General features: G+C 40.4%; 1 protein-coding gene and 1 long non-coding RNA gene across 2 annotated transcripts; both read left to right on the forward strand.

The window, feature by feature from the left end:
- The first annotated feature begins 12,595 nt into the window (after positions 1 to 12,595).
- Rhobtb3 (Rho related BTB domain containing 3) lies at positions 12,596 to 56,819 on the forward strand. The gene is made up of 8 exons (XM_032899122.1): positions 12,596 to 13,331; positions 17,072 to 17,258; positions 30,353 to 30,507; positions 34,664 to 34,775; positions 37,145 to 37,510; positions 44,924 to 45,036; positions 48,039 to 48,159; positions 56,251 to 56,819. Exons 1-8 carry the CDS (start codon positions 13,014 to 13,016, stop codon positions 56,508 to 56,510), a joined length of 1,632 nt encoding a protein of 543 aa, XP_032755013.1. The 5' UTR covers positions 12,596 to 13,013; the 3' UTR covers positions 56,511 to 56,819.
- A 3,372-nt stretch (positions 56,820 to 60,191) lies between these two features.
- LOC116897363 lies at positions 60,192 to 67,014 on the forward strand. The gene is made up of 2 exons (XR_004387424.1): positions 60,192 to 60,993; positions 66,171 to 67,014. It is a non-coding gene; the product is annotated as an uncharacterized LOC116897363 (long non-coding RNA).
- Positions 67,015 to 72,089: the final 5,075 nt, after the last annotated feature.

A 72,089-nucleotide genomic window follows, 5' to 3' on the forward strand; every position in this document is an offset into this window, starting at 1 on the left:
TAAACAACACTGGCTTCTCATTCCAGGGAACCCAAGTTCACCTGCCAGCACCCACATAGTGGCTCACAAGTGTCTGTAAATTCATTCCAAGAGATTCACGTCCTCTTCTAGTCTCTGAACACCAGGCAGGCAAATGACGTGCAAACATAAAAACAGGCAAAGCACCCAAATATATAAGATAAAGTAAAGCAATTTCCAGTAGTGAAGGGAAGTGTCCCAGATACTCTCTTAGCATTGCATGTAAGGTCTCAGGCTCTGTGCCTATCACCCTAGTTGGAATTCCAACTCCTTCATGCTGGAGGAGTTATTTAACTTCTTTGTGCCCTAATTTTTTTTTCCTGTAAATTAGACAGTAAGAGAGCCTACTCCAGGGGTTGTGAAAATTAAATAAATCATTATTTGTAAAGCTCACAATGTAGTTCCAGGTATACAATATATAATTTCAGTATATACTTAAGTATATTTAAAGTATATACTTAGATATATTTAAGTAAAGAATCGGGAGAATTTTCATGCCTCATGCTCTAGGGAGTGAATAAAATGTTTAAAATCATCTGGGTACTACCGACCAAAGCTGGACTTACACAGCCTGTATGATTTACCAGACTCACAAATATGCATTTAAAGGAAAGAAATGGTCCAGTTGGGAGTAAACTGCCCTACCTGTGCAGCGGCAGAGGTAATTAGTCACAAATGTCTCAGTTGCTGCTCCTCAGCAATGGAAGGGGTAAAGCTCAGGCTTCATGGCCACACTTTACAATAGCAACAAGCAAACGAAGAGTATGTGCAGTGTGAGCACACTTACGTCACCGAAGAACCGGAAGGAAAGCAGCCAAGATACACAAAGTGTAAGGGAAAAATAAACAATCATTACAACTTCAGCTCTTTATTCTTTCAGTCACTGTGAAACAGGCATCGTGAGTGAGTGTGTGTGTGTGTGTATGTGTGTGAGTATGTGTATGAGTATGTGTATGAGTGAGTGTGTGTGTGTGAGTGTGTGAGTGAGTGTGTGAGTGTGTGTGAGTGAGTGAGTGTGTGAGTGAGTGAGTGTGTGAGTGAGTGTGTGTGTGTGAGTGTGTGTGTGTGTGTGTGTGTGTGTGTGTGTGAGTGTGTGTGTGTGTGTGTGTGTGTGTATGTGATGTGAGTGTGTGTGTATGTGTGTGTGTGTGTGTGTGTGTGTGTGTGTGTGTGTGTGTGTATGTGTGTGTGTGTGTGTGTGTGTGTGTGTGTGTGTGTGTGTGTGTGTGTGTGTGTGTGTGTGTGTGTGTGTGTGTGTGTGTGTGTGTGTGTGTGTGTGTGTGTGTGTGTGTGTGTGTGTGTGTATGTGTGTGTGTGTGGGTGGTGTGTGTGTTATGCGCGTGTGTGTATGTGTGTGAGTATGTGAGTGTGTGTGTGTGGTGTGTGTGTGTGAGTGTGTGTGTGGTGGTGTGTGTGTGTGTGGTGAGTGTGTGTGAATGTGTGTGTGTGTGTGTGTGTGTATTCAAATATGCAGCCCAAGGATAAACCCTGATTGTGCTCTCGTTTTAACGTAAAGCTTTTAGATGTTTAATTTTTAAATTGTGTGTTCCATTATACACAGGCATTTTCTACACCTCTCTTGTATGTGTTTAGTGTTTCACAATGAAAAGATTATTTTTTCATTTTTTTCTTCTATTGAAAATAAATTCTTCCATCATATACCATATCCTGATTACAGTTTCCTCTCTTTCTACTCCTCCCAGTTCCTTCCCTATTCCTCCTCCCCCACATCAGAACCACTTCCTTTCTGTCTTTCATTAGAAAAAAATAAACTGGCTTCTAAGAAATAACAAACAAACATGAGAAAACAAAGCTTTATAAGATAAAGCAGGAATCACCACACGGAGGCTGGACAAGGCAGCCCAACAAAGAGAAAAGAACTCAAAAGCAGGCATGAGAGCAAAAGACACTCATACTCACTGTCAGGAGTACCACACAAACACTAAACTGAGAGCTATAATACACGCACAGAGGATCTGGGGCAGACCGATGCAGGCCCTGTGCTTGCTCCTTCTTCCTCTGTCAGTTCATATGAGCCTTGCTAAGCTGATTCAGAGGGCCTTGTGCTTGTGTCCTTGACCCCCTCTGACCTTTGGCCTTTACGCTCTTTTTGTATTCTCCTCCCATAGAGATCCATGTGTTCCCCCACTACTACCCCAATCCCTTCCTTTATATCTAACCTCTCTGGTTCTATGGATTAGGTATTCATTACCATTTATTTAATTTTATTTATCTAATATTCACATATAACTCAAGATAATTTTTCTAGTTCCATCCATTTGGCTGCAAATTTCATAATGCCATTTTTTTTGTTTAACAATTCAGTAATAATCCACTATGTAAAGGTGATACATTTTTCTTATCCAGCCTTCTGTTTAAGGACATCTACATTGTTTCCAGTTTCTGACTATTAGGAATAGAGCAGATATGAACATAGTTGAGGAAGTGTCTTTTCAGAAGGATGGAACATCCTTTGGGTACATATTCACAAATGGTATAGATGGATCTTGAGGTAGATTGATTCCCAAATTGTTTGTTTTTTCAAAAAAGTAATCAAACTGATAACATCCTGTTGCATGTCCTGACTCAAGCTGCTTTGCTAGAATAATTGCCTATGAGGTAATGCTGTCAGGTATGGTGGCTCAGGATGTGGAGGCAGGAGGACCTTTATGAGTCTGAGACTAGACTAGACTATAGAGTAAGACCTGTTTCAAAAAACAAACAAACAAAAAGGCAAAATTCCCATGAGTCCATCAGTGTTTACACTTACAGAAACATGGAATAAAACTTAGCTTTTCTTTTTGAAAAGCCATTTTTGAAGAACATGAAAGAAATTATGCTGTCCTTACTAGAGTTTTCTTTTAAGAGAATGCACATGTGTCTTATTATTGAAACACATGCTAATAAATACTACAGTGCAACAGAACCTACCAAAGAACTCAAAGTGGAAAATATTAAAAACGTAAGCTTTCAGTTTAGCCTGCAACTTCCTGCATTGCTATTCTAATACTTGTGACTCTGTGCTTAGCAAAACTTTCTGTGCATATTCTGACAGTCTTTGCCGACAAAATAAAATGCAGTGTTGTTCCCCTCCCCCATCTGTATTCAATGTATTATTTCAAAGAGTTTGATCTTGGCAAGAAGAAAGCTATTTCCCCAGTGACATGTGCCTTCTGACATTCATTTTTCAGGGAGCTCAACAGACCTTTTTAGCATTTTATAACCAGAGACTAGCATCTAAATTTAGTCTGGTATTTACACATGCTGGAAACAATCTTGGATCTTGCCTTTATGTTTGGAAATTAGGTTTTAAATGATTAGTTTAGTATGAACAGTTCAGAATATTATTAATTGTAATACATACTTAGGTTAAAGTTAATGTAAGCAAAAGTGGATGCCGAGACATCAGGATGAGTCAGTGGGTAAAGTTGCTTGCTGCCAAGCTTCATGGACTCTGTTTGACCTCCCAGGACTCGGAGGATGGAGAGAAAGAATTAACTCCTAGAAGCTGTTCTCTGACTTCAATATTGGGATGTATGTGGGTCCTGCTCCTCCCAAAAATAAATAAATGACTATAATTGTTTAAGTGGTTATAAATTCATACTTAAAACAGTGTTCTTTAAGAACATTTGCTATAAACTACTGAACTGAGAACGGGACCCCCTTTGGGGGAATTAAAGGAAGGATTAAAAGAGCTGAAGGGGCTTGCAACCCCATAAGAACAATGATGCCAACCAGCCAGAGCTTCCAGGGACTAAACCACTACGCAAAGACCATACATGGACTGACCCAGGGCTCCAACTGCATATGTAGCAGAGAATATCCTTTTGGGGGCACCAGAGGAAGGGGAAGCCCTTGGACCTGCCAAGGTTGGACCCCCAGTGCAGCAGAATGTCAGGTGGTGGGGCGGTAAAGGGGAGATGGTTGGGGAGGGAAACACCCTTATGGGGGAGGGGGAGAGGATTCGGGGCTTATAGACAGGAAACCAAGAATAGGAATAACATTTGAAATATAAATAAAGAAATATATCCAATTTAAAAAAAGGAACATTTGCTATGGTAAGTTTTTTTTCCAGATCTTATTAGTTATGAGCCTTTTAAAAAAAAATATCTAACATTTGTTCTGTGTGTGTGTGTGTGTGTGTGTGTGTCTGTCTGTCTGTCTGTCTGTCTGTCTGTGTCTTTGTACATGGGAATCCAATCTGTTAGAATTTGCTTCATTTCATCCTTACAATATCATATTTTTTAAAGTTGTATATGGTAAATAGTAATAATCAAATATATAATAGTTTACAGAGTAAAATTAAAATTGAAAAATGCAGTAAGGTGTATGAACAAAAATGATTTTTTTGTAATTATTTTTATTGGATTTTTTTACTTACATTTCAAATGTTATTCCCTTTCCCAGTTTCCTGAACATAAGACCCCTATCCCAACCTCTTCCCCTTATTCTATATGGGTATTCCCCTCCCCAACCACCCTCCCTTCCTACCCCCTCCCCCCACATTCCCCTACACTGGGGGATCCAGGACCAAGGGCTTCTCCTTCCATTGATGCCCCACAAGGCCATCCTCTGCTACATATGCAGCTGGAGCCATGGGTCTGCCATATGTATTCTTTGGATGCTGGTTTAGTCCCTGGGAGCTCTGGCTGGTTGGCATCATTGTTCTTATGGGGTTGCAAGCCCCTTCAGCTCTTTCAATCCTTTCTCTAATTCCTCCATTAGGGATCTCGTTCTCAGTTCAAAGGTTTGCTGCTAGCATTTGCCTCTATATTTGACATGCTCTGACTGTGCCTCACAGGGGACAGCTATATCAGGCTCCGATAGTCATCCACTTCTTAGCTTCATCAATCTTATCTAACCTTGGTGGCTGTATATACATATATATATATATATATATATATATGTATGTATATATGGGCTGTATACCCATGTGGGGCAGGCTGAATGGCAGTCTCTGCTCCAAACTTTGCCTCCAAATCCCCTCCTATGAATATTTTTGTTCTGCCTTTTAAGAAGGACTGAAGCATCCGCACTTGGATAGTCCTTCTTCTTGAGCTTCAGGTGGTCTGTGGATTGTATCTTGCATAATTTGAGCTTTTGGGCTAATATCCACTTATCAGTGAGTGCATACCATGTGTGTTTTTCTGTGATTAGGTTACCTCATGCAGGATGATATTTTCTAGTTCCATCCATTTGCCTATGAATTTCCTGAAGTCATTGTTTTTGATAGCTGAGTAATATTCCATTGTGTAGATGTACCACATTTTCTGTATCCATTCCTGAAGGATAATCTGGACATCTGGGTTCTTTCTAGCTTTTTGACTATTATAAATAAGGCTGCTATGAATATAATGGAGCACGTGTCTTTGTTATATGTTGGGGCATCTTTTGGGTATATGCCCAGGAGTGTTATAGCTGGGTCCTCAGGTAGTGCAATGTCCAATTTTCTGAGAAGCCCCCAGACTGATTTCCAGAGTTGTTGTACCAGTTTGCAATCCCAGCAACAATGGAGGAGTGTTCCTCTTTCTCCACATCCTCGACAGCATCTGTGATCACCTGAGATTTTGATCTTAGCCATTCTGACTGATGTGAGGTGGAATCTCAGGGTTGTTTTGATTTGCATTTCCCTGATGACTAAGGATGTTTGAACATTTCTTTAGGAACTTCCCAGGCATTCCATATTCCTCAGCTGAGAATTCTTTGTTTAGCTCTGTATCCCATTTTTAATAGGATTATTTGATTTTCTGGAGTCTAACTTCTTGAGTTCTTTGTACATATTTGGATATTAGCCCTCTATCAGATATAAGATTGGTAAAGCTCTTTTCCCAATCTGTTGGTTGCCATTTTGAGCTAATGACAGTGTCCTTTGCCTTACAGTAACTTTGCAGGTTTATGAAGTCCCATTTGTTGATTCTTGATCTTAGAGCATAAGCCATTGGTGTTTTGTTCAGGAAATTTTCCCCAGTGCCCATGTGTGTGAAACTCTTCCTCACTTTTTCTTCTGTTAGTTTGAGTGTATCTGGTTTGATGTGGAGGTCCTTGATCCACTTGGACTTAAGCTCTTTGCAGAGCGATAAGAATTTATATTCTTCTACATGCTGACCTCCAGCTGAACCAGCACCATTTGTTGAAAATGTTATCTTTTTTCCAGTGGATGGTTTCAGCTCCTTTGTCAAAGATCAAGTAACCATAGGTGGGTGGGTCCATTTCTGGGTTTTCAATTTTATCCCATTGATCTACCTGCCTGTCTCTGTACCAATACCATAAAGTTTTTTTTTTTTTATCATTATTGCTCTGTAATAGTGCTTGAGGTCAGGGATGGTGATTACCCCAGAAGTTCTTTTATTGTTGAGAATAGTTTTCCCTATCCTGAGGTTTTTGTTATTCCAAATGAATTTGTAAATTGTTCTTTCTAACTCTGTGAAGAATTGAGTTGGAACTTTGAGGGGATTGCTTTTGGCAGGGTGGCCATTTTTCTACATTAATCCTGCCAATCCATGAGCATGGGAGGACTTTCTATCTTCTGAGATCTTCAATTTCTTTCTTCAGAGACTTGCAGTTCTTGTCATACAGATCTTTCATTTGCTTTGTTAGAGTCACACCAAGGTATTTTATATTATTTGGGACTATTGTGAAAGGTGTCATTTCTCCAATTTCTTTATCAGTCTGCTTATCCTTTGAGTAGAGGAAGGCTACTGATTTGTTTGAGTTAATTTTATACTCCAACACTTTGCTGAAGTTGTTTCTCAGGCTTAGTAGTTCTCTATTAGAACTTTTGGGGTCACTTAAGTATAGTATCATATCATCTGTAAATAGTTCTATTTTGACTTCTTCCTTTCCAATCTGTATCCCTTTGATCTCCTTTTGTTGTCTGATTGCTCTGGCTAGGACTTCCAAGTACTATATTGAATAAGTAGGGAGAGACTGGGCAGCCTTGTCTAGTCCCTGATTTTAGTGGGATTGCTTCAAGTTTTTCTCCATTTAGTTTAATGTTGGCTACTGGTTTGCTGTATATTGCTTTTATTATATTTAGGTATGAGCCTTGAATTACTGACTTTTCAATGATTTTTATCATGAAGGGGTGTTAAATTTTGTCAAATATTTTCTCAGTATCTAATGAAATGATCATGTGGCTTTTTTCTTTGAGTTTGTTTATATAGTGGATTAAGTTGATGGGTTTCCATATATTAAACTGTCCCTGCATCCCTGGGATGAAGCCTACTTGATCATGATGGATGATCATTTTAATGTACTCTTGGATTCGGTTTGTGAGAATTTTATTGAGTATTTTTCTGTCGATATTCATAATGGAAATTGGTCTGAAGTTCTCTTTCTTTATTGGGTCTTTTCGTGCTTTAGGTCTAAGTGTAATTATGACTTCATAGAAGGAATTGAGTAGTGCTCCGTCTGTTTCTATTTTGTGGAATAGTTTAGACAGTATTGGTATGAGGTCTTCTTTGAAGGTCTGGTAGAATTCTGCAGTAAACCCATCTGGTCCTTGGCTCTTTTTGGTTGGGAGACTTTTAATGACTGCTTCTATTTCTTTAGGAGTTATGGGGTTGTTTAAATGGTTTATTTGTTCCGAATTTAACTTCAGTACCTGGTATCTGTCTAGGAAATTGTCCATTTCTTCCAAATTTTCAAGTTTTGTTGAATATAGCCTTTTGTAGTAGGATCTGATGATTTTTTTAAATTTCCTCTGGCTCTGTAGTTATGTCTCCCTTTTCATTTCTGATTTTGTTAATTTGGACACACTCTCTGTGTCCTCTGGTTAGTCTGGCTAAGGATTTATCTATTCTTGTTGATTTTCTCAAAGAACCAACTTTTGGTTCTGTTGATTCTTTGTATAGTCCTTTTTGTTTCTACTTGGTTGACTTCAGCTCTGAGTTTGATTATTTCCTGCCTTCTACTCCACCTGGGTGTATTTGCTTCTTTTTGTTCTAGAGCTTTTAGGTGTGCTGTCAAGCTGCTGATATATGCTCTCTCCTGTTTCTTTCTGCAGGCACTCAGAGTTATGAGTTTTCCTCCTAGCACAGGTTTCACTGTGTCCCATAAATTTGGGAATGTTTTTCCTTCGTTTTCATTAAATTCTAAGAAGACTTTAATTTCTTTATTTATTTCTTCCTTGACTAAGTTATCATTGAATAGAGTGTTGATCAACTTCAATGTATATGTGGACTTTCTGTCATTTTTGTTGTTATTGAAGACCAACCTTAGTCCGTGGTGAACTGATAGGATGCATGGGATTATTTCAGTCTTCTTATATCTGTTGAGGCCTGTTTTGTGACCAATTATATGGTCAATTTTGGAGAAGGTACCATGTGGCTGAGAAGAAGGTATATTCTTTTGTTTTAGGCTGAAATGTTCTATAAATATCTTTTAAATCCATTTGGTTTATTACTTCTGTTAGTTTCTCTATGTCTGTTTAATTTCTGTTTCCATGATTGCTCCTTTCATGAGAGTGGGGTGTTTAATTCTCCTACTATTATTGTGTGAGGTGCAATGTGTGCTTTGAGCTTTAGTAAGGTTTCTTTTATGAAGGTAGGTGCCTTTGCATTTGGAGCATAGATATTTAGGATTAAGAGTTCATCTTGGTGGATCTTTTTCTTTGACGAATATGATGTGTCCTTCCTTAACTTTCTTGATAACTTTTGGTTGAAAGTGTATTTTATTCAATATTAGAATGGCTACTCCAGCTTTTTTCTTCAGACCATTTGCTTGAAAAGTTGTTTTCTAGCCTTTTACTCTGAGACAGATACTAATCTGTCTTTGTCACTGAGGTGTGTTTCCTGTATACAGGAAAGTGCTGGGTCCTCTTTATGTATCCAGTCTGTTTGTCTATGTCTTTTTATTGGGGAATTGAGTCCATTGATGTGAAGAGATATTAAGGAATAGTAATTGTTGTTTCCTCTTTTTTTTTCTTGTTAGAGGTGGAATTATGTTTGTGTGACTCTTTTTTTGGTTTCCTTGCAAGGAGATTACTTTCTTGCTTTTTCTAAGGTCTAGTTTCCCTCCTTATGTTGGAGATTTCCATCTATTATCCTTCTTAGGGCTGGATTTGTAGAAAGATATTGTGTAAATTTGGTTTTGTCATGGAATATCTTGGTTTCTCCATCTATGTTAATTGAGAGTTTTGCTGGATATAGTAGTCTACGCTGGCATTTGTGTTCTCTTAAGCTCTGTATGACATCTGCCCAGGATCTTCTGGCTTTCCTAGTCTGTGGTGAGAAGTCTGGTGATAGGTCTGCCTTTATATGTTACTTGACCTTTTCCCCTTACTGCTTTTAATATTCTTTCTTTGTTTTGTACATTTGGTGTTTTGACTATTATGTGACAGGAGAAATTTTTTTCTGGTCTAATCTTTTTGGAGTTCTGTGGAGTACTTGTATGTTTATGGGCATCTCTTTTTTTAGGTTAGGGAAGGTTTCTTCTATAATTTTGTTGAAAATACTTACTGGGCCTTTAAGTTAGAAGTCTTCACTCTCCTCTCTCAGAAATAGGATTTTATCAAATGTTGGAGAGTAACTAAGAGTAATGACAATAGCCTATACTTCTTGGCTATTGGCACAACTCAAAAAGAGGTAACCCATAGCTGACGTTGGGGCTTCTATTTGATAGCCTGTGGGTCTACGGGAGGTATTACTCCCCACCCTTTACAGAGGCATACTTTTTCTTAACTGCTCAGCAGGATCACATGCCATTGGTAAGAAGGAATCACATGGCCAAACAGTTTAGAAGATTCAATTATTTATCTTGGAATTGAAAATGGGTTTGGTGAGCATGTGGCAGGCCATATCCCATAGAGAATGATGATACTAGCGCTGTTGGGACAGAGCCTGGGGCTTGCAGCCCTAATACTATGAAACCAGTTTCCAGTAAGCCAAGTAAATAGACAGGAAGCACTGAAAAGTAGAGAATGGAGACTGATTCATTGTGATGACCCTAGGAAAATTAATAGAGTCCCAGTGACTCCCTGAGTCCACCTTCAGGCCTAGACATGGCTTTTGGGTTTAAATAGAGGGCAAAAGGTGTGCATCCACAAAACAGTTTTGGTCAAAGTTTGGCCTCCAGCCTGTCACCATTGTGTCACTGCAGCGTTTACAGAAAGCAGAGAATGTCTGAACTTGTGAAATCTTTTCCTGGTGACAAGTTCCTGTCAGTAGACTTTACCCTTTCCCTTGCTGGGAAGCAGCAAGATCCTGGGGAAAATGTTGAACCAAAGAAAGGGTTCAAGTATCTCTTTAGAATGTCTCATTCTTTCCAGGACACATATTTTGAGAGGGGGTGGGGGCTCAATCAGAGTGTAGCCTTACCTGACTTCACCACTCTGTTTTCCACCAGCTACATACAGGAATCTGCCTTCGCTTCTCTTCTTGCTTTGCCTTGGACCAGACTACCACCATACATGTTTCCATAACTTTACAGATGATTACATGAGTAATCCAGTTCTTCCTAACATTCCTTCCTGTTCAACCTTTCCCTCCTCCAAATCTAGCAAACATTTCCTTATCTTTTAGAACCCAAGATACTGTTTACTTCCTGTGATGAACTTCTCCCTAATGATATGCAGCACAGACCTAGACGTTCACTGAACTTTTAATCCTTGTGCTTTGTATGCATCTCTACTAGCTATTGAACACATAGCTTATGTTATGTGGAGAATTATGTACCTTTAAGAGTCTAGTGGACATTCATAGACTTCATCTTCCATGTCTACCTGGCCAGGTTAAAACACTCAAAACTGGAGGAGGAGAAGAATGCTTTCTCCCTTTCTGCTATATGTCAATTCCGTCCAGTGTCTTTTTTGCATGTTCCTATGCTCTTTGTACTGTGCTTTACATAAAAACAGAAAATTTATTATTTTAACCAAGTTTCAGTGATTGGTACAAGCCACATTAGCTGTACAATTGATTTCTAGAGTTTTTTCATCCTCCCAAACTGAAACTCAATACTTAAAAATAACATGCCTTTCCTGTGTCAGCACCTGAAACTCTGCCCTACTTCCTTGCTGTAAGAGCTTGGCTAGTTTAGTTAACTCATCCTTCCATGTTGGCTTCTTCACATAGCACCACATGTGCTTAAGGATCATCTATGGTATAAAATATGATGAGTTTACTTTCATTTACAAAAGCCAGTTCATAACTCATTAACTATCTATGGTCTCAGCTACTCTGGAAATTTAATATAGGAAGACTGCTTAGTAAGCCCTAGGGTTCTAGGCCAGCCTGGGGAATACAAGAGAAAACATCTCAATAAAAAGTTCATCATATTTGTATAAGCTATGTTCTTTATTGATTTATGCACTCTAGTGTTGTTGTGTTTGAGTGGTGGGTCATTGGAGAGCAATGATGAGAACTTTCTTTTGACCCAAGAGGAAATCTACACATTTGAATCTTTCAGGATGGTTATTTCTCCAGAAACTACAAGAAATTGTACTTGGGCAAAGGAAGAGTATTATTTATTTATTTATCTATTTATTTGATACTGGGTCTCATTAACTCTGGCTGTTCTGGAGTTCACTATGTAGACTGGGTTGGTTTTGTTTTTGTTTTTTTTTTTTGTTTTTTTTTTTTTGTTTACTAGTGACCATCTGAATTAGTGGTAAATGATTCTAATTACACCTATTTAGGAGGCTGAAGAGGAAGACAAAGAACAGAAAGGACTAAGTAAACTGCATTAAGAAGTCTCCTGTCCCCTTCCCCCAACCCCACTCCCGTGCTATCTATGGACAAGAAGCTGATACTGTCTCAGTGAGTAATACTGGTTCCTAATAGACAGCAGTGGTCATTCCCTGGCTTCTTGTTTACCTCAATCTTCCCAGGACCTTTTAAACATCTATTTCTCAAAATAGGTCCACTTAACAGAGAAAAAAAAAGCCCAATTTCAAAGCATAGCAAATAACCAAAAGGATAAACAAGAACTCTTTTAACAGTGTGTGACGTGCTTGTAAGAATTTGAATGTTTATGGAGGAGGCCCAGAGTAACCCTTGGCCTGTCCTAGTATTAGCAGTTTCTCATGGTGTTTTATACTTGAGGTAGTCTGAGGCCCTTAGGGGCATCCACAAGCTTTACTTTTGTGTGTCATCAAGAAAGAATCTAAAATATCCTTACATTAACATGATCCTTATTTTTCAGTGAGCTATTATTAAATAATGTAACTGGAATGTGTACTGAAAAAAATCCAAGTAAACTGCTACAACTTTCTTTTTTAAAAAAATCATATTAAAAATCCCAGCACTTCAAATTCTGAATCTTGGTTAAAGTATGCCAAATATAGGTTGCAATAGTAAATGACCTTTCCAAAGCGACACCCGCAAATTAATTGGTGCGTGAACAAAGAACCTTTTCTGCAGCTGCATGAATGTGTCTTTCTTCTTCTTCTTCACAAGTACGATTTTACAAAACAAGCCATAGGGCACGATTGACAAAACAGATAACACACTTTTGGTGAAGGCGGGCGCGGGCATGGGTCCGCAGGAGGCTGCCTCCTAGCTGGGCTCTCTTGTCCCCGGCGGGGGCCAAGCTGCCCCTCCCCCGCTCCCGGCTCGGATTTCAGCCTTCCGAGTTGAGCAAACTTGCTGCAGGCGGATTGGCAGCCAGCAGCTCCCGGGCTCCGTGTCGTCCCCGCGCCCACCGCTCCTTTGTGTCCAGCGGCCGCCGCCCGGGCGCGGGGGGCCTCGGCGGGCAGCCAGCTTCCTCGCGCGCCGGACTCTAAGGGCGACACGTGCGGGCCCCGGGTCCCGGAGGAGCAGAGGCGGAGCCGGGGCGGAGGCGCGGCGGCCAGGAGCAGCGACCAGGGATCCGCAGCGCTGCCCGCGCCCGGCGGCAGTTCATTCCGGGCCCGCTCTGTTCTGCAGCGGCAGCGCCGCGGTACAGGCGCGCGAGGGCCACGGCTGGGGGATGAGCTGACTGCAGTGAAAGCGTCGCTCCGGCCCCCTCCAGGCCTCCGGCCGCAGTCTCCCCGCCGCCTTGCCTGCCGCGATCATGTACGTATGCGTCGCCGTCCTGCCACGGTCCGGGTCCGGGACGTGCCACGCACCCTGGTTGTGCCCACTCGCTCACTCTGCCCCTCTCGGCTCCGCAGGTCTATCCACATCGTGGCGCTGGGGAACGAGGGCGACACTTTCCACCAGGACAACCGGCCGTCGGGGCTCATCCGCACGTACCTGGGGAGAAGCCCGCTGGTGTCGGGGGACGAGAGTAGCTTGTTGCTGAACGCCGCCAGCACAGTTGCGCGCCCGGTCTTCACCGAGTACCAGGCCAGTGCTTTCGGGAACGTCAAGCTGGTAGTGCACGACTGTCCCGTCTGGGTAAGGGCGTGTGTGTGTGTGTGTGTGTGTGTGTGTGTGTGTGTGTGTGTGTGTGTGTGTGTGTGTGTGTGTGTGTGTGTGTGTTTGTGTGTGTTTTGTGTGTGTGTGTGTGTGTGTGTGTGTGTGTGTGTGTGTGTGTGTGTGTGTGTGTGTGTGTACATTTTGGCAATTTTGGCTAATCTGGTCCTTTGTTTCAATTTGGAGGTGGTGGGGCAGCCCAGTCACTTCGGTAGGGTAAAAAGCCCCAAAGCAATGTAGAGCAGTTTCTGTATTTCAAGACTTGTCCTTTAGTGGACAGCTGACAGTTGAATGTGCCAACCCCAAGGGACAGGGTCACAAAGTTCCACTGGTCAAGAATCATGTTTTCATGTCCACCCTGTGGAGGATAGGGGGATGTGTTCTATAAATACTGCCCTTTACAGCGCAGCATTGGCAAAAATACTTTTGACTGGGACAGGTAAGAAATAGTATGGGAAAAAAGGAAGAAAGGATGGGGTTTGAAAACTAATTTTACATGGTTTATTTGTAGATTATTAACCTCTGAAAAATTAGTTTTTAGTAATGCTAATGCTCATATATTAGCCTCTTGTTTTAGTGATTAATAAATTGGAAATACCACTAGAATTATTTAGAACTTAAAAAACAACTTCATATTTGTGATGGTTGAATAAAATAAACCTTAGCTTGACTCTTGAGTAACTTAACTCAAGTGTTTGATAAAAGGACAAAGGTTATCTTCATAACACAGTAGCAGTATATTTCAAATGTTTTCATTTAATTTTGAATCCGTGATTCCTTGCTGATATTATAGTTATATATTTTTCAGCTAAAGATTACTATATTTATATGCATATATAAATGTTTAAACTTTTGAGTCTTAAAAAAAGGTGCACAATATGTGATATTCTTACATTAAAAAGGCAGTTTTTAAAAGACTGTCAAAGCTAAGGAGAACTAGCATACTTTTGAACAGAAATATGTAAAAAGTACAGAGAAAATTTTCTTGAACATATTTTCCTATTATGGAAAGAAAGCACTCATTAACTGGAAACTCATATTAATGTGCTGAAATAAATTTAAAATATGCTTTTCAATTAAAAGGATGCTACTCAGCCTTCAGGTATGACAGTATCAAGAGAAGCCAGCAGGAAGGACTTACAGGCTGGTGTATGCAGGCACAGTCACTGCGAACCCTTTTATTATGGACGGTCTCATAGCCTGAACGTATTACAGTTCAGTTGAATAAATGTGCAGTGCGTCCATGAGGTAAAGACAGAAAACAGAAAACAAGGTGAATCAGGATGTTGGGATTGCTTTAAATTTTAATTTGAGAGTTAACCCTTTCCTGTCTGTGTTAATTTAGCAAAGAGCCACAATTTTATAAAAATAGATAAAACCAAATCTTCAAAATGGATGAAATAAGCTGCATGGTCTTGACTCTTGTCACATTCTGTTACAGTTTATTAAGGGAATTCTGATTGTGTGTGCTCACAGTCTGTGACGACACATTTGTTACCAGGTACAACTTCCCAATTAGGATGAGTCCTCAAGCACAGTGAATTTCATAGGCAGTTATTCACTCTGAGCTGCTGGGTCTTCCTCTTGAATGTAAGTAAATTCTGTTAGAAATATGAAGGTTGGTGATGCCTGTCAGCTGGGATTGGCATATGTACTGAGTCAAAATATCAAACAGCACTTTGGACAACAAAAGGAACAGCTTTCAGACCCCACGCTCCTACTATATGAGGTTTTTGGTAAACCTTTCATCCCCTCTCAGGCTTGTTTTCTGGTATCTATCCTGGAGCTGTGCTGAAGGGTAAAGTCCCAAGTGTGGAGGCTCTAGGTGCCCCAAAAGTGATAGCTTCTGTAATAAAGTACACATTACAGCTTTAGTGCAGCCATATACTACTTACACTAAGCACGGAGAGTTTCTCACGTCAGTCAAGGTTTAGACCAGTGCAGGACCTACACACACTAATCAAACAGGATGAAGTTCTTATTTCCCTGTGGGAACTCAGATTTTTTATTTTAAAGATGAATTTAAGGGCTGGAGAGATGGCTCAGGGGTTAAGAGTCAGTGGACTGCTCTTCCAGAGGCCCCGGGTTCAATTCCCAGCACCTACATGGCAGCTCACAACTGTCTGTAACTCCAGTTCCAGGGGAACTGACATACATGCAGGCAAAACATCAGTGCACATAAAAAATAAATAAATTATTTTTTTTTAAATTTGACTCTCCAGGGTGGCCCCCAAGTTTGTTGTGTAACATCCCAGTGAAATCCTGGAACTGATTTATGAGGCACATGGATTTCCTTCATATTTCTAGAAACCAGTAAAGCGTTTTCTCTCTGACCTTTTTCTGTGGGAAGGGTCTGGGAGAGCTTCCCTTTCTGACCTATTTTCTGTAGCTGGCTAGCCCTACTCTGGCTACTTGCCATCTAGCTTGACACTTTTTAAATAAATCTACTTCAAATTCATTAGACGAAGTTCATAGCTTAGGTTCTCCTACCCTCTCTCTTTTGCAGTCATATTATTATTTAATTTCATATTTCTAGATTTTTATTTCCCTCTCTGTAAAAATATGTTCTAAAGCAATGAGGTTAGCTGGAACATCCTGGCTCATGCCTAGAATCCCAGCACTTGGGAGGCAGAGGAAGGACGGTATGAGTTTGGGCCAGCCTGGGCTACTGGACTGTCTCAAAGAACAGAGAAATAAATGAATGAATGAATGAATGAATGAATGAATGAATGAATGAATGAATGAATGAATAAAAAAAGAGTAAACCATGAGGTTTATTTATATTTTATTGTACCCCTTTTCCCATGTTTTCTCTTAAATGTCTCTTTTTCCCATATAATTCTCCAGTAACTCTGAGATTCCAAATTATTGGAATGTGAAAACCGTTTTCTAACTTGTTCTTTAGGTGTTACATGGCTGCTGGGTACTGGCCCAGTTTTATAGTTGGTTTTGAATCCCAGGTCTCTGATCTTTTCTTCTGCTTCCCTTCAGCTTCCTTACGGTGCTGCACCTGCATATTCTGAATTTGAATATTTACAGATGGGATTTTGTGTTCTGTTGACTTGGGAGTTAGGTGTTCTCATCTTCTTGGGCTATATCCATGTGCTCACTTCTCCCCCTACCCTTTGCCCCTTCTACCCTGATCCTGAACCATCCTCAGTCCTTTGCTTTTGACACCAACACCTGTTTGTCTTCCTATTTCTTTGTTCTGTGCTTCTTTAAAATATGCTTTATCTGTTCTGTTGTTGATATTGCATACCTATTTAAAAATTCTGCAATGCCACTCTCATTCTCAATAGGCTTCCTAAGGAGGTGGGCAGGTTAGGTATGGAGATGGAACAAGAACTTCTCTCTATAAACAGACATTTCTGTCATAGGCTAAAAGCTCTGTCATGCAGGTCTTACCTGATTGACTGATTTGAAAACTCTTAACCTGTTTTGGACGTACATATCGAAGTGTAAACATTCATAGATCAACAGCTTACTCACCTCCAACAAGGCCACACTTTCTAACACTTCCACCAACTGGGAGCCAAGCATTCAAAGTCTATGGGGCCATCCTTAATCAAACCATCATGTCATTTAAAAATACATTTTCATAACTTCTAAAAACCATACATGGAACATTTACACTAGTAGGTTATAATTATAACTGATCTGACAGTGATTTTGGGGATTGATTTGAAGATAAACTAAATATTGACGTTTGCATTTTTGTTTAGGACATTTTTGACAGTGATTGGTACACCTCCCGAAATCTAATTGGGGGTGCCGACATCATTGTGATCAAATACAATGTCAATGACAAGTTTTCATTCCATGAAGTAAAGGATAATTATATTCCAGTGATTAAAAGAGCATCGAACTCAGTTCCAGTCATCATTGCGGCTGTTGGTACGAGACAAAATGGTAAGTACAGTTTCTTTGCAGTGAGCATGTCAACACCATGTTTAACAAAGCAGAGTTGATTATTGATTAATATGGTTCTGTTTTAAATGACTGTGTTCAGGTGCCAGCTGCCATCTCATTGTTCTGTAGATCAGATGAGAGACATGAACTTCTACTGTGGTTGCTATACCAATCTTCCCTTAAGTTGCTCTCCTACTGTGCATTAGTAATTGTGTGCTTTTGGCATGCAAAATGTATTACTAGACTGACTTTGAGCCTTAATAATATCTCGTTAACTATCTTAAGGTCCGTTCAATGGGCAAGGCTAGATTCTCCATGAAAAGATGTGTGCATGTGAGCATGCTGGCTAGACAGATAACTGGGAGTGAGTGAACACACGCACAGCTCAGCCTGAGGAAAGGGCTGTTCATTACCACATGCTCGGAAGGTTTCAATGACTCAGGCTGTCCCAAACTTCGCTCTTATGCACAAGACTTCAGATATCTCAAGGAAAACTCAGGACTCATTTTGATTTGGTAGTATTTTCTAAGTTTACTCAGTGGTATTTCCTTAGTAAAACAGTCTTTAAATTTTGATTTTAGTTCTTTGTTTAAAAAACTTTTAAAACCATGGTGTAGCAGTGTCTTAGTGAGTTTTCTATTGCTGTGGTAAAACACCATGACAAAAGGAAGTTGGGGCCTGTTGCAGCTAAGTCCATCACTTAGGGATATCAAGACAAGAACTGGGGAAGCAGAAGCCATGGAGGAGTGCTTCGTATTGGTTCATCCTTTATCACATGCTAAGCCTGCTTTCTTATAGAACCAGACCACCAACCCAGGGGAGGTATTGACCACAAGGAGCTGGCTGGGTCCTCCTACATCAGTTATGAGCCAAGATGTACCACAGGTTTGCCTACAGGCCAATCTGGTGGGGCATTTTCTCAATTGATGTTTCCGCTTCCAGAATGGCTCTACTAGTATCAAATTGACATAAAACTAATCAGCACAGTAAGGAACCTATGGTCTGCTAACCTAAGGGCACAGCTTAATGTGTTCTACTTAATCATGACACCCTCTGTAGAGGAAGCTGTTGCTCTCTGGCTTCTGATAGCTTGCCTGTTCCTGAACATCACACAGAGTTGCACAGTAGGAGTGTGTACATATTGCTTCCTCATTTAATTGCTGTATATTACACCATTGTATAAACTATGTCTGCACTGTCCTGTTGATACTTGGGTTGTTCTTTCCAGTGGATTGCTGGACCAAAGGGCAGGTATGTTTCACCCTAGTACTTACAGAGAAAATCAGCTTGACCTGCCCATGACCTCACATTCTTAGGACTTCTCCACTTTTTTTTCCTTCCTGTTCATGATTTTTGGCCTGTCCCATCACCTGTATCCCCATGGATATAACCCTCTGCCTCCTGAATTCCTTCTGCCTCTCTGTACATCTAAATAGAGCCTGCTAAACTCATTTTTCTCTTACACCACCCATATCTAATAAGTTGAGAAACTTGTTTGATTTTTTACTAAGTACAAAATGAATTAACATCTAGCAGCATCTAGAAAACACTGATGGCTCCTTCAGAGTGGCCTCATTCAATAGGAACTTATCTGTGATTCCTGAGGCAGCTTTTCCTTTAGTACTCATCCAGCCTTTTGGAGCTTCACCTTCAGCTGCTGTGTTTGCATTAAGCTCTCCAGAGTGAGCATTAAATGCTTGTTTGTCACATTTGTTGCACTTTAGTAACAATTATTTCTTTGAAACACTTCCTACTCCACTATAGATACTGTTTCCTGGTTCTTCTAACCTCTCACTGTCTTCTCTGTTGTCTTACCTGTCCTCCTATGTGCACCAGCAACACAGAGAAGTTATTTTGAACTTAAGCTTCCTTTCTTGCTCTCTACCAGATCAGAAATTTGCACTTTGTATCCCAGCCTCCTTTGTACACACTTGCATACATACACATGATATCTTCATTCTGCTAATTTGGCCTGGCCTGTCACCTGTATTCCCATTAATCTTCATTTCTTGTTCTCTACCTAGATCAGGAACTTGCACTTTGTATCCCTGGCTTTCTTTGTACACACTTACATACATACACATGATATCTTCATTCTGCTAATTTGGCCTGTCCCGTCACCTGTATCCCGGTGGATATAACCCTCTGCCTCCTGAATTCCTTCTGCCTCTCTGTACATCTAAATAGAGCCTGCTAAACTCATTTTTCTCTTACACCACCCATATCTAATAAGTTGAGAAACTTGTTTGATTTTTTACTAAGTACAAAATGAATTAACATCTAGCAGCATCTAGAAAACACTGATGGCTCCTTCAGAGTGGCCTCATTCAATAGGAACTTAAAGAATGCAAGGAGACAGTGATCATAATCAAACACATATATCATTTTGCCCATTTTACAGCAGTGTATAACCCTGTGGGAGACATTGTCGAGTTTTCTCCCAGGCATTTCCAAAGGAAGTCCAGACAGCCTGGAGTGTAAGCGCCACGATGAAATGTGTCTGGCCTCCTGCTTTTGCTTTCCTTCTTACTGAAGTAAACTCAGAAAAACCCTGCCAGATACAAGTCAGATAAGCATAGTTAGTGCCTTGAATTTTTTTCAGAAACTTCATATTTCACTTTTATTTCTCAAATTTCAAACATAAGAAAATTGTCAAGAATAAAACACTGAATTGAAGAATTTATTATACACACATGCACATTGCACACACACATGCATGCATATACATGCACACATGCATTTTCTCTTCTAGATAATTTGAGACTACATTATAAACATGAGATTTTCTTTCACTCCTGATGACTTCAATGGGTATCATATAAGAAGAAAGCTAGTATTCACATCTTGTGCATAATATGGCCAACACTCAAGAATTGTGAGACATTTTTATTTGCTAGACTAGTATTTAAAATATTTACATTTATGTTTTCTTGCTTTTTCCAGTAATAAGTTATAGCTGCTTTTTTTTTCCAGTTCGAGATATAAACACTATACTACATTTAGTTATCCTGTCTCTAGCCTTTAATCCACAATTGATCCCAGTGTCTTTTTCTTCTTGGTGGGGGCTTTATGACATGTACATTTTTTAGTTTTTTTAGATTTATTTATTTTATTTATATGAGTACACTGTAGCTGTCCTCAGACATACCAGAGAAGGACATTACAGAGCCACCATGTGGGTGCTGGGAATTGAACTCAGAGCCTCTGAAAGAACAGTCAGTGCTCTTAACTACTGAGCCATCTCTCCAGCCCATGGCATGTACATTTCACAAGGGTTTTGGCCTGTTCTTTTGTGTAAGCTGCAGAACATATACTTGCAATAGTGTGATCTGTCCTCTTTCTTACTCTGTGGTTGGCTGTCCTCCATAGCAGCTTCTCCTTCTCTCACCCCCCTCCCCCATTTTTTTAAATTCATTATGGTTTGTAAGGACTGGTTTTTACAGTTCAGTATTTTATGATCTATTACTTTGGTGTCTTTCTAGGCTAGCTCCAGTCAGTTTTTAGTGCTTCTTAGACATTGCTCTAAAGTTTAGGTTCCTTTTTGTGGGGTATAGTGATCAGAAATGAGCAGCTGGGTTCTGGGCTGTACACCATTGAAGGTGTCATTGTGTCTACATTCTTGCAGTAAAGCTGGGCGTGAAATCAGTTTTTAAATCAGAGGTTACTGTTAGTACTTTTCTTCTTATCCAGTATTTATATTCATGTTAGTAACTTTGTGTTGTAAACTCCTTATCTAAAATACAAACTCCTTCCTGATCTGGTTTCTGACTACTTCTGAACATTTAGGACACAGTTCCACTCTTGGGAATAGTCACACTGGACTCCTTGAAGAACCTGACACTTTTCTCTTTGAAGGTCTCTGCCCTTCTGCCTGTAGCTGCTGCCTCCTCCCCTTCCTCCCACCATTTTCTCCCTCTTTTCATACCTTCAGTGGGCTGATATTGATGATTCTTGATCTCTCCCCACACTTGTAGCTTTCTTGTTTTCTGTTGCTGAATCCTGTCTTCTCCCTCACCTCTCTTTGTGGTAGCATCTTACCCTGTAAGCCAGGCTGGTCTTAAACTTGTGGTTCTGCCTCCCAAGCACGTCAATTACAGTGTATCTTTATGTTGCTTTGTTCTTGGCCTCTTCTCTCTGACTTTTACATACATTTTTTTCTGCTACTTTTCTTGTTTAAAATTTTGATGTCAATATTTTTTTTGTGACTAAAAATCTCTAAATGGTTCGTTCACAATTTCTTATTCCTGACTTAAAGATACTTTTAGATACTTAAAGATACTTAAAGATACATTTTCTTAAAAATATAGTTAATTATTCTAATTTATAATTTATAGTTAATTATAGTTAAAATTATAGTTAATTATTCTCTTTGGTTGAATGTTAAGTGGGTTTTGTTTAAGCATTGTAAGTGCATTCAGTGAGTTTTATTTCAAGATATAGCAGTTTCTCAGATTGTAGGGAAGTTTTTGTTTATCTACTTTTGCACTTCATTTTCCAGGCTGGATGGGTTCCTTTTTCTTGCTCTGGGCAGCTGCTCTCTGTGGCTGGGGTAGACGTGGGAGTATACACAGGGTCAGTGGGGCTAGCTGTTTCTGTTCGCCAGTATGCTTTGGCCATCTGCCAGCCATCTGCCTGTGGTCCTGCTGTTTCCTGCTTCCCACGTTAGAGCTGAGGACACTCTGGACGTTGCTCCAGTGTGTGAAAACCACGTGTACTCTGGCTTCACCCTCCAATTTAGTCTGCTGCTGTCTGCTATCATTTGCCAGGCATTACTAGAGCCCCAGGCTGATGTCATCTAACTTAATTTTAATGTTGCAGTGTACTCAGTCCTCTGCCAACTCCTGCCCTTCCTTCCTCCTCTTCTTTAACACTCCGCTTTTATTTAGTCACATGTGTGGTTTAGCAGGTAGGAGAGATAGCAACATAGGCTTAACTTGCCACCTTGAGATTTTAAGAGGGGAAATGTGGGACTGGGAGATACTTCTGTGGTGAAGAGCGCTTGCTGTTCTTCCAGGGGACCTGAGTTTGATTCCCAGAACAACTACTTGGAACTCCAGGGAAGTCAGCATCCTTTTCCAGGTTCCTCAGTTACCCGCTCACCATGTGGCAGATACACACAGAGATACATATAGACATAAATAAAAGTAATAAAAATAAGGGATTTTGTTTTTGTTTTTAGTGGAAATAGGTTTCTTGTTCTGACCTCTGCCCACACTGTCTATTCTGATTGCAGCCAGTGCCCCTTGCACAGCCTCCTTCTGTAACAGCCTAGCAGATTCATCCTTACCTGTGAACCATTACCCTTTCTGTATACCCTTCACGGAGCTCCTCTCCTCGGTTCCTCTGGTAATTTTATATACCTTTATTTTGGTATTCTCTATGTTGCAAATGTTTGCAGTCACATCTGCCCTGGTCAGTTGGTCCTGAGTCCTTCAGTGGTGTATCTTTCTACCTTTGTGGGTAGTGGGTACTCATAAACATTTTTGCCAGTGGGTAAATACATTGTTTATAAATAATCTAGATTTTTTTTTTAGATTTATTTATTTTATTTATATGAGTACACTGTAGCTGTTTTCAGACACACCAGAAGAGGGCATCAGATCTCATTACAGATGGTTGTGAGCCACCATGTGGTTGCTGGGATTTGAACTCAGGACCTCTGGGAGAGCAGCCAGTGCACTTAACCTCTGAGCCATCTCTCCAGCGCCTATAAATAATCTAAATGAAAAAAGTCATTTTCATTAATATCATGAGATGAATTGACTAACAATGTGATTACATATTAATAACAGAGCTAAGTCTGACTGTTAACTCACAGGCTTTACTGCTCCCCCTACCTCATCCCCTACAATACATTTCATTGAGCTGGGTAATTTTGGGAATTCTCTTGGAGAACTTGTTAGAGCTTAGTAAGCCAAGCAGCAGTTTTGTTTCGTGTGTGTGTGTGTGTGTGTGTGTGTGTGTGTGTGTGTGTGTGTGTGTGTGTGTGTGTGTGTGTGTGTGATAGTGCTTGCTGGGTAGCTCTGGCAGATCACAAATTTGCTACCCTCATATTTTAGCTTATGAAAGGCAGAGATTACAACCATGGTTGACTCTATCACACTTTTTTTTTTTTTACAAAGTTGGCAATGTGGCAGATTTACATACTTGGCTCTGAATAAATTTTTGGATTCGTGCTTTTTTGAGACAGTGTCTCTCAAAGCCCAGACTAACCTTGAACTCATTATATAAACAAGAATGACATTGAATTGATAATCTCCCTGCCTCCATCTCACCACTCCTGAGATTGCAGGAGTGAGCCACACACCCTGAACCACATCCCCAGCACAAATCTTTGGGTTTTAGTATACAGTGAAAATACCTTTTAAGGACAAATCTGTAGTGTCTCTAGGATGCATCCATCGTTTTAAATTTCAGTAAATGGGCATCTTCCCTTTCGAGTTTTTTTTTCTTTCTTTCTTTCTTTTTCAAGTTATCTTTCAAGCGCTGAAACTTTTATATATTACTGAGCTATAATTTATCAAGAGAATTTCTAAAACTTGCCAACAATGGCACCATTGTAAAGAGTACCCTATTGTCGATGCCACTACTTTGAAAGAGATGCTGTTTATTCAAATGCCAGACTGTACTGTTTTGAAAAAATGAAGGCATCTTATAATATCTTAAAAAATGTATGTGTGTGTGTGTGTGTGTTTGTGTGATCCGGGTGGTGTGAAGACCATGCTAATTCTGATTCCCAGAGCCACTGTGGCCATGAGGTCTGCAGATCTCTTTGAGTTCAAGGCCATTCTAGTCTACAAAGTACAGTGTTTTTCAACCTGTGGGTCATGACTCCTTTGGGAGTCAAGTGATGTTTTCACAGAGGTCACATCTCTCAGATATCCTGCAGATCAGATATTTACATTACAATTTATAGCAGTAGCAAAATTACACTTATGAAGTAGCAATAAAAATAATTTTATGTCCTCAGAACATGAGGAATTGTATTAAACATTAAGTATTATTTTGGATCTTCTGGTTGTTATATGCTTAATATGAATGTATTTAGTCCATCAGTATTTTATGGACTCTCCTATAGCCAACTCAAGACAGACTTTGGCATAGAATGTACAGTAAGTTCAGCTAGTGGGTATATCGAAACAGTGATGGTTCAGAAGAGACCCAGAGTAACCAATTGGGGAAAAAATTGTCTACAGCAGGTTTATAGAAATCCAGAAAACATGTACTTAGCCAACTGATTGTGTGACAGTTTTCCTTCTTGCTGAGTAGAAAGAGATGTCACTCCTCTGGCTTCAAAAAAAATTATTTTTTCCTCAGAGTTGGTTTGTTAACCATTCTTGTCCATGTGGTTCATTCTCCTCTCATAACACTGATGACTTTGCTTAATTTTTATCCAGAAGGAAAGCTAAGTAAGGTGATTTGCAAACCCACCCACTTACCGACACATAAGGAGACCTTTGTAAACATAAGAAGGCCTCTGTCTTCAGAAAAATCAAGGCACTGTTCACAAAGGCCTTGTAAAGAGTGAAGCCAATTGTTCTTTCTCAAGACAGGCCAAATGCTACATGAGCAGCTTGCTACAAACTGAAGAAATCTTAGAAAAAAATATGTTCAGATTAGGATGTGTGGCATAATTAAAGAAGCTTAATAGTGTTTCTAATCGTTGTATTTTGGGACCTGATAATGTCTATTCAAACTTTATTATTTTGTTTTTTGGATATGCCACTTTTTTATTAAGATATATTTCTTTACTTACATTTCAAATGTTATTCCCTTTCCCAGTTTCCTGTCCATAAGCCCCCATCCCCTCCCTGTCCTCCATACAGGTATTCCCCCATCCACCCCTCTTACTGCCCCCTCCATATTCACCTGGCCTGGGGATCCAACCTTGGCAGGACCAGGGACTTCCCCTTACACTGGTGTCCCAACAAGGCTATTCTCTGCTACAATGCAGTTGGAGCTCTGGGTCAGTCTATGTATAGTCTTTTGGGAGTGTTTTAGTCCCTAGCTCTGGTTGGTTGGCATTGTTGTTCACATGGGGTTGCAATTTCAACTCTTTCAATCCTTCCTCTAATTCCCTCCAAGGGGGGGTCCTGTTCTCAGTTCAGTGGTTTGCTGCTAGCATTGACCTCTGTATTGGACATGATCTGGATATGTCTCTCAGGAGAGATCTATATCCAGTCCCTTTCAGCATGCATTTTTTAGCTTCATCAATCTTACCTAGTTTTGGTGGCCGTATATATATGGGCCACATGTGAGGCAGGCCCTGAATGTCTGTGCTTTCAGTCACTGCTCTAAACATTGCTTCCTATCCCCTCCTATGGTTATTTTTTCCCTTTTAAGAAGGAGTGGGAGCATCCACATTTTGGTCATCCTTCTTGAGCTTCCTGTGGTCTGTGGCTTGCATCTTGGGTAATTTGAGGTTTGGGCTAATATCCACTTATCAATGAGTACATACCATGTGTATTTTTCTGTGATTGGGTTACCTAACTCAGATGATATTTTCTAGTTCATTCCATTTGCCTATGAATTTCATGAAGTCATTGTTTTTGATAGCTGATTGGTACTCCATTGTGTAAATGTACCACATTTTTTAAAATCCATTTCTCTGTTGAAGGGCATATGGGTTCGTTCTAGCTTCTGGCTATAGTGTCTTTGTTGTATGTCGGAGCATCTTTTGGGTATATGCCTAGGAGAGGTATAACTACGTCCTCAGGTAGTGGAATGTCCAATTTTCTGAGGAACCTCCAGAGTGGTTGTACCAGTTTACATTCCCACCAACAATGGAGGAGTGTTCCTCTTTTTCCACATCCTCCCCTGAGTTGTCACCTGAGTTTTTGATCTTAGCCATTCTGATTGGTGTGAGGTGAAATCTCAGGGTTGTTTTGATTTGCATTTCCCTGATGACTAAGGATGTTGAACATTTCTTTAGATGCTTTTTGGCCATTCGATAATCCTCACCTGAGAATGTTTTGTTTGGCTCTGTACCCCATTTTTAATAGGGTTATTTGGCTCTTTGGAGTCTAACTTCTTGAGTTCTTTGTATATTTTGGATATTAGCCCTGTATCAGATGTAGGATTGTTAAAGATCTTTTCCCAATCTGTTGGTTGCTGTTTTGTCTTAATAACATTGTCTTTTGCCTTACAGAAGCTTTGCAGTTTTATGAGATCCCATTTGTTGATTCTTGATCTTAGAGCGTAAGCCATTGGTGTTTTGTTCAGAAATTTTCTCCAGTGCTATGTGTTCAAGACTCTTCCCCTCATTGTCTTCTATTAGTTTGAGTGTATCTGGTTTGATGTGGAGGTCCTTGATCCACTTGGACTTAAGCTTTGTACATGGTGATAAGAATGGATCGATTTGCATTCTTCTACATGCTGACCTTCAGTTGAACCAGGACCATTTGTTGAAAATGTTATCTTTCTTCGATTGGATGGTTTTTAGCTCCTTTGTCAAAGATCAAGTGACCAGAGGTGTGTGGGTTCATTTGGTCTTCAATTCTGTTCCACTGATCTATCTGCCTGTATCTGTACCAATACCATACAGTTTTTATGACCATTGCTCTGTAATACTGCTTGAAGTCAGGGATGGTGATTCCCCCAGAAGTTCTTTTATTGTTGAGTATAATTTTCAGTATCCTGGGTTTTTTGTTATTCCAAATGAATTTGCAAATTGCTCTATCTCCATAAAAAATTGAGTAGGAATTTTGATGGGGATTGCACTGAATCTGTAGATTGCTTTTGGCAAAGTGGCCATTTTTACAATATTAATCCTGCCAATCCATGATCATGGATGATCTTTCCATCTTGTGAGATCTTCCTCAATTTCTTTCTTCAGAGACTTAAAGTTCTTGTCATACAGATCTTTCACTTGCTTGGTCAAAGTCACACCAAGATATTTTATATTACTTGGGACTATTGTGAAGGGTGTCATTTCCCTAATTTCTTTCTCAGCCTGTTTATCCTTTGAGTAGAGGAAGGCTACTGTTTTGTTTGAGTTAATTTTATACCCCGACACTTTGCTGAAGTTGTTTATCAGGTTAAGTAGTTCTCTGGTGGAACTTTTGGAATCACTTAAATATACTATCATATCATCTGCAAATAGTGATATTTTGATTTCTTCCCTTCCAATTTGTATCCCTTTGACCTCCTTTCATTGTCTGATTACTCTGGCTAGGACTTCAAGTACTATATTGAATAAGTAGGAGGAGAGTGGGAAGCCTTGTCTAGTCCCTGATTTTAGTGGGATTGCTTCAAGTTTCTCTCCATTTAGTTTAATGTTAGCTACTGGTTTGCTGTATATGGCTTTTACTATGTTTAGATATGGGCCTTGAATTCCTGATCTTTCCAGGACTTTTATCCTGAAGGGGTGTTGAATTTTGTCAAATGCTTTCTCAGCATCTAATGAAATGATCATGTAGTTCCTCTCTTTGAGTTTATTTAATATAGTGGATTACATTGATGGATTTTCATATATTAACCATCTCCACATCCTTGGGATGAAGCCTACTTGATCATGGTGGATGATTGTTTTGATGTGCTCTTGGATTCGGTTTGCAAGAATTTTATTGAGTATTTTTGTGTCCATATTCATAAGGGAAATTGGTCTGAAGTTCTCTTTCTTTGTTGGGTCTTTGTGTTATTTAGGTATAAGAGTAATTGTGGCTTCATAGAAGGAATTCGGTAGTGCTCCATCTGTTTCTATTTTGTGGAATAGTTTGGACAGTGTTGGTATGAGGTCTTCTGTGAAGGTCTGATAGAATTCTGCACTGAACCCTTCTAGTCCTGGGCTCTTTTGCCACTTTCTTTTTTTAAGCAGGTGGAGACAGTGATGCTTTTGTCTTTGTTTTTCAATCTCTACTTTGAGAGATGAAGCACCTGACTGATCTGAGCAGCAGTTTTCTCTTCTGTAAAATGAAGATATAAGTACACAGTTTCTGAACTTTATTTTTATTTATTCATTCTTTTTGGCACAGGGTCTCCCTGGGTAACTATCCTGGAACTCACTATGTAGACCAGGTTGACCTCTAATGCACAGAGATCTGCCTTCCTCAGCCTGCTGAGGGCTGGGATTAAAGGCTGTGTCGCTACACTCTTGTTTATGATGATATAGTTCAGTGGGTAAAGGTGCTTGCTGCCAAGACTGAGCACAGGGATTTGATTCCAGGATTTGATCCGTGGAAGGAAAGAACTGACTCTAGAACATTATCTTTTGACCTTCCCTCAGACACTGCGTCACGTATCTCATATATACATGTACTGCGCCAACTGTACCTGGGTAACAGTGTTTTTGTGCTCCAATGCCTCCCTTGGCTCTTCCACGCACTTCCTCTGTTGTGAGACTTGTCAGCTGATGCTGCACACAGAGTATCTTTCAGATATGCATCTCCACAGGTTGGAGCTGCTTTGCACAAGGTAATGTCCTCTCCAAGAATGTAGTTCTCATCTAAATGATGTAAGACACCAGAGGCTCTGTTGTCTTTCTTTAAGAGGCTAACCGCCAGAGAAACTGCGTACTTGGGTACAGCTGCCTTGTTGCTGAAGACTTTCCTGTGCTCAGACTCATTTCCCTCATTCCTTAGGAGAGTTGTTTCTGGGGTCTCTGTGTTGGCTAATTTTTCTATCAATTTGACCCAGCTGTATCAAAGAAGAGGAAACCTCTACTGAGAAAATGCCGCTTTTAAGATCTGGCTGTAGACAGATTTCTATGGCATTTTCTTAATTGATTGATGGGGAGGGCACAGCCCATTGTGGGTGGTACCATCTGTGGGCTGACAGTCCGGAGTTCTATAAGAAAGCAGGCTGAGCTAGCTTTGAGGAGCAAGCCACAAAGCAGCACCCTTCCATGGCCTCTGCAGCAGCTTCTGCCTCAAGGTTCCTGCCCCATTTGAGTTCCTATCTCACTTCCTTTGATGATAAACTGTTCCATGGAAGTGTGAGTGAAATAAACCCTTTCCTCTCCAGGCTGTTTTTGGTCATGGTGTTTCATCACAGCGATAACAACCCTAACTAGGACAGTCACTAAGCAGTGAGTCACCCACACACCATTCCATATCTTACACTGTGCTTCCCAGGTACACTGACCAGCAACAGCATGCCGTTCTTACAGTGACTACCTCATTCTTTTGACTTAGCTGCTATTTGATCATGACACATTTAATATTTATTCCTGAGACAAAGCAAAGCTGGCTGAGGAATATGGAGCTGATCGTGTATTTTGACCTTAGGAAGAGTGTTTGTAAGCCTATGATAAGCCACACTTTTCCAGTTGTAAATTTGGCTGTTATTCACACAGGAATCCTGAGAAGTTAACTTTTTTATTAAATACTTTTAATCTATAAATTTTAATTTGATTTAGTTTTATCTCTAAAGTAGAATGTTTTAGGGAGCTAGGGAGATGGCTCAGCAGGTAAGAGCACTGGCTGCTCTTCCAGAGGACCTTCCAGAGGGTTCCTTTCTCAATGTTCCTACAACCATCTGTAATTCCAGTTCCAGGCAACCAGCGCTGTCTTCTGGCCTTTGCTAGTACCTGACTCTCATGCTGCACAGAAACATATGTAGGCAAAATACCCAAAGATAAAATAAAAATAAAGCTGAAGAGAATGTTGTAGAACTAAATGACTACATTAAGAATGCATTTTATGTGAAATTTATGAGCAGTGGCATGCAACTTTAAAATTAAGGTCAAATTAAGGGTTCTGTTGGAATAAAAGTGTAAGATTTATTCAAAGTTGATGATATGCTTAGTGGACAATTTATGACAAAAGAAGATCCAGTCCACTGTTCTCATGGTTTGTGTGGGCGATTGGTCAGATGGTTGAATTTGATCTGATGGGCCAGATGTTGGGTTGTATAGCTAGATGGGGAGCACCATTGCTATGCTTCCTCTCATACTGTTCACTCAGCAACTTTTGAATCCTCCTGTTTTCTAAAATACTACTTGTTCTCCTATGGTCAATGCCTATCCATCGAGCACTTTCTCTTTGTTGACATTTTGGGTTTGGTATATAGTAGTTATATTCATTAACATTCACAATGTCTATGTATTTTTTCCTGATTAATTTTAGAACTATTTGTTTTTATATTCCTTTCTTCAGAAGAATTACCTTGTACATGCCCACTGTGTACTTCAGACCGAGGGAGCTGTGTTACCACCACAGAAGGGATCCAACTTGCCAAAGAACTGGGAGCTACCTATCTGGAACTCCACAGCCTTGATGATTTCTACATCGGAAAGTACTTTGGAGGAGTGGTAAGTGGAAAACCCTGTGAGGTCATCTGTTGGACTGTCACTTTAGCTATTTTCTAGGGCATCAATTGGAAGTTTAGTTTTATAAGCGTGTTTTGTTTTAACCTTGCAAAATAATGAGTTAATGGCATAGACTGAATCAGACATTTTTATATCTATTATGACTTTTGGAATCTTTCAAAGTTGATACTGTATTGGTCTTTGTATATGTCAAAATCTCATGTTATACAAACTTACACAAGTCTGTAGTAATCTTGTGTGTATATGTACATATGTTCATGTGTGCGTGCATGCACACATATGCCTGCATGTGGGCATGGGTGCATATGTTCATACTGGCATGTGAAGTCCAGAGGACATCCTCAGGTGTTGTCAGACACAGATCACTTTCTTTAAAGACTCTCCTGGCCTAGAACTTGCCAAATGAGCTGAGCTGGCTGGACGGAATCCCTCAAAGGTCCGCCTGTCTTTCCCTCCCTAGAGCTGGTCTTAGAAGGATGCTTCACATCCCACCTCCCTTGATATTACTGGGGCATGGAGCAGTGGTTAGTAATATATGTTGTGTAGAGGTCAGAGGTCAATCCTGAGTGTTGTTCAATCTTGTTGACCTTGTTTTCTGAGACTCGGTCATTGACCTGGAGCTCTCCAGTGGCAAAGCTGGCTGGCCAATGAATCCCAGGGATCTGCATGTCTCTCTCTCTCCCTTCCTAGTGCTGAGATTACAAGTACCTCCCACCAATGCCAGCATTTTCTGCCCACGTGGACCAGGTCCTTGTACTTGCAAAGCAAGTACTTTACTGATGGAACCGTCTCCCCATCCTGGTTTATATTATCTGATCTACAGCTGAATGAGCCTTGTAACCTGAACAATAGTTCTCTCTATTAGTTAAAAAAAAAAAACCAAACCTGATTTTCTTTTATGCATGGGTTAACAAGACTTCACAACCAATGTTATTATAATTGAAAAGTACACTCGGTTCTAAATGCCTTCCCTTCAGAACTCAGGGAACTATGTGCAAGAGACAAAGGAGTATACAAGCCACAGAGGACGAATGACATAAAGGGGACAGTGCTTTCCAAACACAGCAGAATAGACACACATATGAACTCAGAGACAGTGGCAGACATAGGGCTTGTACAGGTCTAAGCCAGATAGATAGGTTCCCAGAGCTGAAAGGGGGAAGTTGACAAGAGGCCTCATCCCTACACAAGCCATGTCCAATTGGCAACAATTTACAAAGGAAAAGAAAATAGTTTTTCTCCACGGGAGTCTCACTGAGTATACAAACCACACTTAAGGCCCCATGCCCAGTAGTAGATGACCAACAAAGACAGCTAGCTCAGTGGCAGTTTTGTAGATTTTGGTACATATTTCTTTGTTTGAACTTTTTTTCTCCTGGTCTTTTGGTTGTATATTAGGGTTTCCAATTTAGTGTTTTTATGTGGGGTGTGTGTGTGTGTGTGTGTGTGTGTGTGTGTGTGTGGTGTTTCTTATGCCTTTTTGTTTATTAGTTTGTTTGCCTGTTTGTTTTATAAAGAGAGAATGAAGATGTGGAGTTGGAGGGGTGGGAAGGATCTGAGAGGACGTGTAGGGAAGGGAACTGTGGTTAGAACATATTGTATAAAGGAATTGTTTTCAGTGAAAAAAAAGACAAACACATAGGACTGTTTCTGTAGTTTCTTGTTGGATGTGAAGGAGCTAGGTGGGCTTTGGTTCAACTGCAGTGCTAGGAGGTCTTGTGTTTGTTTTAAGTCTCAACATACAATACCTATCCCATAACTAATATTAAGAATTACAAGGTCTTTGGAGAATATTTGCATTGTTTAACAATTTACTGATCTTAAACTATCAAAAAGTAACCCTTTCAGTAGACAAATCTAATAATCAATGAAAGTCAATACCCAAAACAACTCTACCTTAAGTGTAAGATCTTTGGACTTAACACATGCTTATGTTGAAACATTGTAATTTCTACAGGTGATTATAGACTTTTCATTCTCTAGAGTTCACTAACATGGCTATAATTACAAATATAAATGATACTGATTTCTATTAAACATAAATAGCTACAATTCAGTCCATTTCTATTGTAGTGAGTATGAAATATTTTAATTTGATCAACTGTGCATTTCCATGAGATACTTAGGTAATTTATGTGGAGTACCTGGGTATCATTCTTGCTTTAATGGTTTTCTTTGATAGCTGTTTCATGAGTTGGATTTAGTTTCATTTCTATTGGAATAAGAGTCTCCTGAATGGCTATTCCAGCAGAGATCACTCCTTTTCTCTGTTTCTCTCCCATGTTTCTCTTTCTTCCTAATGTTTAATGGTATAGTTACTGTGAGACACATGAGAAGGATTGAGATGTGGTCCAAGTTGGAAGAGAGACATGGATGTTTCCTTTATATTAATACTTAGTAAGAATATGAAACAGAATCAAGATAATCTTGATGCATGTGTCTGTGTATGTGCATGCACATGTGTGTGCATTTATACGCCTGAATTGCCATTGTGCATACATGTGGAGGTCAGAAGAAAATCTTGGATGTTAATCCACACTTCCCACCTTGTGTGAGCTAGACTGTCTTGCTGTCGTTACTGCATCACTGCACCAGCTGGCCCGGGACATTTTGATGGCCTGTCTACACTGCCCATCTTTCGGCAGGGATGCTGAGATTACAGATTCATTTTGCCATTTCTGACTGCACAAGAGCTCTGGATTTCTAGACTCACATCCTCACACTTGGTCAGCCAGTACTTCACCTCTACTTGAGCCATCTTCTCAGGTCTCTCTCACGGCTCTCGAGTAGTAATTTGTAACTGAAATCTCGAGGTAAGAGAGTATGGTATTGCAAGAGTACAAGTGGAGGTGATAATACTAAACTGAGCATTTAAGATTTTATGTTTCAGTGAGGGATGAAGAGTTATATGGCATTCTTTTCAGTCCTGGGTAAGAGAAACCTGTGAGGTTTAGAGAACCCCACCCTCTGGTTGTACCCCTTCCCATAGGGCATAAGTTAATAGATTTAAAAGGATGTAACCACCTGGAGCAAACAACCCTCACTTTGTAGAACTGCCTGAGCTTCCACATGTGGCTATTGCTATTTAGATTTTAAAATTAATTGAAATAAAACAAAATGAGATTCAGTTCCTTGAGTGTTAGATGCAACTCACATTTCAGAGTGCTCTGTAGCTTTCCATTGTCACACAGTTTTGTTAGATCAAGCTATGATGAGGCTCCCAGACACAGGACTCAAAAGTCTGTTTCCTGGCTTATACAGGCCCTCTCATGGACCTGCCCTCCATGGTGGACTGCACTGCTAGGACCCTATACCTTAGAGGTGGCTAATTGTGAAGGGGACTGGGGACAGGAACAGCTGAGGTGTGTGGTGGGCATGGGGGTGGTAGGAGGAGAGACTGTCTTAGCATCCAGGAATAGGGGTGACGTACGCTGCATGTTTATCTGAGGAATTTGAGAATTTAAAGCTGAGTCTGGCTGAACATGCCTATAAGATGATAGGTTTAGGAGAACAGGAATGTAGACTATCTTTTTGTGTCTCAAAGTTTGCTTTATTGATTAATATTTTAAAATTTTGCTGTGGAGATGACATCTATTTGTGCTTCTGCAAAACCTAGACCTTATGACATGTGTTACCGGCCTAGTGCCAGGCTAGTGTGTGTTGAGGAGAGTTTATTTTGTAAAGGACAGTGTGTTGAAGAGAAACAAATACAATTGCCTAGCTGATGAGAGCCCCCTGTGGACAGATCTAGCCATATCTACTACTGCCTTGAATGTCACAGTATTGACTTCACTGGTTCCCACTGAGGGGACTGCTGTAGCCATGGTGCTACAGTGTGTGTGTGTGTGTGTGTGTGTGTGTGTGTGTGTGTGCATGTTGTTTTTTTGGTTTTTCAAGAAAACAATTTTTTTTAAGTATTTGTGTTGGAACAAAGCAAATCAATCCTCCTAAATATATTTATTTTTAATACTGAAGATTATTTTAGTATTATATAATTATAATAAATTTTATATAAAAATATGTAAAAATTATTTACATTTTTGCTAGTATTGTTGCTGGCATTGAAACCTTTTGCAGGTGTGGTTTGGAAGACACATAATCATGTTGACCTTCTAATTCTGGTTTGATACATGTTTAGTTGGAGTATTTTATGATTCAAGCCTTAAATCAGAAGGCAAGTGAAAAAATGAAGAAAAGGAAGATGACGGGCTCCTTCCATGGAATTCGACCTCCTCAGCTGGAACAGCCAGGTGTGATGGTGTTAGAGCACACTTCTTACAAGTCATAGATCTTAGAGAGATTGCTTTAAATTCAAGCATGCTTAGTGACCATCTGACATTCTCATTCCGTGAACCTGGGACAAAGGCTAGGACCCTTTCAGCTGACACTAAAGCGAACAGTAGTTAAACCACACTTGTGAGAAATACTGATTCAATGTTTGAGCCTACAGACTTTTAGCATGTTGTAGAGAACTGTTGAGATTGAAGACTTCTAAAGGCCATACATAAATCCTAATTGGGTGCTGCTCAATAAGACATCTGAAAGGCAACCTTGGAATACTAGGTGAAATTTTAGTACGAACTGAAAACTAGATGAAATTGTAGCATTATTGTTAATTTCTTACCTATTATGATTAATAAGTCAGTGCTAAGATATAATTTAAATATGTTCAGAGCCATAGTGGCCTAACACCTACATTTTATTTACTTTTAAAGAATTTGTCTGGTGTGTATGTATCTATCTCTGTATGGACTTATCTTTATGTCTAGAAATAAGGCTCAATGGCAGTGTTAGCAGGATAAAGTTAAAGGTGGATTTGTGCTCAACTGTATTGTTTGTGCAATTGAGTGTAAATATAAAAATAAAACACACCATTATTAGAACATTTTGGATCAGTTTATCTTTTATATTATTTCTAAAAATAGGTACTTTTTATTGTTGAATAATGACTAGTTTATATAATAATGTATCTATATTTTATGAAGAAGTGTAAAAGATGAGTTTGAAAGCCCCAAATACAAATAAATGATGAGATGCCATGTGGTATGTATGTATTGAATAATCAGTGTGTATTCCATAAATGTGAGGTATCTGTATTTGTCAAAAAAAAATGTAAAGTAGGTAGGAGAAAACTATTTGTTGAAAGAATATAAACCAAGGAAATACAAATCAGAATTGAAGAATCATTTTTAGTTTTGAAAGGTTCAGGTAAGTAAAAGGTCTGTTAGATGGTAGATTCTCGGGCCTTATATTCTCTTAGGGTTGGAAAAGACCAGCTGGTATACACAGCTAATTGTCCTGAGTGATCCAAAGAAGAGAACATGCTCATTCCTTAGAGGAATTAACCCACACACCATTTGACACTGATAGAAGCCTCTCCAGCAGTTCTTCGTTTGGGGGACTAGATAATATAGTGTACAGGGTCGCCAACAGCATTGGGGTAGGAGATACAGCCTGTGCGTTCACAAGGCTGTCTCATGTGTCTTTCAGTTTGGAGAGCAGTGGATGGAGCACTAAATAAAACCCAGACCAGCTTAAATACCGCTAGGTGTCTCTGGGGCTGACTTGTTGTAAGGATTAGTACTGGCTTTAAAACTGTCAGCATTTCAGGTCGTGTGAGGGTCGTTGTCAGAGAAGGGAAGGTGGTGTTGGGGTGCAGTGCAGGGAGCCTGACCCACAAAGGAGCTTCTCTGTGTCACAGACCCAGCCTCCAAGCTTTGTTTAAAATAAAGGATTTCTGTTGCTGCTGGAATTAATTGCACTCACTTAGATCCTGGTGTGCCATTCTTTGGCATGTTTCTTCTCCCATGTCCTTCTGCTCAGGTTTGGCAACAAGTGAGAGGCCAGACATCTTACCCTTAGGTTTTGTGGGGAGGACATGACCTGTGGGTATGCTGAGCTGATGGAATACTCTTCTCCCTTCAATAGGGTCAAACTAGTGTTGGTAAATCCAAGGTTATGTTCTCCCTAGAAACCCATGGATCACAATCAACACCCTGGCTGAGGTGTGCTGAGTAGAGGGAATTATTTGCTGTTTGGTGAAGTAGATTAGTTTACTGGAAGGAAAAGAAAAGAGTAGGATCATTAAGGTGATTTCAGGCAATAAAGTAGTTAGAGGCATTATGTTTTCTGGAGACATAGAAATGTGAAGCTGTTATTTCACTGTCATTAAACCATGGCCCTTGACATCGCCCTATTGCAGAAGGACAGCCTGTGTGAGAGTAGGCTCTTCAGAACTTAGGTGGATTTTTAAAAGTCAGGTAGAAGTCTCCTACCCCAATATTAAAGCATTGCATGTGAGGGAGTGTTTTGTTTTGTGATACAAATAATGAGAAATGTTATTTTATTGCACATATCATTAGGTTTTCATTTTTTACTACAAAATATAAAATTATATCCTTGTGTGTTCTATAAAATGTGCTTTAGTAATTCTTGATGAATTAGTTCATATATGCATAGGTTAAGCTGTACAAAATCAGTGGTTTGTAGGTTAAAAGGGGGGCAAGTATTTTTTTTCTTTGTAGAACTTCACCTCATTTTTAAAGAGCATTTATTTTTAATTATTGGGGCTATACGTGTAAAAAGTGAGCTATTATTTTTATTTTTCCCTCTGGAACAGAAAAGATGCCTGTCTTGAAAGCTGAAGCATCACACTATCACTCCGACTTGAATAACTTGCTGCTCTGCTGCCAGTGTGTTGATGTGGTCTTTTACCACCCGGAAGTGGTGGGTGTCGTGGAAGCCCACAGGATCGTTCTCTGCTCTGTAAGCCATGTTTTCATGCTGCTTTTCAATGTGAAGAGCCCTCACGACATTCAGGATTCCAGTATCATCCGAACCACCCAGGATCTCTTTGCCATAAACAGAGATGCTGTGCTTCCAGGTGCTAGCCAAGAATCCTCCAGCAACCCGCCATTGCGCGTCATTGTTAAGGATGCCCTCTTCTGCTCGTGTTTGTCAGACATTCTGCGCTTCATTTATTCAGGTACCTTGTGTAATGCTCTTGGTCTGTTAAGCTGCTTAGATGAAAGGTGCTCGTGGTCCATGAGAATCTTGGTTAATTTTATATTTATCTTATCCCCTGACATCAGAGGTGAAACTTACACATAAAATATAGCATTTGCTATATAAGTAGAAATATCCAAGTTATTTTTCTTCCTGACAAATTTATTCGCCTGAAGGAAAATAAAATGGCAAAATCACATAATGTATGATTTGTTTTCAAATCATCAGCCATCTTTAAGTGTACAACCAAGTAATATTAGATGCATTCAATATTAGACCCATAACTTCTTCAGGTTTCATCAGTGGCATCCTTTGTGTCACTTTTTAATGCTTTAAACAGAATATGGCAGTTATTAGAAAAGTAAAAATAACATAACAATTCATTTATGAGTGTGTACCTGAAATAACTAAAAGCAAGGTGTCAGGAATTGTACAATCATGCTCAAAGTAGTAGTATTATATGCCAAACTGGTGCGTATGACCCAAATGTCATCAATGGGTCTATGATATGTGTCTTTGATGTTATATGTATGTTATATACGTGAGATATGTATGATATATATATATGATATATATATAGAGAGAGAGAGTTTTACTCACCTCTAAAAACTAAGATATTCTTTTTTCCATTTGTGTTATGGATATATCATGTAATAAGCTAAAATTTAATTAGGGTTTTAAAAAGAACTTATAGTTGTTTTTTTGTTGTAAATGTGAAAATAATGTTGTGTTGGCTTACTGAATAGTGGTTTATAAAATTTGCAAGTACCCATAGGGCACACTACCTTCAGCTTGGCAGATTTCCATAAATTTCTGTGGCCATGTAGGTGATTTCCAAGTAGTTAGAGCCATCAAATATCTAGTTATTGACTTCTTTTGGTTCTGTAGGTTTTCATGTAGAACTTAGAATCTCATAGCTCAGACTTTTGAGTAATTCTTACTCTTTAATGTCTAGAGAACTGTGAAGGATATTTGACTTTTCGGTGATTTTACTGATAAAATTCTATGAATTATTCAGCAGGTTTCCCATAATATCATTAATCCTGGAAGGCACGGGAGTATTCTAAAGCATTTATGCTTTCTTTGGTATGGTAGTTGTAAAACATGTCCACACAGCCAGAGACTGAACCTGTCTGGCAGTCTCCTGGGGAAGGATGCTTTTTTTTGGCATTTTAAAGTCAGTACATCGATGGGGAAATACAGATCGGTGGATGAAGGGGAAAGAAAAGAAAAGAGAAGAAAAGAAAAAGTTCTTCCTGTACCCTCACCCATGCCCTTGACGACAACTTTCTGAATTCTTGCAGCTACAATTAGAAAGAGATTTATTCACATAAACAGATGCTGTGGCAAATATGTAATCCTTACAACTGATGTTTTCTTGGGACTGCAGGTACTTTCCCAGGAGTACAGAGAGGGAAATGAGCTAGCTATTTGGGCCTGTGTGGACAGTTTCTGCCATTCCAGAAGCTGTGATACTGTCCTTAGTGTAATCAGGCAGGGATTTCTGTAGACTGTTCTTGCCTGGTGGAGGAGAGGGGGTTGAGGTAGAGTGGGTAAGGCATGAACTCAGTAAGAAAGCTCAATGAATCTGTCATGCAGATTCAAGGAGGCTGACACTACCTTTCAGCAGCAAAGATCTTAGAGTTCGAGGTTACCAGGGGAACCTGTAAGTATGCAGAGTCTGATGGTATGGCAGGGGTGGGTGCAAATGGGAGCAGTTTTCCTACAGACTCCACGTGATGGTAGGACAATGGGGCTGCATCCCAGCCAGTGAATTAGGGCTTGGATTCAGTGAAGAGGTTGGGCCTGGAAGCCTGTCGTTAATTTAGGGCACAAAGGTAAATTACAAGACTGCCTGACTCAGCTAGTTGGAGCTCAGTTCTTGGTGTCCTGCCATGTGTCTGCCCAAAGAGGAAGAGTAGATCTTAGCAGATGAGTAGAAACTTGGGGAGCAAGGGAATGAATGGGATGCCTGAGCAGAACAGAGGCTGTGAAGTACGTGGGGAAAGTGAGCTCCTCAGCCAGCTCAGAGCTTTTGTACATCTTCTGTACTTTTGGTCTCCTATGTCCCAGCCAGGCAGGCAATGCAGGAAGGGACATAAGGAACCTGATGCAGGTTGAGATGGAGGAGTAACTGGCTCTGAGGTTCTTATTAATCATTCTTTAAGTATATATAAATGATACATCTGAATGGAGCAGAGGTAAGCTTAAGTTTTGTTTTTAAAGATACTAAAGCTGTCATTACAAGATTTTTAAAAAATGTATGTTTATTACAAAAAAGAGAAACCGCTCAGATCCCATTATCAAAACAATATATCTGATTGTCATTTGCTAACAGATCAGTACTTTAATGTTTTTAACCAAATGAAACAAAAATCTTCAGTCTACAATTCCCATCCAGTCTTCAACAGGGACTTAAAATGTTTCCAACCTCTGAACAGAGAACAGATTTTAAGGCGCATTGTGCAGTGCTTTCTTCGTGGTCCATAGGCCCTGGGTATGTCAGGGAACTGTGGAGGACAGGAGTCCATGGCATATTGTGTCACCACAGCAGCTCAGGCAGAGACAGAACCCCATGGCACAACTTGCTCAGGAATATTTGTCCTGAGCAAACAGGAGCTAAAACCCTACAGTAAACAGATCTTCTGTCCAGAAAAAGTCAACTAGACCACAGAAGGTACTTTTTAAATAAAAAGGTTTCTTTTTACATCTGGGAACTGGATGATGTGGATGTTTAAGCTGGTTATTTAGAAGCCACCTATTTCATAGACTGGTTAGCATTTTAAACTCACCAATAAGGCTTTAGTTTGTTTTCTTCTCAAGTGTTTTGAATATCTAGATAGTTCACATGTGTCTGGTTTATATATGTTAACTCTCCACTGTATAAGAGGGACACTATGAGATGGGCTAGTGTTTACTAACTAATGCCTGAGGGCAAGGGCTAAGGGCAGAGTGAGATCTGCAGTTTCTGTGTTCAGGAAGTTATTCTGAAACAGCAAACACTAGTAACATTTTTATAGTACTTGGCAGTTCAAAGCTGGTGAATTCCTGAGTCACATGATCTTTGGATGGTTAGAAATTGAAATATTTGTGAGAGACTCAGGAATGTAGCTTTGAGGTAGACCTGTCTCAGATGACCCAGAATCCCACATCACTTACTGAAATGCAGAGTAGATGAGCACGTGGACCAAGCTGTGGGCTCGACTTGCATGGTATTTGCTCTCATTTTTGGATTTATTCTGTGGCATGCTCTTTTCTGTAAAGCAGAGGACAGCATAGGATACCCCAATGCATTAAAAAACTTAAAAAAACTCAGTGAGCAGTGCAAAGTGAGCAGCTGTACAGACCCTGCCGTGTGGCCCTGCCTATCGATGATGATGCTGTCTACTGGGAACTGTTCAGAGGGTGGATCTTGTGTCAGAGGGTGGATCTCGTGTGACAGGGTGGATCTTATGTCAGAGGGTAGATCTCATGTCAGAGGGTGGATCTCATGTCAGAGGGTGGATCTTGTGTCAGAGAATAGATCTCATATCAGAGGGTGGATCTCATATCAGAGGGTAGATCTCATGTCAGAGGGTGGATCTCATGTCAGAGGGTGGATCTCATATCAGAGGGTGGATCTCATGTCAGAGGGTGGATCTTGTGTCAGAGGATAGATCTCATATCAGAGGGTGAATCTCATGTCAGAGGGTGGATCTCATGTCAGAGGGTGGATCTTGTGTTAAACGTTTACACAGCAGAAACATTTGCCCTTACCTCAGGATTATTGGTTTATTAGCATTATGGCGGCAGTGATGACATGATTAGCATTTCTACTTATGAAAACAGCCCACTCCTTAGTGCCATTAAGAATTTTTTCTGGGCTGGGGATTTAGCTCAGTGGTAGAGCGCTTGCCTAGAAAGTGCAAGGCCCTGGGTTCAGTCCTCAGCTCTGGAAAAAAAAAAAAGAATTTTTTCTGCTTTCATTCTTAGTTATTGGCTCTTGGTGAGTTGTTTTTAAACACCTAAGTGGCCCCTTGAGTTTGCCTGGTAATTTAGATTATTTGATAATGGCTTGCTTTCAGATAGTCTTTTGAATGGAGGTATTATATAGGTGTTCTTTGGTGAATATAACTTTACTTGTATTAACTGGATATAAGTTTTACTTAACAATGGTAAAGGTCAATACAGAGATTGTATCTGTGTTCTCCTTCAGTTAGGATGAATGGAGACAAATCGACATCACTTCTCCTGTTGCCTGTGTGCCACTAACTGGACATTGATGTCTTGGATTTTTAAAGTGAGAACATGGTCTGTCAGCAGCAGCAGCCCTCAGACTGCATTAGGAGCCCTGGGAGGCTTTAAAACATATGAGTGTCTGGAACCCTACCTCCAGGAAGTCTGAGTTAAATAGGATGAGGTTTTCTCTGATGTATTTTACAAACTCTCTCTCTTCAGGTCAGTATAATGCATAGGTAGGATGGAGAAGCAGTCTGTGCTCCATTGGTTTCTAAGGCATTCCATATATCTATGTGCCTTTTATTTTTTTTTCCTAATGTATGTGGTTTATTTCATAGTGGTTAGGGAAATGGCAGAAAAGTTAGCTATAAATTCAAAGGAAAGTTTCTTCTCACTGTAGTCATTTCAGGGCCCTACAGATGGACATGGGACTAGCATATGGCTTTCTGAGGTGTTGGTGTCAAAACTGGTATGCAGGAGTCTCCCATGCTGGAGCCAATTCCTCAGCAGAGTAAAAAACTGTTCTGTGATGCTCAGAGGAGGCAGTGTCTCCAGCTTTGTTTTGTGTGGTGGTCTTGCTGTCCAGTCTCTGGCTCTTGAGTATCCACAAACACCTTTGAGATCTATGATCCTGAGAATGCTGCCCAGCCCTGGCAGAGGGCACTCAGTTAACCTGTTGTCAGAAACCAGAAGGCCAAGAGGCTTCAAGAGAGAAAATGTTTTCAAGAACACCAAGGTTTAGCAAGGATAGAAATGGACCTTCAAAACACAGAAAAAGGCTTTTAGCATCCTCTCCAAATAGGAACAATGAGCAGGCATGAGTGTCCCAGAGTCACTCTTGAGTTCAGGGCTCCTGACATTTCTACGCAGACCTTCGTCTATGTGCATGGGGGTTTCTGGAAGGATGACCTAAGGAATGTGTCAGATTGTGAAGAGATTGTTTGTGCCCAGATAAAATCTGGGAAAGAGTGAGCAAACAGTTATCCTTAGAGACTCATCATTCTTCTGGAGTGTGAAAAGGAAGGGGATCTAGCAGGTAGGTCAGAATAGAACAGTTGTCACAAGTAGAACAGACAGTGGTGAGCTAGAGTCTAGCCGGCACCTGTGTGGGCAAGCCGACTGTGTTTATTCCCAATTCCATGGTCTGGAAGGCTTAGATTTGGCCATATTGTGAGTGTTTATATGGTAGGGATAGCAAATGCTGAAGCTGAGGTGAGAAGTGGAAGCTACCCAGCAACACTGAAAGCTGTAACGAAAAGCAGATGCCAGGGCTGGAGAGAGGGCTCAGCAGTTAAGATAATTTGCATGCACAGGACCCAGGTTCTGTTCCCAGTACCCATGTGATTGTCACTCCAGTTCCACAGAATCTAGCACCCTTTTGGGTTTTCTTAGCCACTGAACACATGTGGACACTTACATACTTGAAGTCAAACATTCTCACACATAAAACTAAACCAATCTTTAAAAAAAATAAATAAAAGTAAAAAACCAGTGCCAAGAACCCTGGTATCTGCCCCTCTGGTTGGCTTTGGTTCCAACTGCTAGATGCTGTCTGCAGTGGCCTGACTCATTAGCTGAAGATGTGAATTATTTTATACTCTGCCTCAGTCTCAGTCACGAAGGCATCTGCAGAGTGATGGATACAGGCAGTGGCACACCAGAAATTGTAGATTAGGAACAAATAGCAAAGAGTCTTGATTACCTGCCCCAAGAGGTAGAATGACTTCCTTGAAGTAACACCAATAGTTCATGGCAGAGATAAAGCTGGAAGAAGGGCCCCATTACTGTGTCTGTGGCAGGATGTTTTAGTTTTAGTTTTAGATGTTTGGACTTCCTGTAAACCACGGGGTGGGCAATTTCTTATGTGGTGGTTTGAGTAAGAACAGCCCCCAAAGGCTCATATATTTGAATGCTTAGTTTGAAAGGATTATAAGGATTAAGAGGTATCACCTTATTGGAGGATGTGTGTCACTGGGGATGGGATTTGAGGTTTCGAAAGTCCAGGCCCGGGCTCTCTTTCTTTGCAGATCAGGAGGTAGCTCTCAGCTACTTCTGCAGGGTCATGTGTACTCCCACCATGATGATAATGAACTAAACCTCTGAAACTGTAAGCAAGCCTGCAATTAGATGCTTTTTTTCTTTATAGGAGTTGCCTTGACAGCAATAGAATAGTAACTAAAACACCTTGGAACACCATGAGCATAAATCATACTTTTCGAAAACTTAGCTTGGATAATAGGTTGGATCCCAAGCTAAAAGGTTGTGAAGGAGCAGGAAGGCTGAGAAGAAAAGTACTATAGGCCATGTGAGAGGAGCATTTTGGGTAAAGGCCACCATAGAATTACAGGAAAGAAAAGGGTTCACAGAGTATGTGGCATGAGTGAAGGAGCCCAAGAAGGGTAGCTTTTACGTTGGCCAAGATGGAGACTAAGTTCAGGAAAGGACCTGGCAGCTGCTGCTGCTGCAGTGGCTGGATCTTAGATGGAGTGTATCAGAGGACCACCTCATTGCCTTTCTTAGGTTAACTTTGTAGGGTTTCTGAGCATGACAGTACACAAGGCCTTCTGAATTAATGTTTCTGCCATGTGCCTTTCCACACCAATGGTAAGTAAGCTTTGCTCTCCACTGGTAGTAATGCAATTCCAACATCACCTGAGAAAGACCATACCTACCTTTGTCCTGGGAGCAAATAGGTAACTTTCAAGATTGCTTTTCACAGAAACTCATCTTGGCTGGGGCTGCTAAGTCACTTGCTGAGTACCTGCTTCAGAAATGGCAGCTGTCAGAGGGGAAGATGGTTTACGTGGTTTTCAACCATTTTAATACTGTGGCTCTTTAATACAGTTCTTCATGCTCTAGTGACCCCAACCATAAAGTTACTTTTGTTACTACCTCATAACTGTAATTTGCGATGGCTGTGAATTGTAATGTAAATAACTGTGCTTTCTCCTGGTCTTAGGTAACAACTCCTTTGAAAAATGTTAGTCCCCCACAGGGGTTACCACCCACAAGTTGAGAACCACTGGTTTAGGAGAAGGCAAACAGATCTGTTAAACACATATTTCAAAAGACATGTTTGCAATTGAAGAAGGGAACATTGATTATCTAAAAAGAGACCCAGCTTTTCATACCTTTTACTCACACAGGGATATCTGATGTATCTAATTCTTTACAGGTGCTTTTCAGTGGGAAGAACTTGAAGAAGATGTCAGGAGGAAGTTGAAAGATTCAGGGGATGTTTCTGATATAATCGAGAAAGTTAAATGCATTTTAAAAACACCAGGAAAGGTAAATTAATTTGATTCTGAATTATAGCTTGTACACTTTGGTGATTATAAGTAACATTGAGTCACTAGCAAAGTTAAATAATTTATTAATATAAATGTTTTCACTATGTATATGCTTCTGTTTAAAAGTATTTACAACAGAAACATATGTATATCCTACTAAGACTTTATGTGGGGATTAAAATGTGTTAGTCATGTCTTTGAAAGGTTCATTTGTGAATTCTGTCTTCTAAACACCCCACTGGAGCTCTGAGAACACAGAGACCAGCCTGCCTCTGCCTCCTGAGTGCTAGGATTAAAGGCATGCCCTGCCCCTGCCTGGCTGCTGTGGAGATGAAAGGCTGCCTGGCTCCCACACTTGGACCTCTGGGAGAGATGCTTTTCACACCACATTATTTAAATCTGGATAGCTTCAGGAAGTAGCCTTGTTCCTGCGTGAACTTTTCAAAGAGTTCCAAGCAACATAGTTAACCAAATAGACAGTCGAGAAGTCTCTTGAGTACATATTCAAAATTAGAAACTGGGTTCAAGGTTGTAAAAATACTGATGTTGTATGGCTATAAAATTGCAGTGATTTAGATTGTACAGAATCTGTAAAAGTTTTAAACTTATATTTGTTAAATTTTAAGACAACTGTATTGCACAATTTAGTCAGTTTATTCTTATTTCAGATCATGTGTAAGCAAATTGGCTATGGTAGATTAAAAGGGTAAGCTGTGTGCAATGCTTAGGAAAATATAGATTTTCTCAAAATATAAGAAAGACATTCCTTTAGTTATTTTTTACAGATGATTTAATTCTAGGGCCCCCATTACTAACATTTAAAGTTAATAGTTTAATGATGTAAAAATCTTTCATTCCCTGATTTAAAAAGTTGTTTTTATCTTCACTTAGTATGTGTGTATATACACACATGTACACAGTCATGTGTGCCAAAGAGCACATATATGTGGGGTTCAGACAAGTTGGTTCTTCCTTCCACCATGTGGGCTCTAAGGATTAAACTCAGACAGCAAGTGTCTTTGCTCACTGAGACATCCCTCTGCATGCCCTTTCCCCTTTGTGATTGACTTCAAACTCTCGTTGTACCCAGGCTAGCTTCAAACTTGTAACTTTCCTACTAGCCCAGGCTGGCTTCAAACTTGTGACTTTCCTACTTTAGCTTCCCTGATGCTAGTCTTGCATATATGCAACCATACCTGGCTTGTACTAACTTTTCATGAAGATTCTTAATTTTTAGTTGAGAAAAAATAACAGAGAAACAAAGAATTAAGAGATAAGATCTATTGTTTCAGTAACACAATGCAATAAGCATCCACAAGTTAGCCAACCTTATAGGAGTCAAAGGTTAATAATACCTCTCTTTCAACCTAACTCAACTAAGTAACTTTTAAAATGCACAAATACGGGTTGGGGATTTGGATCAGTCGTAGAGCGCTTGCCTAGCAAGCGCAAGGCCCTGGGTTCGGTCCCCAGCTCCGAAAAAAAAAGTAAGAAAATGCACAAATACCTGTATTGCATTTATTAAAATAGTCTGATGAGTTAATGTTAACCAGGAGAAAATACCCCCACACACTCCACACGCTTCATACATAGTACAAGATTCACTATGTGCAAATTCATAACCTTTATCTACAGGGGACATGTGTCTTTTTCTTTCTCTGATTTGGCACTCTCTTCTTTGAGATACTGAGAGTAACATCACCGCTGAGTGGTGAAGGGACTGTGATTCTGTGACCCTTATCCACCCTTCCACCCTTTCTGTTTACCAAGTGTGTCATAGGAAGGTAACAGAGCACCAAGTTGGCACTTGGAAGCATGGGATTAAATTCTGAGTGTGTCATGAATTATTGCTGCAGCTTTTAAAGTGGGATAAAGCTGGCCCTGCCAGCTCTCTGATTCTGGGTGGGTTTGACTGTCACTCTTCTTATGTGTGTCTGTTAATCACTTGCGTTCTAAATGCCGGTTCCCCTGTGGGTGCTATATAGCACAGGATTGAGACCTGACAATGGAGGACCAACACCCGTGTTACTTCTTTCCCTCCTATTATGCTTGTGCGGTTCATGCTGGGAGGACAATATTCTTTTCTTCCTTCACAAAAGATTGGAAACTTCCCTTCAAAGTAGATTAGTGCAGGTAGACATCACTTGCTCTGATTACCAGAGCCTTAAATATGACTTCTTAAGGGCAGAGGTTCTGGATTCCCCAGCTGACTGAAGATGGGAGTTCCAATGAGTATGAGATTCAAAAGTCCAACCAAGGATCTGATTATGTCATCAATGATTAGTAAAGTAATTTTAATAAGAGCCATAATGAAGTGGTTCCAATGAGGAATTGTGACCACACAATTTAAGGTTGCAGCCCTAATTTGGACAACTCTACTTGAAAATGTTAGGACTTGGCTTATTTCACTGTAAAGAAAAAACAGAAAAGATACAGAAGAAAAGTGTAGAGGCAAGTGAAGGGAGCTGGCCTTGGGCTTCTCAGATAGAGACAGAGTGTCTGCATAGACCTCAGCAACAAACAAGGTGCCAAAGCTGAGGTAGACCAAGGCATTGTGGGAGGAGGCTAGCAGCTGGGCAAGGACAGAACTGTCTGGAGCTGTAGATCCAAGACCTCAGGCTACACACACACACACACACACACACACACACACACACACACACACACACACACGCGTGTGTGTGCTGGAGGGGAGGAAGATGGAGATGTTCACTCTTTAGGAGAAAGCCCTGCTAAGCTGGACAAGGACATGTGCAATAAAGAAGCACGTATTTACCCCTTGATGCATGAGTGACTCTCAGGGATCGAGGATCCGTAGGTTTCCTGGCCACCACTTAGCAAATGGCCTGGTGCTAGTCACGGACAGGCATCAGGTGAAATGCTCCAGGATCCCCCTCAGAGATACGATTAGAATCATGATTTCCTGTTTGCAGTTTTCCCTGTTTGTTATCAAAGCAAACTGAACAGCTTTCCACTTTGTGCTGTGCTTTCTCCTGATAGATTAATTGCCTGAGGAATTGCAAGACATACCAAGCCAGGAAGCCTCTGTGGTTTTATAATACATCTCTCAAGTTTTTCCTTAACAAACCAATGCTTGCCGATGTTGTCTTTGAAATACAAGGTATGGCTCAGCTGTTACAGAGGTCACTCTGCATTTTTATTTCTTACTTGCTTCCCTCGAGCTCTAGTTCAGCTTTAAGTATGTAAAGTAATATCAGCCGAATCATAAAGAAATCACTTTATAAACTAAGAAAGGGAATTGACATTTCCCCTCCGTCCATATCTCACTTCTGTGTCTGTGATGGGGATGGGGGTTGATCTTTAATGTGTCATCTCTGTTTTCATTTTTGTGTTTCTTAAGATCCTGTTTTTAATTCATCTGAACCCAGCTGTCTTAAAAGCTCGTTATCTCTTGCTTGATTTATTTAATTTTTTAAAAACATTGTCTGACCTACATTGGGCATCCACAGTTATTGCTGACTGTATCCCCGGCAGCACTGTGAGAAAACTGCCTCTTATCTCTGTGGGAAATAATGTTGCCTAATTTTTAAAAAGATGAGCTGTCTTAGAAGCTCATTACTAATTACTTGCATGGATAATTCTGCCACATTACTAGATTAAATGCATAATCTTAAAGATGAATTGTTAGATACCTTCAATTACACAAGTATAAAAGGAGTTGTCTGCAAATAAATTAAGTAGAACTTTAGACGAGCCATTGTAAAGAGGGAGATGTAATTCTAATTTTGGGGCGGAACTGTGTGGGAGCTGGCATAGCATTTACTTTTCAGTACCTTTACCCAGCAATATCTCTCTGCTTTTAACTTTACTCCTATGTCAAGAAAACTGGGACTCAGAAAGTGGGACAGTAAGAGAGACTTGAGATATATTTAAAATGCCGCGGGGGAGTGAGACAAGAAGAAGCCATAGACTATCTATAGCTCTCTCATCAGGTTAGAAGACCCTCAGCTGACTAACCAGTCACTAGCAGTGGCACACTCAGATTTATTAACTGCCGAAATGAAAAGTCCAAAGCATCTGTCTACAGCCAGCTTCATAATACCCTTTTGTAGGTGGAGAAAGTGTCCTTAGAGGCCCAGCCAGTGGCAATTCCAGAACTAGCTCGTAGGGGAATCCTGTTGATGGAGGCATTTGTGGAAGTCCCTGGGTATTCTGTAGACCAGAGAAACACCAGGTTAGATAGCTAAGCAGCTTTGCATTCCAACAGAAAACTCTACATCCATTGTTAGGAAGAAACTTAATCTATAAGTTAGAAAGATTTCTCTTTAACAAATTAATTATCTCAAGTCCATTTTGAAAGAATTTCTGTGTTCTGATGAAGGTAACTGATGGTGCTAGAGCTGGCACGTGCTCTGTTGCAAATGACTTCTCATGGGTCACTGAGGTCTGTCCTTTAACCACATCTATGATGTACAGCAGATTAGTCACATGCTGAACCTACTGAAAGACCCACAAGAGTTCTGGGGCCACACAACAACTTAGAGTCGACTTTTCATGAGGGTAAATGTGGTGGGAGGGTCTGAAGTGTATGTGGTGAACATATATGTGTTAGTCCTGCATCTAGGTATGTACTGAGGAAGGTCTTCCAAGATGTGTGTGTTAAACAAGTTGCCATCTGTAGGCCTCCTGGATGGTGCTTCCTTGGTATGACCAGGGCTAGCCAGTTTCTTGACACTTGCACAGTATTTGATACATATAATATACAATACAGTCAGCCCAGAATTTTTTTTTTTAATTTTAAACAGGGTATCTGGCTGTACTGGAGCTCACTGTGTAGACCAGCCTAGCCTCGAACTCAAAGAGCTCTAACTGCTGCCAAGTGCTGAGATTAAAGATAGTACCACCACACCTGGCTGTGGGATTCATTTCTTTTTGTTGTTGTTGGTGGTGGTGTTGTTTTTGTTTGTTTGTTTGTTTGTTTGTTTTGGGGGGTATTCGTTTCTTAAGGAATGGTCAAGTTCTACTTTTTTTTGCCTGCCTCCTGCCCCTTTTCCTTAAATAACCTAGGTCTCTTTGGTTGATATTCTGGATGTTCATAAAGCCTCAGTTTTTTTCACTGAACTCCGGGCCCACAGAAGCAAGAAGAGGACATCAGACCCCATGGGACTGAAGTTACAGTCATTTGTGGATACTGGAAATCAAAGCTCTGGGATAGTAGCCCTCAGCCATCTCTCAGCCTCTCATTCGTGCCTTGTACTTGTGCTGACTGGTAGCATCGCTCCCACATTTACAGTTAGCACAGGAGGCTTTTGCACAAAGCATTATGTCAGAATAACCTGCTGACAAAATTTTTGAAGAAAATATGCAACACATGGAAAGTAGAGATTCTTTCCCTTTTAATCTCTTGCTTCTCCTCTGTTGTCACTTCCTGGCCCTTTCTGCCTGCCCCTGCCCACTCCTCTCCATGTGCAAGGACTCTATGCTTCCCTATCGGATCATGTGCAGTATCTGCACATAGCTTCAGGCATTGGTCCTATGGCTAGCCACTCACCTTTGTAAAAGTTACATTATTTATTTATTTGGGGTGTATGGTATGTGCCCCAACAGTCAGGTGGAGGTCAGAAGACAACTTGTGGGAACTGGCTTTCTGTTTCTACTACATGTTCTCCAGGGATCAAACTTAGGTTGTATGGTTGCTGACAAACCCTTTACCCACTGGGCCATCTCATAAGCCTCACCTTGATGTTTGTTTTGTTCTGAATTTCACTTGTTTGTTATAGTGTAACCAACCACTCTTTGAGTTTATAATATAATTACATTTCTTTTTTCCTCCCTCAAAACCTTCTCATATATTCCTCTGTGTTCTCCAAATTTATGGCCTCTTTATTTCACTAATTGTTGTTGAATGCATATATGTACATGCATATATATCCCTAACTATAAACTGCTCAGTCTGTATAACATTCAAGGCTAATTACTGGCACTGAACAACAGATTTGTGTGCTCTTTCTAGGGAAGCCCACCTCTCCCACTCCCAGCTTTCCTCAGCTGCCTGTACTTCTTTGTGTAGGGTTGAGGCCTCGTGGGCTTTTCCCATCCACTTTGGCATGTTTATTGATCAGCTCAAGTTTGGGCAGTTGTGTTGGTGAGACTTTATTTGTAGCTTCTGCCCTTACTAGGAGACACAGTCTCACAGCAAATTCTTCCAGACACTCTGCCTCCTCTTCTACAGTATTCTCTGGGCCTTAGATGCAGGAATGTTCTGTAGATGTATCAGTTGGGACTGGGCTCCACAACTCTGCGTTTTGATTGGTCTCCATCTGTTGGAGAAGTTTCGTTGAGGAAGGGTGAGAACTACAGATATTTACAGATTGTTGTTAGGTATTATGCTGCTCACTGATGTACTTCCCAGGTGCCATAGCTGCATGAGACAGTTGGAGGCTTCCCTCCTTTGCAGGCTTGCTTGATGCAATAGGCTATGTTTTGGGAGTCTCTTGAATAGCCCTGGCCAATAACTCAAAAGAGGAATTCTTTTGTCTGATACTGGAAATTTTTTAGGTTATCTTTGGCTCTTGAAGGTAATACCATCAGCTCAGATGAAAAAAGTTCATTAAGACTATATATGTATACTTATACACATAATTACATGATTATGTCATTTGTACCCAGTAATTCCCCTATCTGGACAATGGTCCCGTTTTCCTTTTCTGATTGTTGTTTTTAGTATGGGCTACGAATTCACACCTGGAGATTTCGAGCGAGGAGCCTCCAATGAGAAAGAACATATAATGTTTGTCTTTCTGAGTCTGGAAAGACTCGGTATGCTCTTTTCTGGTTCCATTCATTGACCTGCAAAGTTCATGGCTTCATTTTTCTCTATAGCTGATTCCACAGTGTGCAGGTAGCACATTTTCATTATCCCTCTATCAGTTGTAGGACATTTAGATTGTCTCCATTTTCTAGACCTTGCTTTTTGAGACAAGGATTGTTCACGGGGACCTGTGACTTGTTGGTTAGGATAGGCTCACTAGCAAATTATCTGTAGTTCCTGCTGCTGCTACCTCCCTTCCCTGGTGGGACGGCAGCCTGTGCTACTGGCAACTTGTTTTATGCAAGTTGTAAGCATTATGCTCAGTTCTTAAGCTGTCATAGGAAGTGCTTTATAGACTGAAGCCCTTCCTCAGCTTTATCTCGTGGCCTAGTGATTTGTTTGTTTTTGATGTTACTTTGTTTTAATGGAAATGGCAGTGCGAAGTGTGACTATGTATTTGACTTGTGATTAATCATTAATTTAAATGTTTCATACCAAAAGCAGGAAGGGCAAACAGTCTTACATTTAAACTATTTATACTCAAACTAAGACAAACCCTTAGAGTATTAGTTGGATAATAACTCTCCCTAAACCTTAATTACAAAATCTTTTATAAGTTGTAGTGAAATCTTAACCAAACACGCATCTTTCACTGTACATTTTACCTGAAATATTTACAATTCAAAGAATATTGTGAAAACGTCATGTTTGTAAGCTGATTGACATCCAGATGTTATTTCAGTATCTTTAACAAGATTAAAGACGTAATATTGGAAAGATAATGTAAGAATGGCAGTAGTAATACAGTTTTGGCTTCTTCACTCCAGTTGTGGTTGTGGACGTCACACAACCTCTTGAAGTTTTCTGATCCTAAGTGAGGAACAGCTGGGTCCAGGGCAGATGCGTTGCTACCCTTGGCTGAGTAGATAGTGACAGACTGAAAAGTCCTAGCTGGGATTTGTGCCAAGATGAATGTTTATATAGACTTGGTTGTGTTTCTTTCTGTTTCTGGCCCTTTACTGTTGATCAGAACTGCTAGGAGAGAAGATGCTTGTAGAGTTTGATGAGTGAAAGTTTTAACAGACATTGTCTATTCAAAATGTGAAACACTGTAATCTTCTCTCCTATAAATGGGGACTCAAGTTTCTACTTAAAGAGCGGCCACAGGGGTTTCAATAATGCACACAGGGACTAGCAGATACTGAAGTGTGAACTCCATTCCTCTCCCCTGCTGTGACAGTGAGGATATGGAGCAATTGCTACTGGGGCTGGAATGAACATGGGATATAAAACCAAGACATGGAGTATTACCAGTGTAGTAGGAAGTCATGTATAGAGATAAACTTGTTCAAAAATTTCAGTTCGAAAACATGCAAATGAGGCATAGATAGGGCTCCTCCACATTTGACTCCATGTTAAATAAAACACTGTTTAACAAAACCTCATTCCTTTCCTACTTACTTAACACAGTCCATGTTTTAAATTTTTCTTGAGGTGAACAAGTGTCTATTTTTCCCAAGCAGCATTCCTAAATTTTACTGTTCAAATCTGATATAATAAAAAGGCACAGCAGATGCATTTTACTTCAATACACAATCAAAAATATCTTTAATGACCTATGTATAATGAAGAGCAACTGGCTTTGTAATCATTTCAGGTTTGTTCTTAGAAAAGTTTTCTGAAATTATTACATGGAATGGATATGACAGGAAAAGATACTCAGCCTTGGCATGTTCAAAGACCAGATTTATTTTTTAACAAAAATTATATCTTCTATATACCCTTATATAATCACTTGCCATCAGTTGCCAGCTGTTATATAAACACTATATTCTGTTAGTGTTTACATAAATATACTGTTTAAAACAGGTAACTATGGGCTGGAGAGATGACTCAGTGTCAATAGCTGTTCTTCAAGAGCACGTTGGTTGGTCCCCAGAACCTATGATGACTCCCTATGACTCTACCTCCATGGGATCTGAAGGCGTCTTCTGGGCTCCACAGGTGCACACACACGCAGGTCACACACTAAAACAACAAAACAACAGAAAACAAGTAACTGTAGTGAGGTATTACATGACATTTTCACAACATAAGTTTTACAACACCAAAATAGTTATTTAAAGGGTGTGAAATAAAATTTCATATTCTCTTCACTAAAAGTATAATGGTTTTCAAAACTAAATTTTGATCTTTAAATGGCTCTCATATCAGCCAGGCATGTCTTTATGTTCGGCATCTACACCATGCTTGTAATCTCAGTGTTTGAGAGCAAAGACAGGCAGATTCTGCTGGCTTGCTGTGCAGGCAGTCTAGCCAAACATGGTAACAGGGTCATTGAGAGAGCCTGTTTAAAGAAAAAAAAAAGTAGAAAAGAAGCTGAATCCTGATGTAAACCTCTGGCACACACATCTTGTAGCATTATGAACAGAAAGCTCTGTTACAATTTCCCCTGCTTATGAAATCCACCCCTGTCTACTATCCACTAGATAGCTTTAGTCAGTCTTAATTCATCTGCTTAATCCAAGTGATAAACCATCCAGTTTGTTTAAGCTATGCTCCTCTTTTTCAATTGATGCTCTATCTTGAAATAGTTTAAACCCTAAAGTTGTAAGTCAAACTGCATTGCCAATTTGACTTGCTTGTTAATTGGTCTCACAGATGTATCCAGCATGGTTCAATTGTGGAAACGGGCCCTTCTGGTAAGTGATGCTGCCACACTGTGGCTGGGAAGGCTGCAGTGATGAAGGGAAGATGTACACAGATGGTGTTTGCTGTTAGGAGTAGGAGGCTCTCAAGTTGTCTCCTTGCTCCTGGGCGTGTGGCTATGCAAATCACAGTGACAACTGTCTGTTCAGATGGCAGCATCAGTGGTTGATTAATGATCCTTAGGATATATTGGCTTTGGGAAATCTCTTTAGATGGACCTCTTTTCTTCCTAGGACAAGAAATATTTTGCTTGGACTTAGAAAGGTTGGAGAACCAATAAATTATGAATATTTTAAAAGAATATATATATATACATACATATATATATATGATAAATGTGAAATCACTTGCAATTATTGGGCAGAATATTGTGGTTTGGTTCATTGCATTTCTTTCTGGAAGGGGACAGCTTTGTGGTTCCCATTGTCCTGGTATACTCCATAACTTGAATTCCCACTCTACCTTCCTCATCTTGGTATCTTCCATTCTAGTGCTAAGAAAGTATTAGTGAACCCCCAAAACTGGACAGGCGAATCACAACAGAGTCTTTATTCAAGCTAGCCCTTCAGACCACCATTGACTCATAGCAGGATGCCCTACCCCAAATATCTTATCGGGGTGAAGCTTTACAGAAAGCTACAAGTGGGGGTGGGGTAAGTGTGTCTAGCCTAGCAGGCATCTAATTCGAGAGCTCCTGTGACCTTTAACATAACTGGCTGCTGCTGGGAGTTAAACCATAAACTTAACTTCTGCTCCCCCCTGCATGAGGCAGGGGTGGGTTTGTTGGCAATTAACTTGGAAATACCAGATTTATTGTGGTTAGCCTAGAAACTGGAGTTAGGCTAGGGTTTTATTGTGGGATAACTTGGAAACTAATGTTAGGTACTGGCCTGTTAGTTTACCTGAGTTCAAGTTCTCTAAAATGGAGTCTGAACTTAAAAGATTTGGTCTCTCACCATTTCCATCACCATCACCATGATGATGGGTGTTCAGTGATAATTTGTGGGACTGAAGGCCGTTATATGGATTCGTGGTCTCCTTACATGGTAGACATTATGACAACAGGAGCCTCACAAGTTCCATGTCATCTCATCTGGTGCAGTCCTTGTAAAGTAAAACAGTATCTGAAAAACTCAGCAGTTTCCCTAGAGAGTCGAGGTGGAGTTCAGGGGCTCCTCATTTTTACAGAAAAGGCATTGCTTGTGTGCAGCAGTGGATGAATGATGTGGCCATGATCATCAACTCTGCAATGTCCCAGAAGTCAAGACTGAGCACTTTGGCTTGGCTCTGGAGAGCCTCTTTGCCATTCCTCCTGTGAGGTGGGCTCTCTGCTTTGTGAAGCCTGACCAAGACAGTTCCGTGAGGTTGGTCACAAGGTTATGATTAAGCTCTTTACCTGGGCAAAGTTGGCAGTATTTCAATCAATCAGCATGGATAGATGCTGTTCTAAAAACACAAGGAAAAATTTGTCATTTCAGTTCTTTAATCTTAAGGAGATCCAAACTAATACCTATTTGTCTGGTTTGCAGATTGTTAGGTTCTAAGGCAAGTTTTAAACTCTTTCTGTTTCTCAGCTGCTATAAGAAGCCTCTGGAGCAATGCCAGTTATCTCCCTAATGTGGCTTCTGCATAGCAGCCTGGCCCATCATGGTCAGTGGCACTCCAGTTAAAACACACTGGGAACCCCATGGCATTACAGTTCTTGATTTGTTTACCTCTCTCACCTTTCAGGAGCAACTGTGCCAGCCCACAGGGCCATCTTGGTGGCGCGATGTGAAGTAATGGCCGCCATGTTTAATGGTAATTATATGGAAGCCAAGAGTGTACTGATTCCAGTTTATGGCGTTTCCAAAGAGACATTCTTGTCATTTTTAGAATACTTATACACAGACTCTTGCTGCCCAGGTACGCAGTATGCATTGACAATATTTCATCATACTTTCTTTTTACTCATTTTGATAGATTGCTCTCTATCAAATTGTTTTGTTTAAGGTCTGTCAGAGTTGATACTGTGGCATTTGCTGATCGGTTTAGAGTTGTGATAGGGAGAGCATTGCATTCTCAGTTAGTTCAAGTGGAAGAGCAGTGTGTAGGAGCCTTCTATGCACTCACACGCCCTAGCTGCCACTAACAGCAAGGTTACTGATTACCCTAGGTACCTAGGAACAGTTATTTGGGGTACCTAGTGGCCGCTCTAATTTTAGAGTTTAGGGAGCACTACCTTTTCAATAAGACATGGTCCTCACATCTGGTTGAGATATATTTTTCAGGACTTTTAATATTGAGACTCCTATGATCTTTCTGGCTCTGGGAATGTGGGATATTTAAAGGCTGCTCTGACTTCCAAAGTCAGACTCCCTTAAAATTGGCATCTCTAAAAACGTTCCCTGAGATGTTTAGAATCCCAGTAGACTATAGGATTTATTTCTAAATTCACTTACTAAAGGCTTTCACTAATAATGTTAATAGTAATTAATAATGTGTAGCAGCTACATACTAGAACAGATCTTGTGAGATTTTATAGCACAATCCTTTGAACAAGTCAAATAGTGTGTTTTATCTCAAATGACCACCAGATGGCTCCCTCTTCAAACAGAGCTCAAATGAGAAAATTCCATCTACAGTAAATTGTCTCAGTCGTCTTCTCAGTTCAGTGTTTTAATAGCAGTTTAATTGAGTTGTTTATTGGAGTTGTTAATGCCAGTATTAGTAAAGATCAGCTTGCTATTGTTTGCTTGGTGAAAATGAAAGCATTGGCTATTGGTGGAAATAAATGTTATTATTTTCTCAATACTGGGGAATTTGAATACTTAATTAAAAATTTGGTCACTAATCAGAAAAAATGCTTAGGAAAGTACTAGCAACTATAGGGCAACAACACTTTAAGAATTAAAGGGTATTTGGGAAAATTTAAATTTGTGTGTGTGTGCATGTGAACATTTTTTAATCAAGAAAAGTGGAGACTGTTAGTCTATTTATATTAAGTATTGCCAAAATAGCAATGTTGTTGGTGTCATAGCTACAACATAATGTAAGAAATGTAAGAAATGGAAGTATATACCAGTAATGCACCAGGCCTGGCGGCACACAGCTTTAATCCTAGCACTCAGGAAGCAGAGGCAGGTGAATTTCTGAGTTTGAGGCCAGCTTGTCTATATTCCAGGATAACTAGACACCCTATTTTGAAAAGCCAAAATCAACCAACCAACCAACCAACCAACCAAACAAACAAACAAACAAGTAACTGAATGTGGAAGAGCACTATTGTATTAGCACAAGTCAAGGTGCTATCTCCAAATGGTTTGATGACTGCATTATATAATAGTACAGTCATTTTTTAAAATCTTTTTTCATTTTTTAGATTTTTAGTAAAGGACTTACTCATGATAGAATTTATAGATTTACTTTTTTATTTTATTTCTACTGTGTAATAATATAGTCCAAAAGAAAGTAACTTATGAGAAAAAGCAATTTATTTTAGTTAGCAATTCCAGATGGAAATCCATGATTTTAGGAGAGTTAAGGAAGCTACTCACATCACATCCATGGTGAAGAACAGAGAAAAATAAATGTATCGTCCTTTCAGCTCACCTTTCCTACCCTAATGCAGTCCAGGACCCAAGCATAGAGAACTGACTCCTGAAAGTTGTCCTCTGACCCCCCACATACACAGGCATTGTACCATGCATCAATATCCCTTGCCCTAAAGATGTTTTAAGATGGGCTTAAGAGATAGCTCCTCAAGGAGAATGCTTGCTGCACAAGTATAAGAACTGTGTTTACATCATAACAACAGAACAAAAGCTGGTAGGCATGACAGCCTCCTGTAATCTCAGCACTGAGGAAGGTGGAGAGAAGGAATCCCAAGAGCAAATTGGCTAGCCAGTTGAAACTTCAGGCTTAGCAGTGAGAGACCATGTCTCAACGTATAAAGGTAGAGAAAGGCACACACACATACAACACAGATACCATATGCATGTTCGCACGCGCGCGCGCGTGCGCGCGCGCGCACACACACACACACACACACACACACATTTAAAACTACATTTTATTTTGCCATAATGAAAACAAGCTAACAAAGCCGAGGAGTAAGGTGAAGAAAGAAGGATTAGAAGTGGAGATGTAGGTAGCTTAAATGGTGGTGTGCTCGCACAGCAAGCAGGAAGTCCTGAGTTTGCGGATGACATACACACCCGAGACATTCAAAGGTAGAGGCAAGAAAATCATTCAAGGTCATTTTTGACTACATAAGGAGTTGGAGAACCTGCAGTGAGGATGGTAATGGCGGAAGAGGAAAAGATGAAATTTAGAAAAGGTTAGCCTTTAATACACACATGTGAGAGGCAGGAAGTTTTCTTGGATCTCTAGGCAAGCCTGTTCCACAAGCCAGGCCAGAGTTACACAGAGACAGCTTCTGTAGTGGCAGAGCTTCTGCAAAACTAACCTGCTTTGCCCAGGTCACCCTAGACACCACCCCTGCCACTGACACTGGTCACTGCCACGTGAGGGACGGGAGCCTTTCCTGGTCTCTGTCTGGTGTGTGCTGTTCAGGGTCTGTTCCTTCTGTCCTGGGAGTCTCCTGGAGTTAGTTGTGTGGTCACCAAGAGGATTGAGGACACAGTAGCCCTGAGCTGAACTAGACTCATCTTCCAGGGAGCAAACCTAAAGCCAGCAGTCAGTACCCCTGGCTGGAGCCCTGCAGTGAGTGAGCAGAAAGTGTCTTATAGCTAGAGAGCCCTGTGCCCAGCCACAGCCCCCTCCCTTTAGGCTAAAATTCTCACCCGAGCTTTCCCACCAGAAACTCTCTGGCCGCCCAGGGGCTCTGAAATTTTCTGGTCATCAAGAAAGCGTAGGTAGCACAGAGGGAGTGGACGAGGATGGGATTCAGTTGAAGGTGCCTGGTTTAGTGCTGTTATTGTCTAATTTTTTTATATCTATTTTTTCTTGGCATAAACATTTTAAATAAACGGCGTCATTGTTTACTCTGAAAAAAAAAGAAGGAAGAAAGAAGAAAAATAGATTTAATTAGCTAGCTCTATATATCCTTCTCTAGAGAGCTGGGATTCTCTTCCATCTATGAAAACTTCAATGGACTATTTACAAAATATAGTACAAGTTAGGAATGTGCTAATAGGACTCTTCTTAGGAATACTAGACCACACTAAAGAAAAACTATCAGCATGTTTTAGCTCTGTGTGTGTATACATGCATAAATTTATTTGAGATCGTGCTTGCTGGGTAGCTCCGGCAGATCTCAAATTTGCTATCCTCATATTTTAGCTTATGAAAGGCAGAGATTACAACCATGGTTGACTCTATCACACTTTTTTTTTTTTACAAACTTGGCAATGTGGCAGTTTTACACACTTGACTCTGAATAAATTTTTGGATTTGTGATTTTTTGAGACAGTGTCTCTTGAAGCCTAGGCTAACCTTGAACTCATATAAACATGGTACTGCTGCTGCTGCTGTAGCTCTAGCTGGACTGACTCACTATGTAGACCAGACTTACTTCAGCCTCACGGAGAACCATCTGCCTCTGCCTCCCAAGTAGTGGGATTAAAATATACACCAATTACACCCAGCCATCTGTCGTGTGTGTATTTTCTTTTTGTTTCTCAAAGCAATAGTCTTAACTGTCCATCCTCTCATTTTCCCTCTCACCAGCTGGCATTTTCCAGGCCATGTGCCTCCTGATCTGTGCTGAGATGTACCAAGTCTCCAGACTGCAGCACATCTGTGAGCTGTTCATCATCACCCAGCTGCAGAGCATGCCCAGCAGGGAGCTGGCCTCCATGAACCTTGACATTGTGGACTTGCTCAAAAAGGCCAAGGTGGTTGGCCTGTGGTTGAGTGGGGATGGTGCTCTTTTAATTTAATTTAAAATATGCATATACTAATCCACATTCCTTAAGTTGGCTGTGCTGTGAACATTGGCATTATAGGAAATAGAATTTTCTTCCCATATTACTGAAAGGAAAATGGCAGGATTAGTCTGTATACTAACTGACATAGTTACCAAAGCTCTTTTCTCCCTCATTCATTCATCCGTCAATTCATTTATTCCATGAGCATGTTTTCAAGTTCAGTGGTATGACATGTCTTGCTTTGTTAGGAATCTAGGAAAATTAAAAGTGTTAAAGTTGGGCATCACCTGACTGGCTTCTGCCTCCTTCATTGCCTAGGACTTAACTGTTAAGAATGGTGCTCCTACTAATTTTAGGAAATGCATGCAGTTTACACAAGTATTGTGGAAGGCTGTGGTTGTAAAGAGCTGAGAATATGGAAGCCAAAGATGAGACACAGCAGACCTGTGTCTCTGCGAAGCTGAGCAGAACGGAAGTGGAATGCATTTCCCTTTGCCTTTCTTGCAGTTTCACCACTCGGACTGCCTTTCCACCTGGCTGCTTCATTTCATCGCCACTAACTACCTCATATTCAGCCAAAAGCCTGAATTCCAGGACCTTTCAGGTATGTTGCTGATTTCTGCTTTGAAAAGAAAAGGTTACAGCCTTAATTTGTGGTTTGCGACATAATTAATAGAAACAATTGCTTTAACATAAGAACATAAATGTAATGCTACCCACTTCCTTTTAAATCCACCTTGTAACTGAGAACACTTCAGCTATAGTCCCCTGTGTTTCCTAAGCAGCGTGGCCTGGGTTACACAAAACATTTTCTAATGATTGTTTTATAGTGCTTATTCATGTTTAATTTGTTTTCTGGTAGGAGAGTTAAGGGTACAAGTGTCCTCACATGCCACTTGGCTGTGGTAAATGAGACTTTATTCAGTTAGGAACAACTTTAAACAATATATGTTTGAACTTTTTCCTCTTCATAGAAATATAAATGTTTATTACTTATAAGATGTCATCTTTAATACTTAGAGAATATATATGTCTATATCTATATAGGAGTTTTGGAATAACAGTTTTCTTTTTGACCAAGTATTATGGAACTTTATATGGAATTGTTAGAGACAATTGTAGGGTGATTTCTGAGGTAACTGATAAGGATTAAAATGAGGCAGCCAGATGTGGCAGTGTAAGCTCAGGATCTCTACATTGGAAATGGGAGGCAATATGATTCTTGAGTTCACCAGTTCAAGGTCAGTGTCAGCCTCAGAACAAAGGGTGAGATTTCCTGGAACTGCATAATAGGAAGGAAAGAAAGGTGGAGTGTTTGTCTGAGTAAGCAACTCATGAAAAGGAGTAACAGTCAAGGACAAAGAACTCTCCATGGAGATGGCTGAGGGTTCGGGGAGTGCCACACAGGGAATAGAGCCGATCAGGGTAAGTGGAGGGAAAGAGAACGAAGCAGCAGACTGCAGAGCCCTGGGCCCCCTCCACTTCAGAGTGCCCACTTTGTACCGTGTCTTAGTGGTGACACACATGGTGACACACAAGACCTAAAAATCTCCTGGCCTCCTTCTGTTCTACACACTGTCACAGAAACATGGAATCCAAGAATCTTACCTTTTTTTTTTTTTTTTTTGATAGTTATATTTAGCCAGTTAAGGAAACTGTGCACCTTTTGTCAGTCTGTCCCCTAGCTTGGCACTCAGGTGTTAAGACAGTAGTGTAATATAATCAAAGCCAAGCCAAGCCAAGGGCAGATAACATTCATTCTCTACAGTTTTCAAGAACAAAAAAAAAAAAAAAAAAAAAGCTGGGCTTATCATAAAGATACGGTTTGCTCTGCTTACCACAGGTACAAGGTGCACACTGACAAGAAGGCTGTTCTCTTAAGACATTAACTGAACTTCCTTGTGGCTCTAGAGCTACTATAAATGTGCCACCTTAGGCCACCTCCATTGTAAAAGAATGAGATTAGGAGTCATAGTGAGAGCCTTGGGAGAAAGACACTGCACACATCATTTCTGTTGTTTTCAATAGCTATTACTTAGTGGAATTGCCTATAAAATGTGCAATGCCCAGTGGCATAGGGCAAATTAGAGGCACAGGGGCTCTCAGGGGCTATGGAAGACCCAGATGCTGTGATGCAGTCAGTTCCATCCTTGGGTGGAAATTAAGAGAAGTCTGAAAGGTCACTTCTTTGGTATTTATGGTATGATTCTCCCTAGCAGATGAAACAGTCCTCTGGATAACAGAGAATTGTGAAATATGGTAATTCTGTAATTATGAACTGGAAACCTATGGCATCAGTGAGGTCTTCCAAAGTTTAGTTTTTGGTCGCCATTTAAAATTTTGTCTTTGTATAGTAATACCATTTAAAATCTCCAGAGGATAGTCTGTGTGTACCTTCCTCGTAGCTAGACAGTGACTGCCCACAAAGGGCCTTGCTCTTGGTGACCTTCTACCTGGCCCACTGGCCATCAGCTTGGGATTTGGAGTTCCTGTCATACACTTATGGAACTGCAGCTTTAGAAGTTATTACCAGAATCCTCCCATTGCCTCTTGGCACGGTACCTGGTTCACCTGCAGGTCTAGAAGTGACTACCAGAATCCTCCCGTTGCCTCTTGGCACGGCACTTGGTTCACCTGCAGCTCTAGAAGTGACTACCAGAATCCTCCCGTTGCCTCTTGGCACGGCACCTGGTTCACCTGCAGCTCTAGAAGTGACTACAGAATCCTCCCATTGCCTCTTGGCACGGCACCTGGTTCACCTGCAGCTCTAGAAGTGACTATCAGAATCCTCCCATTGCCTCTTGGCACGGCACTTGGTTCACCTGCAGCTCTAGAAGTGACTACAGAATCCTCCCATTGCCTCTTGGCACGGCACTTGGTTCACCTGCAGCTCTAGAAGTAACTACCAGAATCCTCCCATTGCCTCGGCACGGCACCTGGTTTCACTTTTGTTTTTCTCTCCTTAAAAACAGGGTGTGTTGCTTGGGCTGGCTCACACTCTGCTTTACAGCCAAGGCTGGTCTTGAACTTCTTACCTTCCTGCCTCTGCCTCCCAAATTTCTGGTGAGAATTTTTTGTGTGTAAAGTTCTTTAGAAACCAGAAAGCTAGGATGGAAAAGGATCTCCTGCCATGGTGAGCCTTCCAACCCCACTAAGTAGCTAAGTAGCTCATCCCCACTGAGATTTGTACTCGCTAGGTATTTTTTTTTCTTTTTTTTTATTGGATATTTTTATTTATTTACATTTCAAATGTTATCCCCTTTCCCAGTTTCTCCTCCATAAGCCCTCTATTCCATGCCCCTCCTGCTGCTTCTATGAGGGTGTTCCCCCACTCCACCCACCGCTTCCTGCCTCCCCACCCTGACATCCCCTACACTGGGCCTTGGCAGGACAAAGGGCCTCTCCTGCCACTAGTGCCCAACAAGGCCATCCTCTGCTACATTTGCAGCTGAAGCCTTGGGTCTGTCCATTGTAAGGCAGGAAGTGAGCCTTAACGGAGACACCCCTCACTCCAACCACCCCTACCCCCCCCACCCCAGGTGAGACACAACTCAAGAGGTTTATTTTTCCAGCACCTCGGGTCAGCCCATTGTGGTGAGTGACTAGAATGGCTATAACAAGCAGTTTTTATACTTTTTAGGGGTACAGGTTACATCAGCAAGGTTGCAGTTTAAACTTAATTGGCTAAGCATATTGACCTTTGAATCTATTGGCTAGCAAGCATATGACATGCATTTGAACTCTATCTGGGACCAGAGAGTCAGGTGACTATCAGTCAGTACATTCTGTGGTTTTTTCAAAGTCCCTGCTCCTCCAGATAACTGTGGGTGGAGAATGGAACTTGGCCTAGCCTTGACCTGAGGTGGGAAGCTGGTACTTGGCCTAATATTGACCTGAGGCAGTGGTTGGTATTGTTCTCGTAGGGTTGCAAACCCCTTCAGCTCCTCAGTCCTTTCTCTGACTCCTCAACTGGGGACCCTGTTCTCAGGTCAATGGTTGACTGTGAACATTCGCCTCCGCATTTGTCATGCTCTGGCAGAGCCTCTCAGGAGACAGCTGTGTCAGGCTCCTGTCAGCATGCACTTCTTGGCATCAGCAATGTTGTCTGGATTTGGTGGCTGTATGTATATGGGCTGGATCCCCAAGTGAGGCAGTCTCTGAATGGCCTTAAGAAGACTTACAGCAACACACTGGAAAAGATGACCCTTGCTGTTGATGGGTTTCTTTTTCTCACAGTTGGTTTAATTTAGCTAAGTATTGGGTTATGTTGTACAGAGTAATTGTTTTTACTGGCCGCCAGAGGTCATCTGCTATCACTTTTTTCTGGAGTTCTGACTCCCTTCCTTCCTTTCTTGTTTTTGTTTGTCAGTTGGTTTGTCTTTTGATACAGGGTCTTATTCCGTAACCCTAGCTGCCCTGGAATTCACTGTGTAGACCAGGCTGGTCTAGATCCATCTGCCTCTACCCAAAAGTGCTGGGATTAAAGGCATGCACCACCACACCCAATTTGGAGTTCTTTCTTTAAAAGGCCACTTCAGTCTTTTTGGCCTTTTCATGAAACTGAGACCACTGATTTCCCTGAGGAAGCATCTTGTTTACTCTCATTTAGATCCTGTAATCAGGACCTTGCTAATCCACACGCTGGTGAAGTTAGAAATCAGACTGGAGAAATCAGACTGACTAAGCATAATGAAATGCAAGTGCATACAGAAGGGAGGGGCCCCCTTAAATGTTTAAAGTACCAAGTATGTCAGAAGGTGAGATGTAGCTTGGGGCCTTAATTCATAAGTTGACTGACAAGCTTTGGTAGAAGCCTCTCTACTCAATGAAGACAACCTTTACAGGACATGGGAAACTAGAAAAGTCAAATCCAGTCATAGATTCACAGACTCTGATGGAGCTAAGCTTGAGCTGAGGGCCTGGGCTGAAACCCCCGTTCCTATGAAAGTGGGTCCAGAGTGTACAGCCAGCCTAAGGAGAGGCAGGAGGAGCAAGCCTGGAAGTTACAGTGTTGCTGATTGGAGCATTATAGTGTAGCAGACTCTGGAGCACAGGAAGCAACACCAAGTTACAGTGTGGCAGACTCTGGAGCACAGGAAGCAACGCACACCAAGTTACAGTGTGGAAGACTCTGGAGCATAGGAAATAACACACACCAAGTTACAGTGTGGCAGACTCTGGAGCATAGGAAATAACACACACCAAGTTACAGTGTGGCAGACTCTGGAGCATAGGAAATAACACACACCAAGTTACAGTGTGGCAGACTCTGGAGCATAGGAAATAACACACACCAAGTTACAGTGTGGCAGACTCTGGAGCACAGCAAGTAACACCAAGTTACTGGAGCATGCATGGGAAGTAACACCAAGTTACCTTGTAGTAAACTCTGGAGCACAGGAAGTAACACCAAGAATGAATAGATTGGCTGGTGGCTATGACTGAATGGGAACTAGAGTCAGCAGACATTAGTGTGAATGGTAGAGTTCTCCACAAAGAAAAATGAATTTGTCATCTAAAGTAAAAGCAGAAATTTTATTGGAAAAGAAAAGGATAGCAGTCAAATGCTACTTGGTGGAAGAGTCAATGTAAATTGTGTAATAGCATAAATCCTGATGATATTTTACTGATATTCTATTAAATGATTATGGAAGGCTACAGGAAGGACTCAGAATATAAGAGACTGAGCTCCTCTGTCATAAAGGAAATTAATTGTTGGTATTTCATCTTGTCAAAAAATAAAGTATATGCAATTAACTTTTTTTTCTCTTAAAACTTTAGTGGAAGAACGAAGTTTTGTTGAAAAGCACAGATGGCCATCAAACATGTACTTGAAGCAGCTGGCAGAATACAGGAAATATATCCACTCCCGGAAATGTCGCTGTTTAGTCATGTGACCTGAGCTTTTGCATACTTACACTTTTTTATTATTATGAAGAATGGGTACTTCTGGATTCCAGTAAAATTCTTATAACTAAAATCAATGTTTTTTAAAAATCACTATATAGCTTCTTACTAGTTACCTTTTAAAGACTATGGTGGTCTTAAAAGGGAACAAAAGCTACCACAGACTTAATTAATGCTTCATCTAGAATATAAAACTGTTGGACATTGGGTCTCCTTTAAGTTTCCCTATTGCTTTAATAACATCAAGACCTCTCCTAGTTAAAAGATATTTAATTTAAAAAATCTAGGATAAATACAAAAATTTCATCATGTCTGAGTGATTGCTCTGCTAAAATAAGGGGCATTTAAAAGCCAAGCGGAACCATGGGATTCAGAGGAGCTCTAACCAGTGCAGCATGAAATTGTAGAAATAGAAATTTGCCCATGTCTTTGATAGTCATGTGTCATCTGGCTTCCAGTCCATTAAGAGTATTTGGATCAATATGATAGCCCCATCTGTACCATCCACCCACATCTGCTTGTCAATCAGGCTGCAAACCTAAGTAGGCTGGTAGTTATCTCTGTGTAACCTTCTAGAGTTTATCGACTTCCAAACTTAGAAGGGTCTGGCATTTGGTTCAGTGCTCTGATAGTACAGTTGTTAAATTCTTAAAAATGTCTGATGAAAGGCTCATGTTTTCACTTTGCACTGGTTCCCCAAAATTGTGTGTATTTCCTAGCAAGAAAAAATGCTGAGATACTGTTTTCTTTTCCTTTTTTTTTTTGTTTTTGTTTTGTTTTGTTTTTTGTTTTCATTTTTTGTTTGCTTTGTTTTGTTTTTTGTTTTCATTTTTTTGTTTGTTTTGTTTTGTTTTTTCAGAGGGGGTTTCTCTGTGTAACATCCCTAGCTGTTCCGGAACTTGCTTTATAGACCAGGCTGGCCTCAAATCCACAAAGTTCTGCTGGGATAAAGGATGTGTGCCACCATGCCTAGCTTAAAATGTTTTTTTTTTTCTTGCTCAAACCTTCTCTCTGTGGAAGCAGAAATGTTGCTAATAGCCAGGAAAGGACAGTAGCTTTTGGCCAGAAGAGCAGAGTGGAGACTCCCATCTTTGGGAAAGGACATATGCCCAAGCGCCTCCACAAAGATCTTTCCTGGCAATAAGAAATGCTGAAATGCTTTTTTGTTGGTTTTGAAACACTCCCCCAGTTATAGCTGTACCCCAGAAAAGCAAATACTTTCTTGATCAATATGTAAAGTCAGGAAGTTGTTAAGACTGATAGAGTAACCTGACTATAATACACAGAGTGATAAGCCACAGGAAAAGATGTCTTCTAAAGACTTGGGCCTAAAAACTTAAATATCCTTTCTTTTAACTGTTAAGAATAAGATGCCAATTGCATGAATTGAGTTCTTTTCAAGGACTGATAGACTATTTGGTATGAAGTAGCAAAGCCACCTGGGAAGGTAAAAAAGGATGTAAATCAAAGACATCCTTTTTTGTCGATGTAGAGACAATGGTGTCTGGGATTGAAGGCAGAGTTAGTTTCTCTCATAGCATATATTTGCAGAAATCATTCTGCAAGATGCTCAAGGGCATGGAAAAACATATTACTCTTTTTTGTTAATATCATGGTCATGGGATATATTTTTCTAATTTCTAGTGATTTTTAGTATGCATATTTTTCAAACTTTTCAAAAGTTTGATTCAATAATCTTATCCTGTAGTGTTAGGATTCCATACAGAAAGCCCTATTATTCATACCAAACTATCAGAATAAAGGGGAAAGAATCCCAAGAGAGCTTATTTTAATTTTGCTGTGTCAATGAAGATTACTGAAATGAATTTTGTCCTTTATATTTTAATCACTTGAGTGAATCAACATTGGCAAATCCCATTTGGTGGCTTAGCATTAGAAAGAACAGCTGATGCCAGAAGTTCCTCTGCTTTTTCAGATCAGTGGTGGCCTTTGATACTCCAAAGTAATTATGTTCACCCTCTGTACTAATGACATTTAAAATTCTAAAATTTTATGATATTGACATGAAAAATAGGAGCTGAGAAAAAACATTTTCTTGGAAATATTATTTTAACATTTAGATGGATCATAACTAATTTTACTAGTGTGTTTTTCCTGAGTAGGAGTTGAGTTTGGAACTGGTAGTCTTGCATGTTAAACATAAAGTGTGACTGAGACAGCCATGAGTCAGAATATAGATGAATTCTTAAATGTTTGAATACAAAGGTCTCGGTATTGTTACTCAACAATTCCAATCCACTCAGTTGGAAGTAATAGGAGATTTTGAATCTTTATAAGTGATCTTGTGTAAATTACTGCTGGTTGTAAGGGTTGTTTCCCAATCAAAGGTTATTTCTAGACAGCAATATGCTTGTTGCAATTTCTTGCTTCTATTGGCCAAGCATTTTACTTAGAAAGGATACTATGTAGTTGAACTAAGGCTACTTCTAGTCTGGGCTTGCATCTTGTTGTGCATTCCTTGTATGCTGTTGACCATATCCCTGTTCCTTCTGCAGAGGACTAGATTTCTAACAGAACATTGGCCTAGTAGCTGAAACCCACTCCTGTGCAAGCCAGAATGGAGCTTCATATTGAGTAGTGGAAGGCGGAGAAATAAGATGGATTTCCAAACTGGCCAAACTTTTTAACTGTAATTTTACAAATGATACTACACTGATATAGCCAATTCGATTTAAAATGTCTTCAAAAATTACTGTATTTTATTTAAAGCATCTGTTTACTGCAACTTTTAATCAGATTTTGCAAAGGGTACGTATGTATTTTAATATAGCCTGACCTGAATTTATATGTTTTTAGCTTTAGTTTTTAACCTTTTATAACAAATAAACCATTTTTTTTAAAAACAAGTTCAATGGAGTGTTAATTCTTTCACTCTGAAAGTTCATTGCTGAAATGATTTTGGGATATTGAGTTTCTCAAGCACAATTGCGTTTTATAAACAATTTCCCTTATGTATAAAATCCTGAGTATTGCTAGTATTGTAGATGCCTCATATAAGTAAGATGAGATAAGAAGATGATGTTACTTTTCATACCTGTGTAAGGGATAAAATAATCCCCCAGCAAAGCAACTGCCTTTATCCAGGAAAGAACCTTGCAAATTTGAATGTTGGCTGGGCTCAAGAACAGTAATGAGCTGTTCTGTGTAGTAGAAGAATATGAATGTGGAGTTTCCCAGGAAGAACTAGGTATATTTATACCTTCCCATCTATACCTCTCAGTGCTAGTAAGGGCTTTAGTAAACCTGACTTCTCTACCCAAATACTCCTCTCCTAGGGAGAAAAATTTATCCTGTCCTGATACCTTGGATTATTCATTTAGATTATCTGTATACTTCATACCACGTATTCTTTGTGTGCCTTGGGTTAGGTGAATAATTCCTAATGCAGAATCTTGTATAATCAAGACAACCCAATTAAACAGCATTTCTCTTGCTTTCTATGATGCTCTCAGAAAGAATCAGTTACTTCTACATGTGTTCTCCCTTACTCATACTTTTGTTATAGAACTTTTAACATTTACAACATTTCTAGATACTTATTTATCAGTGGTCTCTACATGACTAATCCTCGCAGACAGGACCCATGTTTTGATTTATCTCCCCAACCCTCCCATCAGGCACAGGCCTTGCAAACTTATGTATTATATACTTAGTATATGTGCTGGCAATGTTGAACTCAACTGCATCTGCAAAGGTCAGATTGCCTGGAATTGGAAATAACCACAAACTTGCAAATGAGAAATGGATAGCATGCTCACACTCCAGGCTGTTTGTGCTGTCAGGAGTAACTGATCACCCTGTGGGCCTGGTGATCAGGGTGAAGTTTTCTGTGAATGCAAAGTGTAGAAAGGAAGCATGATATATGAAGAGCCATTGAGGGACGACAGAGCATGCATAAATAACCTTCAGGATAGCTCTGGGCTCCACTGTAAGTTGGGCTGAAGATGGGATGAGAAGATAGAAAACACCCCCTCCCCCCCCGTTACACATAGTACACAACTGTTGTTCCAGCTATATGTAAGGTTCCCCTGTTCTGAGGCAGCCTAGGCTCTCAGAACTTAGTTGTTGTCCTATAGCTCAGGTATGGTTCAATGTTCAATCTTGGGGAGTCTGTGACATCCTTTTACTTGTTCAAAGCAAATAGCCCTCTTATTACCATCTAAGAAGACAGCATGTAATTTTGTACACACTATCTGTTATATGCTTGCCAGAGGTTGAGTTTGGCCCCTTACCTGTTGACTTGCTCATTCTTATCCAGAACAATTCCTGGTTCTCTCCCTTACTATATGAGCCACACTAAATTAATTTTGTTCCTAATATGTATAGCTTCTAGGACTCCAGACTCCAAGGGGTTCCCTTGCTGACATGGCAGTGTAAGGAAGAACAGTAGTACCATAGTCTCACTTGATTTTCCTTTGTGTGTGTGTTCACATTGTGGGAGAGGTGATTGATTTTCCTGGAGCAAAGCTCAAAATAATATAATATGTAAATTTTGGAGAGTGATTAAAACAAAGGAAGAGTGGGAAGAAGTGAGAGGACATACGTGTGAAAAAGTCTACTGGGACTTTTGATTATAGACCTCTCTGAGGTAAGCAGCTTTTAACCCAGGCCCAAAGCAACAAAGCCAAGAGCCCCTGAACTGAAACTCTGAACCACAGTATTAATCCTCAGTGTTTCACAGTAATTCAAAGTAACCTATGGGGTTGATTTGCATGAACATAAGCAAGTGAATAGTACATATTCTCATTAGTGTTCCCCACTGTAAACTAGAAGAGAAGCTTCACAAAGATGCCCACACCCTGCCAGAGTTAATGTTACTTTTCATGGGGGAGTTGGCTGATGCTGTTAAGGCTTTTGAGATGGAAAATTATCCTCATGAGGCCCTTGTAAGTGGGAAGCAGTAGAGTTAGGGAGATGGTGCTTTGGAGGTGCTGCCTGCTCCTGAAGACAAAGATGAAGGGAGGTTCATCAGTCAAGGCATAAGGACAGCTTGGAAAGCTAGGACAACATGAAAAAGGACTTGAGAGCGAAGGAAACAGCCAACCAACACCTGGACATTCAGATTCACGACATCCAGAACTGTAAGAGAATTAATTTAACTACCATAAGTCTGTTGTATACAGCAGACCAAACAGGCCAGTAAACAGCTGGCTTACTCATTTACTTTCCCAGGTCTTCGTGTCGTGTGCTTTTCCACTGTTCTCACAGAAGCGATCAAGGGTGACCTTTTGAGAGTTAATTAAAGCGCAGGCTGCTGGGCTTTGGTCTGAGTGGACAGTTTTGTAATCCAAGGTAGGTCTAAAGAAGGTGCATATGACACATTTAAAGGTAATGCTGATGTGAGTGGCTCCTGAGCCAGAATTTGAGAATCTAGGGAACAACTCAAATTCTCAGCTCTACAGCCTGTTCCTCCATGTCTCTCCTCGCCCCTCATTCTGCCCCAACCTCAAAGGCTCACCCGATCCTATCAGCCTTCCTTCCTTATTTCCTTCCTTCCTTCCTTCCTTATTTCCTTCCTTCCTTCCTTTCTTTTTTTCTAATTCTGCTTCACAGGCAATTGACCAGCAGCCTGGCTAGACGTCCCTATAAGTGTTAGCTTCCAGGCAGCAGTGTAAATGCCCATCATTGTGTACGTGGAGGCTGGAGTCAGACATTGGGTGGTGGTGGCCACACAGTCTCCTGCATCTCTCCTGTCACACTGTTTATAGACCTTCTGATCTCATTCACTTTCACAGGATCTCTGAACATATTCTAAATGCTGGGTTTTTTACA

Source organism: Rattus rattus, chromosome 3, assembly GCF_011064425.1.
Source record: "Rattus rattus isolate New Zealand chromosome 3, Rrattus_CSIRO_v1, whole genome shotgun sequence".
Classification (NCBI taxonomy): domain Eukaryota; kingdom Metazoa; phylum Chordata; class Mammalia; order Rodentia; family Muridae; genus Rattus; species Rattus rattus.

Bases quoted from the DNA above. Each gene is read 5' to 3' on its own strand.
- Rhobtb3 (XM_032899122.1), top strand. From the start codon at position 13,014: ATGCGTCGCCGTCCTGCCACGGTCCGGGTCCGGGACGTGCCACGCACC. The intron at 13,332-17,071 runs GTAAGGGCGTGT...ATTTTTGTTTAG, and splicing joins TGCACGACTGTCCCGTCTGG to GACATTTTTGACAGTGATTG. The intron at 37,511-44,923 runs GTACCTTGTGTA...AATTCTTTACAG, and splicing joins TCTGCGCTTCATTTATTCAG to GTGCTTTTCAGTGGGAAGAA.